This window comes from Glycine soja, chromosome 13 (genome assembly GCF_004193775.1).
Source record: "Glycine soja cultivar W05 chromosome 13, ASM419377v2, whole genome shotgun sequence".
In the NCBI taxonomy this organism is placed as follows: domain Eukaryota; kingdom Viridiplantae; phylum Streptophyta; class Magnoliopsida; order Fabales; family Fabaceae; genus Glycine; species Glycine soja.
In genome coordinates, this window is record NC_041014.1 from 27,088,646 (window position 1) to 27,160,734 (window position 72,089).

Here is a 72,089-nt window from a genome sequence, read left to right on the forward strand (position 1 = left end):
AATTTAATGCAAATTATCAACAACCCAAAAATCTAATGATGTAAGTTTTTTTTTACCAATGGAAGCACCAAAAATGAGAGTTGTTTCATTGTAGATATTAAGTGCTTGGAGTTATTTTTGTTGAAAAAAGTGAAAATAAATAATGTATACATATGAGATCCATTGGAAAAACACAAAAAAAATGAGTTATTCCATTGTAAATGTTCTTACATTTCAAAGTTTTTTTCTTTCTCTTTTCTCTCTTAATTAGCTGTACAAATTATTGTACAAGTAGCATTTCTCTTTTTCTAATAGCGGTTTGTTATTTCTTCTATGCAAACAACTTTTACAAGGATTTGCTATGCTTGTGTTTGTGAATTGTGCCTTTTTCTTCCCTCGTTTTTTGCACGCACAATATTGTTGAAATTAAATCTTTCTTTTATCTTGCCGTTTTAGTGGATTCTACATATGCATTGCTCAATATATACTTTGCTTGGTACTTTTGCTTCAAATGCGATTTCATTTGATTTGTACAAAGTATCTTTCAACTCCTTAACGAAACTTCTTCAAATGAGTTAGATCAGCGAGTAAGGCTGTTTTAGATAAATCACTTCATACCCTTCTTAATTATGTGTTAGTCTTAAGTCTTCAGAATGTAGTGTTTTAGACATGCTAGCATCAAGCTAATACATTTAGGTACTCGTTTGATTTTGCATAGCGAACAACTTTCTTAGTTCAACATTATATTTGTCTACTCTTAAAAAAAACATTATATTTGTCTAATGATTTCAAGATTATGAAATCATTAAAACTTTTAATGGTTATGGAATTATTAAAACATCTAACACATGAAATTAAAAGCTTGGTTTTATATAAAAAAAAGCTCGAGGAAAAATATACATGGTTAGATCTTATTATGAATGATTAAGAATAAAAATATGAAATAAAAGTATGAATTATTGCTAGAAAATTTATTTGTTTTGCCCAAAATAAAGCATGACTTTTAAATTTTACGGGACAAAATAATATTTAATAATTAACTTTTATATTTATATTGATAATGTGATAATAAGAATCATAAACAATTCTTTCTCCTTTTTTTTTAGCAAGGGACGTAAGCAATAACGAAATTTACATGCAAGTGAATATATAAAGTCCTTTTTTTAAAAAAAATTTTGACATGACTACAAAAAAGGTAGATAATAAACAAACAAAGCAAACTGTGAATACAACACTGCAAAAGGTTTACTACTGCACAGATTTGACGAGTAGAATTTAAAAGAAACAAAAGATAAAAGGAAAAAAGGGAAAGGATTGGATTTGTGAGCAGTAAGCGAAGCAGTAGGACATTAATTTGGTCAAAGAAAGATTCATGTATGGACGAATCTTAATCATAATTATTAATAAAGAAAGCAAATTGCAGCTAAGAGAAAGCAAAATCAAAAGCAGCTTGGAGGTGGATCAGCTGGTTGATGGCTGTGGTGGGGTCATCAGTCATCACCATAGTGAAAGAACAATTTTTTTTTTCTGGACCAGTACCACTAGCCACGTCCAGGGTGGAATACACAAGTTGTATGAGAAAGGATATCATAGAAAAAAAAAACATTACACAGCAAAAAGGGAAAAGTGGGTCACAAGGAAATATCGTCCTTAAAATTATGATTCCAAAAGATTCGGTTAACACCTAGAAGAAAAAAAGAAAAAAAGAAGTATTAAGTATTAAGTATTAAGAGGACTCAACCAGAAACAAGGTCACCTACATATATGTTAATGCTCAGGTCAATATGAAAATGAGGAAGAGTCAAAAAATTAAACGAGGCTAGAATTATACATGATGGGCAAGACACCCTTATGTAGTATAAGTTTCGGTAGAAACTATCATTAGGCGATTATACTACATTTGGCAAGAGCTACACTAGATGGTAGTATTAGATCTCACGGGATAAGTAAATAAATTATAAGGTTGACTTGATAGTAATAAATAAATAAAAAGAGAATGATTATAAGATCAGACTTTTCACATTAAATAAAAATTAATAATTAATATTGAAAAATAAAACACACACGAGATACACGAAGACATGAAGTATGAGCGGGGAACTCGAAAATAATGTCGTTTTAAGCCTTAATTAGATGAATTGATTAGATGACTACATGCCATTAAAGTTGAAGATCTGGTGTTTAAAAGTCGGTTTGTGTGTCCATAAAAGACAGAAAATGATAAGTCAGATGCACAAAGCCGAAAAGATTTAAAAAAAAAATGATTAATAGAATGAGCAAGTATATGATGTGTCAAACTATCCACATATCATTAATCAATTATCATATTGTTATTGTTTTGCTAGGTCGGCTACTTATACTTGTGGTATGTGGGGGATGACGAGAATAAAAACAAGAAGAAAAGTAGGTCAGAGAATCGTAGTTGAAAATTCATATATGGGGTGAAAGAAACATCGTCGTCTTCTTATTATTGACAGAATTGATGTGATTTATGGAAGAATCTCATGAGCTTCTTGTGAGGTTCGTTTTGATTATCAACCATTTCTTTTTAAAAATGTTACATAATGATGCCAAACACTCACGTCGTCGTCGTTGGTGTATTTTGTGGGCACATAAGAGCCAGCAACGTTCTTTGACCAGAATGAACCAATTAACACTGCTGGAATATCCAAGTATATCCAACGAAACGATACATTGATACAATGAATGATGCTTTTTTTTTTTTATAATTATTATTGTTATTTTTAAACGGGCTCTAAATTCGTTTTTAAGAAGTTCACGTAATCATTTTTTTAATTATTAAGAAAGCAAAATTTTCGAATGATACTTAAGAAAGTTTGAATATTCACTGTATTAGTCTTTATCTAATGAATAAATGTATTTCATGATCCTTAAGGCGCAATACAATATATTAATATTGGTTAAATTGGAAAAACTTTATGCGTATTGATTCACGCGCTTAGTGATATTTTAGAAGGTTTTTAATATTTATCTATTAAACTAATGCTATGTTTTTTTTTGTTGGGTGTACTAATGTTATGATTATTTTTTAATCTATTAATTGCAATGATATAAATTAAGAATTTATTTGGTTGCGGCACTTTTGTTAAATTCAATTATGTGTTTTTTTAATAAATTCATTTAAATTTGGTTAGATTACGTTGGCAAAATTTTATTTCAGTATTAATTGTTTGTATCAATAATGCGCTCGTATTCATTTATAATCTTCTACTACATATTTTAGATAAGGTTAATAAAATGCAATATATGAACAAAGTACTTAATTAGAAAATAAGTGCTAAATCAAAATATTCAATCTAAATGTAATTTTTTTAATCAATTGAAAATATATTTGGTTAAAAGTTTTAAACATTTTTAATTCAAGTATATGAATTCAAATTGATTCAACATTTGAACCATTCAAGTATATTAAATTTTATTATTATAAAATTATTTATTTTTATCAGTGGGAAATTAAAAGAAACAAGCACAGAAATTAAAAAGGGCCCAGCTAGCTGCCTCTAGGGTACATGATTCCTTTTTTTTTCAAAGGGGGTACATGATTCCTAGGGCATCACCAGTGCAACAAAGGTTGATAATTGCTGGAGCCAAACTTAGCAAGCCAATTCACAACCCTATTACCCTCTCTAAGAATATGCTGGAAGGAGAGACTCCAAGAGTTTGAAAGGAAAGATCGAATTTTGGCTATAAAGGGTGCATACAAAAGCCACAAAAGTCACTGAAACCATTCAGCCATTGACCTAGATGATCCCTGAAGACACAACCAAATCCCGAGGAACCAAGATTACCCAAAGAACTACCATCCACATTGATCTTGATGATTGGAGGAATTCGAAATAGGTTGATTGGACAAGTGAACCATATATTCTAGATCTGGTTAATGATGAAGTGATGCCAGACAATAACTGAAAATCAAATTAATCAATGCAAATTATTTTCATAATTTACTAATTAGTTTTAAAATTTTCATTTCTTTAATCTATTCTTATGCAATTAAAATATTAAAATAAAACTTTTAATGGTAATGCTGAGGAAATATCCTAATATATTTTTTCCACATTGAAACACATGATCTGCATCACAATGATAATGTATGCTATTTCTTTTTATCTTTTTTTTTTAATTTTTCTTATATTTAAAAAATAAATAAAATATTTTGTATACAGAAAAATATTAATTAATATAATTATATATGCCAAATAAAATATTTTCAATGATGTGCAAACTAAAATACTAATTTATAATATAATATGAGAGTTAAAAAAAATTCTTAACTATTTTACTAAAACTGAAAGCAAATTTTGAAAAACCATTAAGAATAAGCCATCACTTTAATTCCTAAAAGTGTATTAGGTTGTCACGTTAGTTCTTAAAACTAAACAAATTTCTAATAGGTCCCTAATATTTCTAGTTGTATAATTTAAATTCCTAAACATAATTATTTACTGTTATTTTGATTCTTAATCATATGTTCATATATATATATATATATATATATATATATATATATATATATATATTGGAAGTATGTGATTCACGATTGCACTTTTTTTCTTAAGTTTCTTGAAATAATATGACAGCATTATACATTTCTATAGGCTAAAATGATAATTTACTGAAACAATTAAACTTGACTTTTTTATTTTTATCGTCGGTTTTATCTATTCAATTGTTTTTTTTTTCACCTTTTGATAAGAGTGTTTGTGGGATGGGTTGAAACAAGTTTGCCTATATTTCAACACGGACTGAAATAATATATTAATACCAACATTAAATACAGTTACAATTGAGTTGTAGAATTAAAAAGGTAAAACAATTAAAATATATTTATAATTAATATGTTTAGATAAATGATATTAATAGAAATATAATATCGTGTTATACGAAACATTGTTTATTAACAAACAAAATTGTATTATCAGTTTATAATTGATTGTATAATAACAACGGCTAGAATTTTATTATTTCACTAGATAAGCGGAATACATGAATTATATGAGACTATTTGATATGATTAAAAACTAAAATTTTTAAAATATTATTAAATTTGAAATCTTCTTTAATGATTTTCTCCTATATTATTTTTAGTTTTCATTTTTTTCTTTTTTTTTCCTATCTAAAAATTATGTCATCTATCATTCTAACTAATGTCTTTTGGGATCTTATTGGTACATATTGTGTTATACGCAACATTGTTTATTGACTAACAAAATTGTATTATCAGTTTATAATTGATTGTCACTACTAAAAAAAGGTTTTCTACATCGGTTATGACGCATGATAGTAGACTTCTGTCGTTGAATAACAACATCGGTTAAAGAACCGTCTATAAAGGGCATTGGTACGAAGACGACATGATGCTAGACCCGTCTTAGAATGTGGATTGTTCTACATCGGTTGTAAATGTACAACCGATGTAGAATGTGAGTTTTCTACATCGGTTATGATGGTGAGACCAATGTAAAATGAGTACTGTTTCTACATCAGTCATCAGTCTACCACCGATGTAGAATTGGGAGGAATGAGTATTGTTTCTACATCGGTTATCAGTATACCGATGTAGAATGGGAAGGGTTTCTACATCGGTTATTAGTCAATCGATGTAGAATTGGAAGAATTTCTACATCGGTTATTAGTCAACTGATGTAGAATTGGAAGGATTTTTACATCGGTTATCAGTCAACCGGTGTAGAATGAAGAGATTTTCTACATAGTTTATCAGCGAATCGATGTAGAATGAGAATTTTTATTATTATTTTTGTGAAATTTATAAACCCAGGTCAAATTTCAACTATTAAATTAGTTAGTGAATAAGTACAAGAAGCTATGTTGCTTATATGTAATACAATACAAATATAATGAAATTCAACAAAATATTTTGAATATGACTAATTTCCTAACCAACAGTTTGTGTAGGTGCTACACCTCTAGTTTCAATTGCAGTGGAAGGAATGAAATCCATGACACAATGCATTCTCCTAGGACCCCTGCATGTTGTATAGATTGTAAGTATAGCATGGTAGGAATATAAAAAAATGCATAGTAAGTTAATATATTTTCAGCAAACACTTTGGCTGCACAAAGTCAAAGCAATAATGTCCACCAAAGTAAGTTTGATATCTCTCATAATATATCCCACCACAACTAGGCAGCACAAGAAAACACAACTCAATGTAAGATGCACTAAGTATGCCAATAATAACAGTGACAATACCTAGATGCCACTAAAAGTGGTCCTTGACAATGTTGTTCAGTATGAATTAGAGAGTAAATTTCAATGTAATGTTCATAATATTTATAAAATTGACATGACTATATAGTGGTCCCAGCCACTCAGGTAGTAATACAGAACATTCAATCATAGTGAAAGAGAGGAGAAAAGAGTATATAGAATTATGCCAAAAAATCCACAAATACGATAGACCAACCAAAATCACAATTTTCCACAAGGATAAGAAGAACATTTAGAGAGATATCAAACTTGTGTTTATGCATATATTTTTTAATACTTTATAAAAGATAACCACATGTTCAGCCCAATTTCACCCGTGATTACAAAATCTCACCAACAGCTTTTACCTAGGTCATGTAAGAGCTTGTACAAGTTACCATAGAAGCCGCATATGCAAAAATTAGATTGAAACTCTCTATTCCTACACTGGTAGGAAATAACTGATTGGTTTGTTGAAGTGGAAGAAATATTGAACAGCCCAAGGCAGACATAAATTGCCAGGATGACAAATGCACACAGACAACAACAAGAAATGGTTCTTAAATTTTCTTTCAATAGAAAGTACATAAAAGATTATTATACCCTGAGATATTAAATATATTAATGTAATTACAAAATAAGATTATAACTTTCAAAAGTAAATTATGTTATAATTATTAAAAAATGGTTCTTAAATTAGGAAGATTAATGGCATGAACCTGATTATCATGGTACCAAGTTCGCCACCTAGACTTTAAAGGTAATCCCAGAGCCTCAACGCAATATCGTGTTCCTATCACCAACACACTTCCATCTGCGTCTCCACTGTACCAAAAACAAAATTAATTAAAAAATAAATAAAACACGAAATTGAAATAACCAGAAATTCTATCTTTAAGTTTTTGATGTACGGTACTATTTTTTTTCATATGTGAGTAAAAATTCTTTATGGCCAACAAATGGAAACAAAGCCTAATTAATGCGAGTCATGATATAAGAATGATGATTCCAAAATGGAAATCACAGTAAAGGGCATAATCCCTACATACAGGGCACATGAGTACGTGACACTTTCGCCGAAAACAAGTTATAATCCCTTATGTCATTTAATGCATATTCTTTATATCTTAAAGCTAAACAACCATATGTATCAGTTATGAAAATTATTAGATGGTGGGAATTACTAAGATAAAAATTTGATTTTTGATTAGAGAATAAAGCTAAAAACATGTGAAGAACTACATCTAAATTTTATCCTTTTTTCCCCTTCCTAATTAGAGTGTTTACTTACAATAAAACCTTTAAGATTAATAAAGGGGTATTTGCTCCCATCTTTGTTTCGATCAAAGATTAACTCTGCAACACCCCTCTTATTGTTTGGCGGCTGCAGTTGGTTTGCTTTTCCCCTCTCTTCTTACTTGAATGTTACTATTGGTTTGTAACACCTCTCTTCTTGTTTGACAACTCTATGTTTGATTTGTTGCAACCCTCTTCTTGTTTGGGGTTTGTTGTACTCATCTTGTTTGGTGGCTATGCTTGGTTTCTTGGGCCAACCCTAGTTGTTTTGTGGTTGTGCTTAGAATCTAGATTGTTTTTACCCCAACCTAGTTTAGGATTTGTTTGTTTTCATAAATAAAAAAAGGATTTAATTATAACACGCTTAAAGCTTAATAAGTTGCAGCCTTCATTTTGAATGAATGTTGAGATAGTGAAGGAAATATCATTGAGATATTTGGTATAATTAGGGAATACTGTCCATTCATGTAATTAAGGAAATTCCAAAAATTTCAGGTGTTTGAGTTGATACCATATCAAAACCTTAGAAAATGAATAAAAGAAACTGTTTATCAAAAAGCGATAGTAGGAAAAGGCTTACCTTAGCTCTCATTGAGTGATCAAGCAATATATTAGCAAATTTCAAATCACGATGAACAACGGGTGGGACTGCCTGTTCCATGCATATTCATGTTAACCAAGGACACTTTCATATAGAATAAGAGAAAATATAACATTAAACATACCCCTTCAAGAAGGTATTCTATTCAGTGTGAAATATCAACATCAATTTGCAGCCTTTCATCCCAACTCAGTTCCTTTTCGTCACCTACATGCATGCACAACTCCAACTATTCTCAATAGATATTAAAGAAAACTTTATGTATAAGATTAAAGGGTTAAAACTTCAAATATAAAGAAAAATTCCTTTGTTGTGTCTCATACAGGGAAAAGGTGAAAAATACATTACATATACTAATAATTATGGACTACTAAAAACATGTAAAAGAAAGCAAGATCTTCCTAACTGTTTGGTGAGATTATCATGCAAGTCTTGATATATAACTATCACATAAAAAAAATCCTAAGATGAACATGAAAGATCTTCTGCTTACCATATAAAAGGTTTTGTAAACTTCCATTACTCATGAACTCGTAAACCAACATAAACTGTCCTTTATCTATGCAGTATCCTAACAAATTTACAAGATTCTGATTATGCGGTCATCCAAGAACAAGCACCTCTATCAACATCTCATTAAAAGCACAGTGGAAATAAGTGGTGATTAATGTTAAATTCATGGAGTAATACTTGGAGTGGCCCCAATAAGAACCAATATTATTACATTAAGTGAACCCAGTAGAAATAAGTGGTATCCCTGCCGTTTTAATTAATTATATCATCTGGCAAATAAAGGAACTTATTGCCTCAATAGGATTTTATGTGCCAATGATGATGACCATATGTAGAATGCAAATATAAACCCAAATAAATTTTCTGGTCATTTTTAGGAATGTATGTTTCAAAACAGAGTTCAAAACTTCAAATCAACCAGCACACCATACCATACCTTCCGGGAAATGACTAAACTTGGGTTAAAGTATGAACATTAGACTATTTAATGTATATGGTATATAAATCACAAGTGAAGTTCCAAAAGAAAAGAAAATTTCCGCATCCCACAAGCCTTGTATTAAAGTAATCCTTTGTGAAGATCTTTTCAATAACCCAAAAAACGAAGTAAAAAGTTGTTAGCAAATACCTCTACTTGAAATTCTTTCTCCCCTTGTTTGGAATTGGGTCCAAGCATCTTCATAGCTACCACCTCTCGTGTAGGCATCATGGCTTTATAAATTGTGCCAAAGGATCCTTCTCCCAATGTATTTGTGAAGTTTTGTGTAGCCTTTTGAATTTCTCTATAACATGTAAAATGTCAGATAGCCCATTGCAAATATTGATGTCCTTGGATGCTTTTTTTTATTATCTAAGATATCCCAAGTCCTATTTTCTCTTTTTTCTTCCAAACTAACATGCAATGTAAATAAAGTTTTGCAAGGTGGATGCTCTTACATACAATGGAACTTCATCATAAAAGGATATAAAAAACATCACATTTCCACAAATCAAGTAATCAAAACTTTTTTAATGCAACAAGTATACAATTTAAATCCTAATAGTAGCTATCCAAAAACAAAACATTTTAGAAGAAAGAAAGAAAGAGCAGGGCTCATGCTCAAGAGAGAAATGTACTTGTATTAGTACTTCAAAATGTCTGATACTGAAGCAAAACCATCTTTATTCTGATGACTCCACCAAGTTGAACACGAGCTTTTGTGAGGATTTGGTGACCTTGAAGTGGCTATGGAACTGGTGAGAGAAACACTAAAGTCAATGCTAGTTTTTAATCCATTTGTTCGTATAGGGATAGTTGTTAAACTAGGCTCGTTTGCAGATCGGCTAAGATGAGCTTGCTTTTTGTACCACCTTATGCCAACATATATGAGATAAGCTATCAAAACTCCAAGGGCCACCCCAATAGAGACGCAAATGATAACTAAATGAGCTTGATCAACCATCACTTGAACTTTCTTGATACTCAAAGAACTAAATCATCTTGCACAAGACTCTCTCTAGAGAGGTTCACTGCCATAAAATTAACATAATTTCAACTTTTTAAGCTAATTCAACACTTTATCCAACTAGAACTGACACAAATTTGCTTACTAACCACCATAGCTTTCTCGTGATATAAAAAAGTCTCGGGATTTGAAATATGGGAATCTTTGTAGCCAATTCACCAAGAAATTGTAGGCATCCTCAGCTGATTCAAGTAGTTTGTCAAATATGGCCACTTTAATGATTCAACAAAATCTGATGAGGTTAGGCTTCTGTAAAGGAAACTCACCCACAATATTATCCTCTAATATGGTGAGATCAGAAGATGTGTTAGTATAAGAAAATCCAACTCCCACAGGTGACTCCACAAATAACAAATTTGCTTCTGCAAGGTTTTCAAATTTTCAAGTAAGCAAAATAAATCCTCAATCTCTCCCCTTCTTAATACTTATTAGCACAATCATAACATAAATTGTATAACAATTGATTGTAAAAAAAGGAACATACTACAAAGTCCAAAGATGGAAATAATATACAAATGTACTATGTACAAACCTTGAATCTAGGAGTGTGTGTTGAAATGTAGTCCTTCCCGATTTTTGTTGACTATAAGAGGTCCAATCTCAATAACTGCGCCATACCCAATAGAGGAGAATCCGGGGCCTTCCAAGCAAACAAATTAATCAAATGAAATGATATCAATATAATAGGATCTCTAATCTAGTTATAACCTTAGTTGTAAAGTGGAAAAGTATGTAATAATATGAGAATGGCGGTTGACATGTGACAACCTTGATAGCAAACAATCACATACCTCCATTGAGCCAGAGAAGGAGAGGCTTCTTGGATGGTTCAGATTGAGCTTCAAAGCACCAGTAGAAAAGGGCCCTTCCATGGTTTTCATTGACAGTGATGTAACCTAAAAAGTGTGAGACTGAAGGGCTTGAAGGTTGGCCAGGAAGATCAATTATTCAATCAAACCTATTTTATCGATGACAACATGAACAACAAACTTGCGCCTGAGTACTTACCGCACGACCACCGGAGTGAACACCAACCTTGTGGCTGCCTATGTAGACCTACACAGACAATGGCAAGGTTGCGGTGGACTGAAGGACCAAGGAATGAGAAGGTTGCGGCGGAGTGGAAGACCCAAGCAAGAACATGTCGAACGCTGACCTGCATACAATTAGAGTTGCACAACAAAAAAACTGATCCTATATTGGGGCCAATACAAAACGCAACCCAAAATTAGTGCACGGTAATAACGTAAACAAGTCACATAATCATGTAACAATGCCAAATTAAAAGTCATGACCAGACATAATGATGTGTCTTAATCAATGAAAATTTTATGTTACAAAGGTGCTTAATGTTCCTATGTCATCTAAATTTGTCTAATTTACATCCATTTTCCAACTTCTAGAAAATAGGCTTCCCATTTCTTGCATAGTGTCGCCATGGTGTCAGTGTCTAATGGTGTTCCATAAAAAAAAACTACAAAGGGGAAGAAAATAAAATTTAGTTAGTACATCAACCATTTAGGTATGATTTCAAACTACACAAATTCATTTGTTAGTCTAATAGAGGACATACGTTGTGGAGTTCATTTTTCAAACCGCCACTGATGATGCACCGCATCCAATGCATCACATAATATCCACACTCATATGCTCTGGGTTGTACATGGCTCTACATGCAATATAAGCACTCAATAAATGCTGGCTCATTCCAATTGAAACATCAGACGTATTTCAAATTTTCAAAAATACAGGGATTACGACATACCTTAGCCTCAATCCATTGAGATGGAGGTGGAGGTGCATTGTCCTTGCCTTGGAAATTATTGCATATTTTCTTCATTGCACTAAGTTTGAAAATAACAAAAGTTATAGTTAACATGTAATGTTTTGACTAGTAAACTATAACTAATGACCAATGCTAAATTGAATAAGGTTGTGAAGTACTTGTTCACTGCAAACTTAATGTAAACATCAGGCTTTCTCCGTACAAAACAGAACCATACTACAATGTTCTCTCGTGGACACAACACAAGAAGTTGCCAATGTGCCCTGAAGTCAACAATATGAAATTCACCATCAAACTAATGCAAACACATTGATAACAACCACATGAATAGACTTACTGATTGAAGTAAGGTCCTAAGTAGACTTCTCGATGTGATTCCTTGACCCATGTTTCTATGTACTGTTGACATTCTTCACGCGTGTCCTTTGTGCAGCGTATAAACTGAGGCTCAAGGAAATCGTACACTGGAGCAAAACCAATACTTGTACTCCAATCATTCATAAACCTGTTTTAAACACAATCAACAATATTCTTAGACAAATATGGTGTGGACAATAACATATGACAACCACTCAAATAATATGATTTACTTACATCATCCACAACTGCAGTACAAATATGTTTAAACATTTGTCACCTAAAATGATTTCAGTCACATTTGCATGTGTGATGAAAAAACCATTTGTGGAATTAGGTAACCCAAATTTCGCCCCGTCCCATGCCAACTCCATTGGCTTTGTGTAAACCACATAGGACTTCTTAACCAATTCTCCCAGTGGGTCATCTATGGCCAAAGATGTGAACATGTTGGCTCTCCAATAGACTTCAATGGAGGCTTATCGGGTCCCACGACCACCTATGATAATAGAAATTAGTGTACATGTAATTATGCATGTCAACAAATAGAACAGATTCATAGGAGAAAAAAACTAACCTCATTAGTTACTTTCCTAACAAGATGTGTCAACCATGCGACGAATGTACCAACGGCTTGCTCAAGAATCCAAACCTCTGATGTAGGAATAGGGACCTCAGCGTGAGGCATGTATGTTCTGACAACATTCACCTTAACAACGTCATTTGCATAACAAACATTATGTATGGTGGATGAATTCTCGAACACTTTTTCCAAGCCCGTAAGCACAATATTTTGCCCAACAACTACGAACAAGCCCATCAGATCGTCATCAACATTCAAAAGCTCTTTAAGTAATCCGCTTCCCTCAGGTCCAGCGCAACTACCCTTTGTGCTGACATGCGCAAGTAGAGCTTGTATTTCTGGCACCTCAATGGGGGCTGACTGATGTGATGCAATATGAGATAGCTCTATTTTCAGTGCTTTTTTTAACTCTTGCTTCATTATCTCCAAATTTTGCCACTGTTTTTCTTCAATTGCCCTCATCCAAGCCTTTTGCTGCTGCTTGTGTTCTTCTTGTACCTCCTTTCTTATGTCATCCTTAATTCCACCGATGATTTCAGCCAATTGTTGTTGGCTGATCTATGGTGAGGATGTGCTAGAAGCACGTGAGGCTTGGCCAAAGTATTGGCTTATTGTGAAACCTATCCTTGCGACACGAACACGGCCTTGATGCTCAGGTCGGCCAAGGGCCGTGTTGAGTATGTCCTATCGCCCATGCGAAACAAAACTCCCCTATGTTGCTTGTTCCTGTAATGAATCCTGCATGGATATACAGTTGTTGAATTTGAATAAAATAAAGTTGACTAGGTTAGCTAACCATTATTTGGCAATGACAGTAACCAAAAAATACATGAACTCACAATTTTGTCTGCAAAATAATGGTTACTGTCATTGCCAAATAATGGTTAGCTAACCTAGTCAGTTGTGTTGTGTGGGCGAGACACTTGAAGTGGAAGATCGCCCACACAAAGCGGGAGTTCATGTTGTGTTGTGTAATACATATAGATGTGCTTGTGCCAGCTGTTGGCGATCCATGGTTACAACATTGAACCCCCGTGTGCCCCTACCTTGAATGGTGTAGTCATGACGACTATAGGAAGTTCCATTGGTGTAGCCATTTCTATATATTGTGAACAAAACTCAATAGCTTCCTCAGCAACGTATCTTTCAATAATGTTAGCCTCTGGTCGATATGGATTTTTTGTATATCCTTTCAACACCTTCATGTAACATTCAATTGGATACATCCATCGTAAAAACACGGGCCCACACAACTGAATCTCACGTACAAGATGAAAAATTAAGTGAACCATGATGTCAAAAAACGATGGAGGAAAATACATTTCTAATTCACATAGGATAATGGCTGCATCGTTCTCCAAATCATCCAATTGTTTTGGGTCAATGACCTTACGACAGATTGCATTAAAGAAAAAACACAAGCAGGTGATCACAACCCTTACTTTTTCAGGCAATATACCACGAACAGCCACTGGCAACAATTGTTGCATTAACACGTGACAATCATGAGATTTCAAGCCAACCAACTTCAAATCATTAACTGACACAAGGCTCTTGATATTGGAAGAGTATCCTTGTGGGACTTTCACATTTTTAAGACAATGACAAAATTGTTTTTTCTCCTTAGTTGACATTGTGTAACATGATGGGGGCAAATAAGTTCGCCGACCTTGTGATTGCGGATGCAACTGTTCTCGAATACCCATATCGACCAAATCCTGTCAACATTTCAGACCATCCTTTGTCTTGCCTTTGATGTTAAGAAGGGTGCCAAGTAAACTATCACAAACATTCTTCTCCACATGCATAACGTCGAGACAATGCCAAACATGTAGATTGGTCCAATAAGGAAGATCAAAGAACACTAACCTTTTCTTCCAAATATTCTTGTTAGCATGATCCTTCCATTGTGTCTTACGAAAAATAGTTACAATGTCTTTCACCCGATCATACACTTCATGGGGAGCTAACGGTTCTAGGGGTTCGTTAGTCTCTTGGCTACCATTAAATGCTTTCTTCAATCATCGATAGGGGTGATAATGTTTTAAAAACCTACAGTGCCATGTATAAACTATCTTCTTCCTATGTTTAAGTTGGATGAAACTTGTGTTTTGCTCACAAATTGGACAAGCCTGGTAAACCTTTCACACTATATCCACTCAAATTCCCATAAGCTGGAAAGTCATTAATGGTGCAAAATATCATCGCATACAACCTGAAAGTCTCACCCTGATTTGCATCATACACATCAACCCCGTCTACCCACAACTTGTGCATGTCTTCAATCAAATAAGTAAGGTACAAATCAATATCATTTCCTGGCTGTCTTGGACTTGATATCATCATAGACAACATAATGTATTTGCGCTTCATGCATAACAAAGGAGGAAGGTCGTAAATCATTAGCAACACAGGCCATGAACTGTGATTAGTGGACAAGTTACCAAATGGATTCATGCCATCCGAAGCAAGACCAAGTCAAAGGTTTCTTGGTTCAGCTCCAAATTCAGGATACAAGTGATCAATTGTCTTCCACTGTGGAGAATCAGCCGAATGTCGGAGAAACCCATCATTTATTCTGTCAACTGCATGCCATTTAAGGTTAGAAGCATCGTGTACAGTAGCAAACAATCGCTTAAACCTTGGTATAATTGGAAGGTACCAACAAACCTTTGCTGGACGAGAGTTGGTTGTGGCTGCATCATTAGTGTATTCCCTGTCGTTTTGTTAGTATCGTGATACCCCACATGTTGGGTAATTCCGCAATTCAGCAAACTCTTTTATGTACAACACACAATCATTACGGCAAATATGAATCTTCTTATACTCCATACCCACAGGACATAATATATTCTTAGTCTCATAGTGACTATTTGGTAACTTGTTATCATTGGGAAGCATATTCTTCAATAAGACAAGCAACTCAGTCAGGCTTTTGTCACTCCACCCAAATCTAGCCTTCAAGTTGACCAAAGCTAGCACTGTAGATAACCGAGTGAAGGTTGTGCACCCCAAGTAAACCGGTAACTTGGAATCTGTTTCCAAATCTTCATAATATAGTGCATGAGCTTGCAAAAATCCCTCTTGCCCAAGATCACATATCATGTCTTCCATTCGATATCCAATTTCTACATGTACCGCCTCATTGTCGGTGGGTGTTGAGACCTCTGGCAATTCACCATGCCATATCCAATTTGTATAACTCCGAATGAAGTCGTCACAAATTAGATGTGATCTAATGACAAATAATTCCTGACGCCTTCCATTCACACAGTTTACGCACGGGCAGAAATACTTTCCACCCACAGCTGGTGCATGTTGTTTTGCAAACTTCAAGAAATCTTCAACCCCCTTTTCATACTCGTCGCTTATGCGTGGTGCTTGAATCCAACTTCTATTCATGTTTTTTGTTCTACAAGAGGGCATCTGTTATGGCATATGCATGACAGTCTCACTTTTTTTTATATGAATGTCAGGTCCTATCCCATTTAGGAACAAACTTTTTTTGCTTCATTCATATGTACAAGTTAAGTATGTTATGCTAAATTTGATGAAATTTTGGCAGCATTTCGCATTGGTTTCTAAATACACAAAATGAAAGCGGTCACCTAAATTGACCACAATCAAGTATGCACCCGGAGAAAAAAGCAATAAATCAAAATCAAATCAAATATACCACAACATACTTAACCTATAACTATGAATGAAGTAAAAAAAAAAAAAGGAGTTCCCAAACTCTCCTAACGGACAATTCAAGAATCCATACCACAATTAATCCAAACTATCCATATTAATCATGGTATGGAATCTCAAACGGGAAACTAGGGTTCACTTACAATGCACATATTTTTTATGAACAATAATAGTAATTTATGGAAAAACAAACTTACAATCCAAATAAAATTCCTATTAACTTACATACCTAGATAGATGGTTGCGGTAATGGAAGCTTCAAATACTATCAGTTTTCTCGTGGGTTAACCAACAAAGTGTGAATTGTCCAATACAGAACTTGTAAATTGCAGCCACAGAAACCACAACAATGTGTAGATAGCTGTGAAGCACAACAAATTATACATCGTTTATCAGTAGCTGATGAAAATATAAATAAAATCATACATTGTTAACTCAATTGGAAAAAAACATTTATGATAATGCAAGTGCTGAACCATATACAGGGGTGCATACTTTTATGGCAGGAGATTTGTGTAACCCAAGGAATGTTGAATATTTTTAAATGTTGTATGGATTAATGAAGAAGGTTACAACTCTGGGTTATAATTGTAATACGAGAGTTGGATTGATATATTCCTTATCTCTAGAGATTGGTTCGACGCTTGGCCGGGGTGCTTAAAATGTGTAGATAGAAATGTATCAAACCATGGTTGAATTCCATTTTGAATTCACTGGTACTGGTTTCTTATTGCTCAATCTTGCCATACCATGTCTAAAGTCAAACAAAGGATGACTATGGTTGGTAGTTTCAAGTAGTTGTGTTGTTGATCTAATCATAGGATTTGGTCAGTAATTTTTTGTCTCACATTTTATGTGGTTATAGTTTTCAAGTGTGAGCAATGTTCATTAGTAAGATGAAACTGCAAATAACATGACTTGGTGTTGACTTGTTTGTGTTAGCTAATGATGCTGGATATTTACCATGTCTTTGTCATTTCTTGTTAGTTATTATAGACATAGTCAATCTGCATAATAAAGAACAGTACTAACCAAACAAAAATCAGCAGGCTTTAAAAAAGTGTATGGAAGAGAACAACGGAGAACAACTCAAATGTCATTCATAGATTGAGGCTTTCAAATCATCATGCTCACTCAAGAAACCAAACCCCTTTCTTGATTCCACTTGACGTTAGATTAAATTAGATGGTTTGATTTTCAATTGTCATTTTTGGCTTTTCCATCTTTGGCTTAAGGGGACACATCTGAACTGAACTTTGTGTCTTTCTAATGATATTCATAAGTTGTATGAATTCTTAATAAAGGCTGTCAATGAATAATATATTCTAAAGTAGTGGTTTTCTACAATTATAAATTTCAGGAGTTGAAGTTTGTATGCTTTCTACACATGGTGCTAATGGTCAAATTGCATGAAAGTACCTTAGAAGCGCTTTCATTTAATTAGAATAATTTCCAATCTTCCTAATCTTATAAATCTTCCTAGTCACTAAATGAGTGTATATTGATTGTGAGTATATTTTACAGATATTGAATATATTACCAACTTAATTTGTAAGTATTGAAATCAAAAACCAATTTACTATGTTGAACATTTGATACTCCATTACTCAAATCAACATGGTCTCAAATATGACCAGAACAAAGGACTTAAAAGATAACAATTAATGGTGCATATCCTACAGGTGGAGTGATAAATGATTTAGAAGGAATTCCAATATGAGCTGTCTTTATTGTGTTTGTTGTAGCCTTTAATTGAGGGATAGGGAATTTGATCCCAACAGCTGCTGGTAGATACATGTTGCCAGCTGATGATTGTTGAGGAAACCATTGTGGTTTAAAAATTGGTGCATTGGAGACACATGAATTGGAGGATAATAGTGGCCATATGGAAAAAAATTAGTAGGGTATGGTGGCCTGAAAATAGAAACTGACTATGGAGTCACAGATATAGAACTCTACAGGGGTGGAGTTGGGCTAGGAGACACAACCCTCAACATTTGATACAATGTGTTATGTTTTCTCTTTTAATGTTAGAGAATTTTTATTTTAATTACCATATGATTACTACAAAAATAGTAGAAAAAGAAAATGTCGAATGTGAAGACAAAGCAACCCTCCACCTATAGCCACGCATAAGTCACACCATGGGACTGTAATGTAGAAATTAAGTTATATACATCATTAAATTCGATGATTCTATGACAAAAAAGTTTTACATTAATTTATCTAAATCACTTTTACAAGATTGGAGTAAACTTTTCTTGACATCCTATACTTAGAGAGACAAATCAAAATAAAGTCATTGATTCTTTAAGTATGGTAATACAGACGAAGTCCTACAGTGATGAGCAGGTAAGTTCATTTTATATTTTTTTCCGTAGTTTTTTAATTTATATTTTTGATTTTGTTGTTGTTATTTAACTGGGGAACTCATCATTCTAGTAATTACAAATTTGTGGGATCAGGTTTGTGGATTTTTGTACTATGCTTGTATTTATACTACCTATGTTTGTCTAATAATTCCTGACTTTAGACTTTTACTTAGATTCTTTGTTGTTCCCAAACGGTGTTAGAGGACAGGGTGGGTACCACAGATGAGGTTGGGCCTTTGTCACCTGGGCCATCTAGGACTGAGAAAGACCATAGTTGTACTGGTTAGCATGTTGAAGAACAGATATATCTCCATCATTGAAGAATACAAGTTAATTATTTTTGGTCTGAAACTTGTGTTTTAGTGGACGTTTCAGTTCTAGAATGTGCAAGAGAACTAATTCCTTCTTATAATGAAATTATGCTAAGCCAGTTGTCCTGGTTTGTTATCCTTTGCAGCAGAGAAAATGATGTCACTGTCAAACCATGTCTGGTAATTAAAGTTTCTGGTATTAGAGTGTTAACAAATTCTGCATCTGATGGTTATTGTTCTCTTTCTGGAGTAACCATAACCCAACCCAGATACCTTGCATTCATTCATATATAATCCAAAACCTACAATACTATATCTAGTACACCTAAAATTAAAATTACATACACTATAAACACAAAAATGCAGGCAAACACAAATTTCCCTAAACACACAAAATAAAACAATTGTTAACATCAACATAAATAATCTTCAATCCATTCAACTGAATTTACTTAAACAACATCACCCTAATTAAAAACTATAAATGAACATGCATTAACCAGATAAAATCAACAAATACACATTGACCCGTTTGCAGCCCAGTGAAGTAGGTATCAGCTGTTGTTCGAATATCTTCCCTGCAACCACCATTACCGAACAACAACAACAACAAAACAAGGTTAAGTTATGTCAAACCCGCGACGTCTGTTGAACACTACGACAACCTTATCTTGACTAAAAGAAGGTAATTTTTTCACTAACTTGGTTTCTTTGCAGTGACTCCAATGTCCTTGTTGACAAACTACCACTCCTTAATGCAAACTAATTTGTTCACGAACTTGGAAGTTCGAGCTGGGAAGTTCCTCAACGTCGTGGGGTTGATTGGAAGGAGAAGAGGCTAGCTAGGCCTGCAGTGTCAAAGATGGTAGGGACTAAACTATATTTTTATTGTCATTTTACACTAAAATAGACTAAACTAAATCATATTTTGCAAAGTAGGGACTAAAATACTATTTTTTAAAGTTAAAAAACGCTTACAATTTTAAGGAAAAAAAATAGAGTTTACTCCATGCAAATCACATTCAATTTCTCACATTTTCAACACTTGATCATAGTTTTTCATTAATAAACATCTTCTTACCACCACTTTCATGTAGTGCCAACTTCATCGTAGATAAAAAGTATATAATACATGACAAGGATACCCATGAGAGAGTGGATACTAGTGACTCATGACTCATCTTAAGTTCTTTGCTGTTACAGAGTAGAATGAGGACTTTAAAAGAAAATTGGAGGAAAAAAGTAAAGAAATCTATAGTTAAGTAGAAGACAACCTTCGTAACTCCTATAATACAAAACATAGAGACTACAAACTTTAAAGTGGGTCTCTTAATTTCCAAATTATTTACAAAATGATTCAAATACTTAAGGCCCATCCCTATAGAGAAAGAAAAGGTGAAAGGTGACAATTAATTTTCTAACGCGAGACCTAATTAGCAGAGTATACTCACAAGGGTACCGGGTTGATATCCAATTGACCGAAACTAAGGCTATATCTTTATTTTTAACAATTTTATTCTTTTAAAAAATAGAGGTTTTACAAATTCAATCGCCCTATTACTTTCAATTTTTGAGATACTTGATATCCAACAAGATTACAAGAGCGTGGGAAAGTTAGATAGAAAGTACCTACAAGTGATATGTATAGCATTGTAGATTGTTTTCATTGGTGAAAAAGTTATATCTTTATTTATCCAGGATGTGTATAATTTTAGGTTTTGTCATTTTTTATGGGTACAGCTTCTTTCTTTAAATTCTTCTGCCAATTATCTTCACTTGTTTGTATTTATTTGTTTAGAAGCTATACCAAAAATTAGTTATGGACTTGCGGGAGTTGGTTCATGAGTCCTAAAACTCTTGCCAGGAAACTAATATTACTTGGCTAAAGGAAAACTAATATTACTCTTGACAAATTTTCCTATTGGGTAGACAAGTATCCAAAGGTTATAAGTAGTATATACTGGTTTAAGTATGACAAATTTCCTTATAACATGTCTTCAAAATTTCAAATTAACTATCTGTAATTATTCTGGTGCACAACAAGTTTCAGTTCTCAAGTAACATACAACTATATATTAGCAAAGGAAACAAATGACATTATCTACATAGGACCTAATATTAAGCATTATCAAGAAACTATTTAAAGAGTAGCAACTAAAAAATAGCTAGATAAAAGATTAAAGTGTTTTATTAAAGTTTCAAGTTTATATGTTGAAAATTACTTTTCTGTTCAAGTATGTGTCACAAATTATGGATTAGAAATTAAAAGTATACTAAATTGTTTTAACTTTCAAAACACATACAGCTAGTTCCATTTTCTTAATTTTTGCCGTCATAGTTTTTCCAAATTACATTTTATTTTTGTTGGTACAATTTTAACTTGATTCCTAATGCCATGGACTATGCAAAAAGATTAACAAGGGCATGGCATGACACAAAATTAGAAGCACCCTTTAGTAAATGAAAAATGAAATCAAAATTTTAAGCCAGTGGAAAACAGGACAACACCACGGAGTGGTCAGAAAAATGATGATCATTAGTAAGAAAAAATGCTCATAACAAAGAGGAAGGTAGGCCTTCTGTGTTGAAAATCATGAGCAGAGAATTCCAAATGGAAAAAGATAGAGTTCACAGTTCACTTCACTTATAAGTAAAAAAAAAACCTTAAACAAAGTCAAACATTTTAACTAAATTAAGTGAAGTGAACTGTGAGCTGTAAATAGAAGGGAAAATGTTGCTAAGTTTGAACACAATAGATCACTCTGTTGTTTCTATAATTGGTATATCCTTAATGTTTACCCCCAGAAGTAAAAAATAGTAGAAAAATCACTTCATGTAAACAGCACCCAGAATTTACCCCCACCCCCACTCAGAAAGCCATTTTTTTCCAACTAAATACCAAATACTAAGCATTTTTTCAAGAAAATTAGGTGGTAATTAAACTAGCTATTTTCCTTTGCGTGTGCTACTTTGTTCTCACAACATTCTTTGGTGAATTGGTGTGATGCAAAATATCCCTGTAAGCCTAATTATTTTGCCTATTATAATTAGGCAAACTCAAAATGCTACTAGAATATATGAGATTCTGGAGTTAGTAAAATACTACTAGTTTTTTTATCTTTCAAAATTCCTGTGCTTTCTCTCAGCAGTAAGATTCTTTTATTAATTAGCCACGAGTATTTGCTCTCTATCTATGCATCGCAAGAGGCTTACACGTGATCAACCATTCATGATTCATCAATACTCCTATGTTACTTAAATTCTCAAAAACGATATTTACATGTCAAAATCCTCATCTCACTTTTACATTTGACTTGTTTGGCATAAAAAAAAAATAATGTGTGTAAATGCATATTTTAAACTATTCTGTCATATAAAAAGAAAGTAGTGTAGGGGAATCTAACTTGTTAAGACTCTTAAATTAAATACTAATATATCTGGTCCATGATTGTTGAAATTCTGATACTGGGGACAGATGTCGTACAGGATGTCACGACATCACGCTTCAGAACATGCAGATTGTGTTTGACTGTATGAACAGATTAAACAAGTAAATAACACAAGAGAATTGTTAACCCAGTTCGGTGCAACCTCACCTACATCTGGGGGCTACCAAGCCAGGGAGGAAATCCACTAAAATAGTGTTAGTTCAAGGTCTAACAGCCACTGTTTACAACCTTCTCACCTAACCACTACCCGTGCGACCTCTACCTAAGAGCCACTCTTAGATATGAGAAACCCCGCTCACTCCCTCTCAAACACTCTCCCGTGTTTACAATTAAATCAGAGACACACCAGAGATCAACTTTACACACTAGAGATCAACTCTACACACTAGAGATCAACTCTACACACTAGAGATCAACTCTACACACTTAGGTCCAACACTTGATGTTAGGGTACCATCAAGGTGGCTCACAAAACACTCAAGTCCCAAAACTCACAAAATAACTTTTCAATCCCGGACTTGGTACAGAACTCGTGCAGCCTCCATGATTATATAGCAATGTGCGTTTCTGGGCTGCAACTGCTTGTGCTGGATGAGATCTATCATTTTCCTGAAAATCTGCACTTAAAGATCTAAAAGATACAGTTTGATCTTTTAGTTTTTATCTTTAATCTTTAATCCCTGAACGAACTCTTCTACTTTGAAATTCGAACTTTAATTATCTTTTAATTCGTTCCTAAAGATAGATCATCTAATCTCTTGCTAACTGCACAATAATTTGTTAAAGATATAACAGATTTATGTGTCCAGTATTTTCGGGCAAGATGTCAGGACATCGTATCCGACATCGTGGATCCTGCAGCTTCAATGCTTCATTTGACATTTTATCTTGACTTATGCATTGTGCAGCAACTCCAGTATTTTCGGGCAGGATGTCAGGACATTGTATCCGACATCGTGGATCCTGCAACTTCAATTCTTCATTTGACATTTTATCTTGCCTTGTGCATTGTGCAGCCCAATCTTATTCCTTGACATAACGTTGGACATCATGTGCAGCAACTCCAGCTTTCCTTCATTGTCTAAGTGCTTATGTTTTAACAAAATCTTAGCCAATCTTTTAAAACTCCGTAGAGCTAAGCACTAACAATCTCCCCCTTTGGCAAATTTTGTCTAAAACATACTTAGACACTCCCTGAGCAGGTACGAGCAGTTATGCAAGTGGGATCAGCAACTTTCATTATCAGAGTAATCAAGCACAGCGGAAATTCTTCAAGTTGCAAGTCGTTTCCAGGATGTCAAGACATCTCACGTGACATCAGCTATCTGCTCCCCCTGTCTCCATGCTCCTGCTGCAGCATCTTCTATCAGCTACTAGTCTTTTCCAGGATGTCAAGACATCTCATGTGACATCAGCTTTCTGCTCCCCCTGTCTTCATGCTCTTACTGCAGCATCTTCTATCAGCTACTAGTAGCTTACACCAGTCATCATCAGCAGCAGCAGTCTCCCCCTCAAAAACCATATACATACTACTTCCCCTCAAAATCATGAATCATGCATACATCGTTTCCTACTGCCATACATCGTATCAATCATGCATAATACGACTATTGCATACATAGTATCCTACTGCTCAAAAGCATGCATAATAGCAAGCATAATACTATTACTCCCCCTTTTTAGACAGAATTTGACAAAAGTAGAATGCATGAACTTAAGGTGCAAATATTACAGACCAATAACTAGTAATTGTTCAAGGGACATGCCCCTTTAGCTAGTAAAAGTAAAAAGCAAAAATAGAGGTCTGATGGTCATGGGGTGGCTTCAGAATCATCATCATCATCTGGATCTGTATCCTCTGCTGCATCTTCCTCTTCCTCAGCAGCTTCTTCTTCTTCCTCGGCTGCTTCTTCCTCTTCCTCAGCTGCTTCACCATCATCAATGCCACTTTCTGAGAGCCTTTTGATCAGCCGTTCCAGCTCCATCTTCTTCTCTGTGTTGGCTTTGATGGTTGCTTCCAGCACCTTGCATGTGTCCTTGAGTTCAGCAATCAAGGCATCCTTGGACACAGCACCTGAAGCAGCTTTCCCTGATGTCGAGACAATGTCTGGGACATGTGTCCCTTCAAACAATTTGTAATGCAGGGATAGAGGAGATTCTCTCTTCATCACAGAGTCAGTGTAGTTTAAAATATTGGGATGTTGACTCAACATAATGCCACACAATACAGTTGGGAAGGCAATGGGTAATTTGACAGCATATGATTCTGAATGCTTAACAGTTTGATCAAAAATATAGTTTCCAAAATTAAATTTGGACTTGGTTCCAACAGCATACAGAAATTTACCCAAACCTGTGGCAACAGTGGAAGTATGATTGGTGGGTACCCAGTTTGCAGCGCCAATCCTATGCAGAATTGCATACTTCACACTCAGCTTCCCTGCAGAAAGCTTCCCTTTCTTTGGCCAATGCTGGACTTGTTTGGCAGTGATTTCCTTGGCAATTTGATGCTCAGAAACAGCAATATCTATCACTCCATCAGTAGGTCTGCCCAGATATTTGTTGATCACAGCAGGGGAGAATCTAACACACTTTCCTCTGACAAATACTTTTTGATACTCATCACTCTTTCTGTTTGTTATGTCAGAGGGAATGTTGACAATGAATTCCCTGACTAGGCCTTCATAACAGTCTCCCAATTTGGTGACTGTCTTCAGTAGTCCAGCAGCCTTAATGAGGTCCATGGTCTCCTTGCAATCCAAGGCATCTCTTCCCAGTTCTCTTTCAACCGCAAGTCTGCGTTGATACACATATTTCCACTTTTCAACATTGCCAATGGAGTGGAAAGAGATGTTGTCCAATGGTGCATCAGGAACATTTCCAGGCACCTTTCTCCCAGATTTCTTGGCCCTCTTAGATGTCGAGACATCTAGTTCGACATCATCATCAGAATCGGATGAGGAAATTTCTTTCCTCTTCTTGGAGGGGATTGCAACCTTGCTCCTTCTGAATGTGGTAGGAGTGATTGGAGTGCTCTTCTTCTGGGCCATAGTTTTGATTCGTCCAGACCTCTTGATGGGGGTTTTTCCCTTTCGGCTTTGTAACCTTTCTGCAATGCCAGGTGCCAACCTGTTGGCAATGGGTTCCTCATCAGATTCTACTTCTTCAAGGTCAATGAGGTCACCTGGAGCAGGTTCTGGTGCCCGTGGTGCAGGGGTCTCCTCTGTGGCTTGATCCTCTTCCTCTGTTGATTCCTCTTTGCTGGGTGAAGAGAGGACTTCAGTATTTGGGGTGGAAGATGTTGGAACATCTTTCTCAGCATCAGGAACAGCAACATCTGGGGTGGAAGATGTTGGAACATCTTTATCAGCATCAGGAACAGAGGCGTCTTTCAAAATGCTACTCACAATACTGCGGATCTTCTTATCCATCTCCGGGTCTTCTACTACCCTAGGAGTTGTTGCAATGCTAGGGTTTTCAGAAATCTTCACTCCCTGTTGTCGTTTGGGAACCAATTTTTCAGGAACAGGGGCTTGACCAGGAATCATCTGTATGGGCTGGATATTGAATTCAGGTCGTTCCTGGTTTGATGGTGCAGAGGGTGAACCAGGAGCTGAAGTTTCTTTTGGTGAGGTAGCCATGGAGAAGCAGAGCGTTTGGAATGATTTCGTAAATCTCTGAGAGCTGTTGGGGAATGCTGAAAACGAGATTACCACGAAAATATAAGTTTGAATGAGGAATGTAGAGGGACGTGTGAAGCAACGGTCGAATTTGTTTTGCCTCAGTAGTGAACGTGCTATTAATGTTAAGTGAGATGTTTGAGCACGTTCAGATAGCAGTAGTTGCTATAATTCCTCTAGCAGGCAAATGCCCAGCTTGCCCCTCAGTTTTTCAAACTGTTTTGCATCCAATGCCTTTGTGAAAATATCTGCTATTTGTTCCTCAGTGTCAACATGCTCCAGTGTGATAACTTTATCATCAACAAGCTCTCTGATATAGTGATGTCTAATGTCAATGTGCTTGGTTCTGCTGTGTTGCACAGGATTTTTAGAAATATTAATAGCACTCAAGTTGTCACAGTATAATGTCATGACATCTTGTTCGACATTGTACTCCTTGAGCATCTGCTTCATCCAAACTAGTTGTGAACAGCTGCTTCCTGCTGCAATATACTCGGCTTCTGCAGTAGATAGGGACACACAGTTCTGCTTCTTGCTGAACCATGAAATAAGATTATTGCCCAGATAGAAGCATCCACCTGAAGTGCTTTTTCTGTCATCTGCACTTCCAGCCCAATCAGCATCACAATACCCAACCAGCATTGAATCTGAACAATGACAGTACATAATCCCATAGTCACTGGTGCCATTTACATATTTCAGAATTCTCTTTACTTGATTCAAGTGACTTATCTTGGGATTGGCTTGATATCTTGCACAAACACCTACTGCATAGGTGAGGTCAGGTCTGCTAGCTGTTAAATATAGTAAGCTCCCAATCATGCTTTTGTACAGACTTTGATCAATACTGGTGCCAGCTTCATCTTTTGACAGCTTCAAGTGAGTAGGTACAGGTGTTCTTTTATGGCTGGCATTCTCCATCCCAAACTTCTTGACAATGTTCTTTGCATACTTGCTTTGTGAGAGGAATATGGAGTCTTCCATCTGCTTCACTTGAAGTCCCAGAAAATAAGTCAGCTCTCCAACAAGACTCATCTCAAATTCAGATTGCATCTGTTGAACAAAATGTCGAAGCATCTCATTCGACATCCCTCCAAACACAATGTCATCAACATATATCTGTGCTATCATCAGGTTATCAGCATCTTGCTTGACAAAGAGAGTCTTGTCAATTCCTCCCTTCCTATACCCTTGCTGAGTAAGGAACTCTGTTAGCCTTTCATACCAAGCTCTTGGAGCTTGCTTCAATCCATAGAGAGCCTTCTTGAGCCTGTATACATGATCTGGATGAGTTGGATCTACAAATCCCTTTGGCTGCTCCACATAGGCTTCTTCATTCAGGTATCCATTCAGAAACGCGCTTTTCACATCCATCTGGTACAGCTTGAATTTGAGGATGCAAGCTACACCAAGTAACAATCTGATGGATTCAAGTCTAGCAACAGGAGCGAAAGTTTCATCAAAGTCTACACCTTCAATCTGAGTGTAGCCTTGAGCAACAAGTCTGGCCTTGTTTCTGGTTATAACACCTTCTTCATTGGTTTTGTTCTTGAAGATCCATTTGGTGCCAATCACATTAGTTCCCTCGGGTCTCGGAACTAGCTCCCAGACTTCATTCCTTTTAAATTGCTCCAATTCTTCTTGCATAGCATTGATCCAGAACTCATCAGTCAGTGCCTCTTTCACATTCTTGGGCTCAATTTTGGAGACAAAACATGAGTTGGAGACAATCTCAATCTCCCTTGATCTTGTAGTGACTCCTCTGTTTGGATCTCCTATAATCAGCTCCTTGGGGTGCATCTTCTGGATTCTAATGGAGGGTCTCTTGTCAGGTTGGTTGATGTATGATTCATCTGTAGCAGAATCAGAGTTTTCTGCATTTTCTGCACTTTTAGCTGTATCTGCTACATTGTCTCCCGATGTTCTGACATCTTCTTCGACATCCTTCTTTCTTGCTGGAGTTAGATCATCAACAACCACATTGATGGATTCCATCACAGTTCTGGTTCTGGAATTGAATACTCTATATGCTCTGCTGTTTGTAGAGTATCCCAGGAATATTCCTGCATCACTCTTGGGATCCATCTTTCTCCTTTGCTCTCTATCTGCCAAAATGTAACATGGACTTCCAAAGATGTGGAAGTGCTTAACAGTTGGCTTCCTCCCTTTCCAGATTTCATACAGTGTGGTTGGAGTCCCTCTTCTAAGTGTGACTCTGTTGTGGATGTAGCATGCTGTGTTCATGGCTTCAGCCCAGAGATTATAGGGAAGTTCTTTGGCATGGAGCATGACCCTAGCAGCTTCTTGCAAAGTCCTGTTTTTCCTTTCAACTATGCCATTTTGTTGTGGTGTAATGGCTGCAGAGAACTCATGAGCGATGCCTTCAGATGTGCAGAATTCAGTGAACCTGCTGTTTTCAAACTCTCTGCCATGGTCACTCCTGATTCTCTTGATGACACAGTCCTTTTCTCTTTGAAGTCTTAGACTCAACTCCTTGAATACTTCAAAGGTGTCTGATTTCTCTCTGATAAAGTTGACCCAGGTAAATCTGGAGAAATCATCCACAACAACATAGGCATACCTCTTTCCTCCAAGGCTTTCAACTTGCATAGGCCCCATCAAGTCCATGTGAAGTAGTTCCAGCACCCTGGAAGTGGTCTGATGTTGAAGCTTCTGGTGGGACATCTTGACTTGCTTTCCAATCTGACATTCACCACAGATTCTGCCTTCTTCTATTTTCAGATTGGGAATGCCTCTAACAGCACCTTTGTCAATGATTTTCTTCATGCCTCTTAAGTGCAGATGTCCAAATCTTTGATGCCATATTCTGACTTCATCTTCTTTGGAGGATAGACATGTGGAGGAGTAACTGGTTTCTTGAGGTGTCCATAGGTAACAGTTGTCCTTTGATCTGCTGCCCTTCATTAGAACTTCACTCTTCTCATTTGTCACCAAGCATTCTGACTTTGTGAAGTTTACATTGAATCCTTCATCACACAACTGACTGATGCTGATCAGGTTTGCAGTCAGTCCCTTCACCAGCAGTACTTTGTTCAGACTAGGAAGTCCATCATGAACTAGCTTTCCCATTCCAATGATCTTTCCTTTAGAGCCATCTCCAAATGTCACATAGCTGGTGGAGCAGGGCTCAATGTTCACCAGGAATTCTTTAACTCCTGTCATGTGTCTGGAACAGCCGCTATCTAGGTACCAATCTTCCTTAGCTGATGCTCTAAGTGAAGTATGAACAACAAGACTGACAATCTTGTGTTTTGGAACCCACATCATCTTCTTTCTGCTGTTGCTACTTTGAGTTCCATGATGTGGATGGCCATGTAGATGATAGCAAAAGGGCTTTATGTGACCATACTTGCCACAGTAGTGACACCTCCACTTCTTTCTTTTACTTCTTTTACTCTTTTTCTGCTGCGTTCCATGATGTCGAGACCGATGTTGTGACATCGTGGCTCCAGTGTTGTTTTTGGCAGGAACAAATTCTGTCTTGGTTATTCTGCCAGCAGATTTAAACCCAAGTCCTCTCTGGTTTCCAACATTCTTCCCAAGCTGTAGCACTTCATCAAGCATATCTGAGCCTTTATTCAGCATCTTTATTGATTTTGTCATGTTTTCCAGTTCGGAGTTCAGAAAACCAACTTCTCCTTTAAGCTCAGAGATCTCCTCTTCATGTGCCTCCTTCTCAGCCTCCAGATCTGCAATGACCTTCTTCAGTTGTGCTTCTTGCTGAAGGATCTTCTCACTTTTGATGCATAGTTTTCTATAGGATATAGCAAGCTCATCAAAAGTGATTTCACTATCTGTATCACTTGAATCTTCAGCAGATTCAAATCTCCCAGTGAGTGCATTTACATCTCTGTCAGAATCACTTTCTTGTTCACTCTCTGTATCATCAGACCGACATACAGAAAGTCCTTTCCTCTGCTTCTTGAGATGAGTGGGACATTCAACTATGATGTGTCCATAGCCTTCACACCCATGGCATTGAATTCCTTTGCTGTGACTGGGCTTTTCATCTGACCTTTTCTGGTATTTGCTACCTTTCCTGATGTCGAAAGGGATGTTCTGGACATGTGGTTTCTGCCTCCTGTCCATTCTGTTCAGCACTTTGTTGAACTGCTTTCCAAGGAGCACAACTGCCTTAGTCAGACATTCATCAGTATCCAGGTCATACTCATCTTCTTCTCCTTCATCATTGGACACGAACGCCAAGTTCTTGCTCTTCTTTTCAGCCCTATCCGAGAGTCCTAGCTCAAAGGTTTGAAGGGAACCAATGAGTTCATCTACTCTCATGTTGCAAATGTCTTGGGCCTCCTCTATTGCAGTGACTTTCATGTCAAATCTCTTAGGCAAGGATCTGAGGATCTTTCTCACCAGCTTTTCATCTGTCATTCTCTCTCCCAAGGCAGTGCAAGCATTGGCAATTTCAAGAATGTTCATGTGGAAGTCATGAATACATTCTTCCTCCTTCATCTTCAGATTTTCGAATTTTGTAGCCAAGAGTTGCAATCTGGACATCTTCACTTTGGAGGTTCCTTCATGAGTGGTTTTCAGGATCTCCCATGCATCTTTGGCCACTGTGCATGTGTTGATCAGTCTGAAGATATTCTTGTCAACTCCATTGAATAGAGCATTCAAAGCTTTGGAGTTTCCAAGTGCCAATTCGTCTTCTTCTTTAGTCCAGTCTTCTTCTGGCTTCAATTCATTAGAGGGCTTTCCTTCTGTGTCCAGCATCTTGGGATGTTCCCAGCCTTTGATGACAGCTTTCCAGGTTCTGCTATCCAGTGATTTGAGGAAGGCCACCATTCTTGCTTTCCAGTATTCATAGTTGGTTCCATCAAGAATTGGTGGTCTGTTCACTGGTCCTCCTTCTTTCTCCATGTTCATCAGAATTTATCTCCCTAGGTCTCACTCAGTGATTTCGAGTGCCCGCTCTGATACCAATTGAAATTCTGATACTGGGGACAGATGTCGTACAGGATGTCACGACATCACGCTTCAGAACATGCAGATTGTGTTTGACTGTATGAACAGATTAAACAAGTAAATAACACAAGAGAATTGTTAACCCAGTTCGGTGCAACCTCACCTACATCTGGGGGCTACCAAGCCAGGGAGGAAATCCACTAAAATAGTGTTAGTTCAAGGTCTAACAGCCACTGTTTACAACCTTCTCACCTAACCACTACCCGTGCGACCTCTACCTAAGAGCCACTCTTAGATATGAGAAACCCCGCTCACTCCCTCTCAAACACTCTCCCGTGTTTACAATTAAATCAGAGACACACCAGAGATCAACTCTGAACAAAAGAGATCAACTCTACACACTAGAGATCAACTCTACACACTAGAGATCAACTCTACACACTAGAGATCAACTCTACACACTTAGGTCCAACACTTGATGTTAGGGTACCATCAAGGTGGCTCACAAAACACTCAAGTCCCAAAACTCACAAAATAACTTTTCAATCCCGGACTTGGTACAGAACTCGTGCAGCCTCCATGATTATATAGCAATGTGCGTTTCTGGGCTGCAACTGCTTGTGCTGGATGAGATCTATCATTTTCCTGAAAATCTGCACTTAAAGATCTAAAAGATACAGTTTGATCTTTTAGTTTTTATCTTTAATCTTTAATCCCTGAACGAACTCTTCTACTTTGAAATTCGAACTTTAATTATCTTTTAATTCGTTCCTAAAGATAGATCATCTAATCTCTTGCTAACTGCACAATAATCTGTTAAAGATATAACAGATTTATGTGTCCAGTATTTTCGGGCAAGATGTCAGGACATCGTATCCGACATCGTGGATCCTGCAGCTTCAATGCTTCATTTGACATTTTATCTTGACTTATGCATTGTGCAGCAACTCCAGTATTTTCGGGCAGGATGTCAGGACATTGTATCCGACATCGTGGATCCTGCAACTTCAATTCTTCATTTGACATTTTATCTTGCCTTGTGCATTGTGCAGCCCGATCTTATTCCTTGACATAACGTTGGACATCATGTGCAGCAACTCCAGCTTTCCTTCATTGTCTAAGTGCTTATGTTTTAACAAAATCTTAGCCAATCTTTTAAAACTCCGTAGAGCTAAGCACTAACAATTGTAATTAACGTGGCTTCCCTCAGCCTATAAATGCAAGTCTATCTGCATCAGTCCCAAGCAAAACACATATTTAGAGCACTCTTATCCTCTCAATTTGAAATGCCTATTACCAACAACATTTCTCACACTATGACAAACAACAGGTTTTCAGGAATGATAGAAACAGTAGCAATGTGTAAGCAACTTTGCATTGGCGGTTCTGCACTTGGACTATTTACGAAAATTATCGAGAAAGTTCTATTTGCTCTATTTACTTGCATTTTGGCACTAGGTAAATATGCATTTAATTTCCTTCCTCTTAATTTGTTATTAGCATTCTCATGAATTTGGCTTTGTCCTGAGAAGTCACTTGTACTTCACTAAGCATTGGATATGATGCTGCACATTGGTTTTTTTAAAAAACACTGCTATCGCTAAACAATATACAGTGAAATGTGAGCTGTAAATAGAAAAGAAATTGTTGCTAAGTTTGAACACAATAGATCACTCTGTTGTTTCTATAATTGGTATATCCTTAATGTTTACCCCCAGAAGTAAAAAATAGTAGCAGAATCACTTCGTGTAAACAACACCCAGAATTTACCCCCTCCCGCACTCAGAAAGCCATTTTTTTCAATTAAATACCAAATACTAAGCATTTTATTTTATCTTCGTACAATAGGTTTACTAGACCACACAGTGGGGAAGGTAACTAAAAGCCCGCCCAAAAAGCATGAAAATGGGAACACAAACTGAAGCAGATATATCAAATAACAAATGCAAAAGCAGGTATTGCAATATCAGATCTCAGCGCATAAAAAAGAGGAAAACTTGAAAACATGACAAGCACAAAGAGCAGAGTTTCATGAAGAGGGACATTACCCTTCCTATTTGAGAAACCATATCAACCCACAATTTCCAATTTTTTGGGTTTACTAATAAGCCAAAAGTAAGACCATGTACTTCAGAAACCATGGACTTCACTAACCTCGTTTATGTGAAATGAGCTCAATCTCTTTCTTCACGAAATGTTAGGTTGAGTAGGGAAGTTGGAGTTGTGAAGTCCACCTTGTCCACTTCAATGGAAGAACAACAGGTAGGGTGTTGCAATGTAAGGGATTCAGGTGTGTCAAACGGGTTCATAAAGCTGTGGGCGCAAGGCTAGGGTTCATAAGCAAAACGGACCGAGAGTGCGTGTTTTGCTTTTTTAACAATTATGACGGGTTTTTGACTAAAATCGGCGTAAATTTTATAAAACATAACATTCTAAGGCGGTTTTCAAAAACCGCCTTAGAATGTGTGTCGTAAAATACAATTTCTTTCACAATAATTACAAAAATGCCACCGTATCAATATCTAAAGCAGTTTCTCTACGACCGACATAGATTACATGTCGTAAAAAGCCTTTTTTTAGTAGTGTGTATAATAAAAACGACTAGAATTTTATTATTTCACTAGATAAGGCGGAATACATGAATTATATGACGCTATTTGATATGATTAAAAATTAAAATTTTAAAAACATTATTAAATCTAAATCTTCTTTAATGATTTTTTCAACATCATTTTTAGTCTTCATTTTTTCTTTTTTTTCCCTATCTAAAAACTATGTCATCTATCATTCTAACTAATGTCTCTTGGGATCTTATTTGTACATATCTAAATCACATTAATTTATATCAATCTTTTCTCATATGAAATCATTATGTATTTTATATTTTGTTGTATCATCACAAATTTATCTTTAACATTCTTATTTCTGTTAGATTAAAATTTTTAACTTACAATATTGCAAACTATAAAATGAAAAACATGTCATTATACCTCCAGTAATTGCCATGAAAGAACTAGCTTGTTTTGGTTCTTTCAAGCTCTCACTCTCTCTCTATAGATGATATATGGTGTATCAGATGAAATTAGAAGAGGTGAGCTCAGGGACCGAATACATGTGCTATACATAGGCATTCTACCATCAAGAATGAATTTAATAGTCATTACCGCTCATTAGTGGTCATTACCACCCATTAGTAGCCATTCAATTTGGCTTCTCAATTCCAAAACTGATGGAACTTTTCATTTTCCAAAACGTACAAACCAAATTATTACATTCTCCCACTTGGTCTAAACATTTTGACTTAATAATTAAAATAAGTCAATGCTCAATCTTCTTAAGAAATGAATATACGAATCATAGTGATAGTTCCTCTTATAACGAGTAATATCATCCATGTATTACAATATGCTCAATTTCCCAAGCAACATACTCAAAGTGGTAATAAAACTTAATGAATAAATCCAATGTTTATTCTTAGTCCAAAACATATTTTTTCTCAAATAGATCAATGTGCACCTGAATATGAAAAAATATCACAATATAAAAGTTTCAATTTTAACCTGTACGTATACAATCATAAGGTGGAACCAAGTCCCATTCTTTCTACATGATCCTTGAATTAAACGATGACATGCCCTTAGTTAAAGGATCAACGATCATCAACTTAGTGCTTATATGCTCAATGACCATTTTCTTGTCTTTTACTCTTTCTCTAATGGCTAAATACTTAATGTCGATGTGCTTACTTCGACTTTCGATTTTGTTATTCTTAGCTATAAAGATAGCAGTTGAATTATCGCAGAAAATTCTCAAAGGCCTTGAAATAGTACTAACTATCTTTAGCCTAGAAATGAAACTCTTAAGTCATACACCATGTGATGTAGCCTCAAAACAAGAGACAAAATCAACTTCCATGGTAGAAGTTGTAGTCAAAGTCTTTTTAACACTCCTCCATGAAATAGCTCCACCAGCCATCATGAAAATATACTTAGATGTTGATTTGCGAGAGTCAACACAGTCAGCAAAGTCCGAGTCTGAATAATCAATCACATCTAGATTATCTGTTTGTCTATACATAAACATGTAATCTTTGGTCCCCTGAAGGTACCTCATCACTTTCTTAGTAGCTCTCCAGTGGCCAATACATGGATTACTCTGATATCTTCCTAACATTCCAATTGCAAAAGCAATGTCAGGCCTTGTGCACACTTGAGCATACATGAGGCTTCCAACAACTGAAGCATAAGGAATGTTTTTCTTCTGTTCCCTCTCAAAGTCATTCTTTGGGCATTGGTTCAAATTAAACCTATCACCCTTCACAATGGGAGCAACACTTGGTGAACAATCTTTCATCTAAAATCTCTCCAAAATTTTGTTAATATAGGTTTCTTGTGGTAGACCTAAAATACCTCGAGGTCTATCTATATGAATCTTAATGCCGATGACATAAGATGCATCACCCATATCCTTCATGTCAAAATTCTTAGAGATAAATTGTTTCACCTCATGTAGCAAATCCCGATCATTGGCTGCAACTAAAATATCATCTACATATAAAACAAGAAAACATATTTTACTTTCATTGACCTTGTGATATATGCATTGATCCATGGGGTTTTCATCAAAACCAAATGAAGAAATTATCCCATGAAACGCAAGGTACCACTGACGGCAGGCTTGTTTTAAACCATATATAGATTTATTAAGCTTGCAAACCAAATGCTCACCACTACTAGAGGAGAAGCCTTCAGGTTGTTTCATATAAACCTCATCCTCTAAATCACCATTAAGAAATGTTGTTTTCACATCCATTTGTTGCAACTCAAGGTGAAAATGAACAACTAATGCCAAAATAATATGAAGAGAATCTTTCGTAGATACAGGAGAAAAAGTCTCTGTGTAGTCGATTCCTTCTTTTTGAGTAAATCCCTTAGCAACGAGTCTTGCCTTGTATCTCTCAATGTTGCCTAATGAATTCCTTTTGGTCTTAAAGACCCATTTACAACCAATGGTCTTTGCCCCATTAAGCAACTCTACAAGGTTCCAAACTTCGTTACTCTGCATGGAATTTGTAATGACCTGCCTCGTCGCTACGATATCATCACTCTAAACCGTGAGAATTTCAACTTTTAAATGAAAACTCTGTTAATTTGCTTATGAAAAATTAAGTAAATTTTTTCACGATATACATTCCCAAACATCGCACCATTACTTAAATGAATACATATATATATATATATATATATATATATATATATATATATAGGCATAGTAACTCAGTACACATCATTCATATAATGAAAAGTAAATTTGTTCATACATATACTTAAATCTATGATTTACATTCAAAAAAAGAATTATGTAACCAGCCACGAAGGAGTTTATTAACAAAACATAACTCTTTCCCAAAATAATCCCAACATCATCACATCGGCTCGGCGGCTCCACAAAAGAATCTCACTTCTCGTACTCTACTGCTGTCATTCTGCTCCCACGAACAAAGGTTCACGATCATCACAGGTACCAACAACACGGTACAAAAAGTGTGAGGGATGAGTTTATTATAAAAGAAGTTAATACAAAAATCAAATAATCATAATTATTAAGAAAATATTATCAAATACCATAAACATACGCAAACATTCGTTAGTCCAACATACACTCAACAAGTAGTCGTCATTCGTTCATAGTTCCAATCAATCATGCTCAGTATGATGCATGCACCTGACCTCAACTCTCAAATGCAACACGATATCATCCCCAAGGAAATAGCCTAAGCATGTCGACACAACACTCTCACTTAGGAAAACTAGGCAGTAAGTGTCGAGGTCACCCTGTCATGCACAAGCAACTCCCCCCCCCCCTCACGGTGATCAGCCTGAGTCTCAAGGGAGTTCCAAACTGAGTGACATGCCCCCAAGTACAAGTATTCCTCCTCATGAGAAACTACAAGTACTTACTGACAAAGTTTATACTATTTCCATGTCATATGAAGTATGAAACATGGGCACCATCAATGCATTGATCGTGGATAATTAAAGATTCTAAGCCATCTCCCTCTAGAGATTCTTAAAACTCTTTAACCACTATATTTCCCCCACCAGGGATATCCAACAAGGTCACTGCACCCCCCATGTACATATACAACATACAACGTATGAAACATGGGCACCATTAATGCACTAACCGTGGATAATTAAATATTCTAAGTCATGCCCCTTCGGAGATGCTTAAAACTCTTTAACCATTCTTTTTCCCCCACCAGGGATATCCAACAAGGTCACTACACCCTCATGTACATACACAACATACATCATCACAATGAAATTTTTAATAACATCAACATCTTACCTCAATATTATTATCTACATCAACATTGCCTTATCTCATTTCAATGACATTATCAATAACAACATCATATCATATTAACATAATCATCAATAACAACATCAACGCATATCAACATAATCATCAATAACAACATCATCTCACATCAATTAATATCCTCAATAATAGTATCATTAGTCAGTCGCATTCTGCATATACATACATGTCAGTTCATGACTGAGATTCACACTCCTTAGGTCTTCAGACCATACAAGTCTAATAGAAACAATAATGTTATTCATCAATAATAGATGTATCGCATTCCATTAGTCAAAACATTGTTTTCTTGAAAACCAGCATGCAACAGGGATAGACATACATCCCCATAGTTAGATTCCCTGACCCCCAACTATGGTATTAAAAACTATAAATGGTAATAAACTCCCCTCACCTATTGTGAGTTCTCCGTCAGTTCCACTTTGCATCGCTCAGAGGTCTCTCTCGTTCACGCTCGTCAGTCTAAAGGCAAGGTTCTATATACCAAATTGAACGAAATTTAGTATAGATTTCAAAAACAAGGTTAATAGCAATATTTGGAGTCAAATACCCCTGTTAAAACATAAAAGGTTGAGGGGTATTTCGGATTCTACTAAAATGAGACGTCATTTTGAAATTCTGCTCACACCAATATGACTGGGGTTCAGTAAAGGTCATAAAAACAACATCAATGTTATAAAAAGATAACCTTTACAATATCTCATTTTCAAGGCTTTTTCAAAGGAAGTGTAAAAATACCCTATTACAGTACCCAAAACACGAGAGATACTAAGAGAAACTCAAACTAACTAGGAGAAAGACTTAGAACTCAAGATTACCTCAAAGAAGTTACGAAATGAAGGATTGGGGAAATTTTTCTCCATCGAATCCTTGAGGAGGATTCTAAGGATTTCGCTCCGATTACAATGTTCTTCTTGGTGTGGAGGTTCGGCGGAAAGCAACAGCGGCTCGTGGTGGCCACCAGTGGTCAGTGGTGGTGGAGGAGGAGCTTGGGGGTGTTGGGGGAGGGTTTAGGGGAAGAGGAGGAGGAAGAAAATGGCTCTTTTACGCTGTTGGACGAAATTTTACTGCTTTGGTAAAAAAATCATATCTCATAGTCGATAATATTATATTTCAAATCCCAACGGTCAGATTGTGGGGAATGGTCTTATTAACATCCAGACAAAGGTGCAAGACGATCCAACGGTTAACGAATCCAGGATTGCGATTTTACTGAAATAGGATTAGGTAAAATTTGAAATCTCATAATTTCAACTTAGCTCAACAAAACTTCACATAACTCAACATCCACATCGAGAAATTCACACATGACTAATTCAAGCCATACCTCAACTCATTTCAAGTCAACCATGTAATCAAATAACACAATAAATATAATTAAACATCGATTTATAATTTGCAATATTTCAGGGTGTTACAACTCTCCCACCCTTTTAGAAATTTCGTCCCTGAAATTTACCTAACTCAAACAAGGATGGATAGGCTACTCACATCTGACCCTCTAATTCCCATGTGGCATCTTCTCCTGATGCACCTCCCTAGATCACCTTGACCACCGGAATCTCCTTCCATTTAGGTGCTTTGTTTGTTTATCCTCGATCCTCAAAGGCAATGTTTCATATGTCAAGTTCTCCTTCACTTGTACGTCATCCAATTCAATCACATGAGATGGATCATGGATATACTTACGGAGTTGAGACACATGAAAGACATTGTGAAGATTAGAAAGAGACGAGGGTAATGCAATTTGGTATGCCACGGGACCGACTCTTTTAAGAATTTGGAAAGGACCTATAAAACGAGGTGTGAGTTTTCGGGATTTCAAAGCTCGACCAACCCCAGTCCAATGGGTGACTCTCAACAATACATGATCTCCAACCTCGAATTCCAGGTCTTTCCTCCTCTTATCCTGATAACTTTTCTGCCTACTCTGAGTAGTTCTCATCCTTTCTTGGATCAACCTAAGCTTCTCAATGGTTTGTTGTACCACTTCAGGTCCTAAGGCGAGGTCTTTTTTGGGCTCTAACCAACATAAGGGTGTCCTACACCTTCTACCATACAAAGCTTCATAGGGAGCCATGCCAATCGTAGAGTAAAAACTATTGTTATAAGTGAACTCTATCAACGGTAGAAAACTCTCCCAACTCCCTTTTTGTTCTAAGACACACGCCCTCAAAAGGTCCTCCAACGATTGAATGGTCCATTCAATTTGGCCATCAGTCTAAGGGTGGTAGGCTGAACTGAGTCTAAGCTTGGTTCCCAATGCTCTGTTTAGGCTCTCCCAAAATCTAGAGGTAAACCTAGGATCTCTATCAGACACTATGTTAGATGACACACCATGTAATCTGACAATCTCACTAATATACAAGGAGGTCAACTTCTCCAAGGAAAATATGATATTAATGGGAATAAAGCGAGCAGACTTGGTCAGTCTGTCAACAATAACCTAGATAGAATCTAAACCTCTGGGGTTCTAGGTAGTCCTACAACAAAATCCATGGAAATATTGTCCCACTTCCACTGGGGTATCTCCAAGGTATGTAACTTCCCTGAAGGTCTCTGATGTTCTATCTTAGCCTTCTGACAGACTAAGCATGCATACATAAACTCACTAACATCTCTCTTCATGTTGGGCCACCAAAACATCATCTTCAAATCCTGATACATCTTGGTAGCACCAGGATGAATGCTTAGGTTACTCCTATGTCCTTCCTCCAAGATCATCTTCCTAAGTTCAGGCACATTGGGAACACAAATCCTATCTTGAAGTCGCAAGGCTCCATTTGATCCAACATTGAAACAACTATCTCTTCCTGACTCTATAGCTTTTAACTGAGTCCTTAGAAAAGGATCAGTCTTCTGGTCCTCCCTGATATCTCCTAGTAACTCACTAGTGATCTTCAAAGTTCCTAATCTCACATTGTTAAGGGTAACCTCACATGCAAGGCTAAGGTCTCTAAATTGTTCTAGGAGATCCATCTCTCTAACCATCAAGGCATATATATGTAGGGATTTCCTACTCAAGGCGTCAGCCACTACATTAGCTTTGCCAGGATGGTAGCTAAGCTCAAAATCATAATCTTTAAGAAACTTTAACCATCTCCTTTGACGCATGTTTAGCTCTTTCTAACTAAACAAGTACTTAAGGCTCTTATGATCACTAAACACCTCAAACTTGGAGCCAAACAGGTAATGCCTCCACATCTTAAGGGCAAAAACTACAACAGTTAACTCCAGATCATAGGTGGGATAATTCCTCTCATGAGTCTTGAGTTGTCTAGAAGCATAGGCCACTACCTAGTCATTTTGCATCAACACTCCTCCTAAACCATCTTTGATGCATCACAATACACCTCAAAGGGTTATCTCGGGTTAGGCAAAACTAGCACTAGAGCGGTTGTCAATTTTTCCTTAAGGGTTTGGAAACTATGCTCACATCGGGTATCCCACACAAAAGCTTGACCCTTACAAGTCAGTTTAGTCAAAGGTAAAGCTAACTTGGAGAAACCTTCGATGAATCTTCGGTAATATCCTACTAAGCCTAGAAAACTCCTAATCTCAAAAACAAATTTAGGACTCTCCCACTCAATAACGACTTCTATCTTAGAGGGATCTACAACTATACCCTCTTAAGATATCACATGCCCTTGGAAACTAACTTTCTCTAACCAAAACTCACACTTGGACATCTTAGCATAAAGTTGTCGGTCCCTAAGGGTATGCAGCACAATCCTCAAGTGTTCTTCATGTCCCTCTCTAGTCTTGGAGTATACCAAAATATCATCTATGAACACTACCACAAAACTATCAAGATAAGGGTGAAAGATCCTATTCATGTAATCCATAAACACACCAGGGGCATTAGTCACGCCAAAGGGCATGACTAGATACTTATAATGACCATAACGGGTCCTAAAAGCAGTCTTTGAAATATCCTCAAACTTCACTCGGATCTGGTGGTAACCTGATCTAAGGTCTATCTTGCTAAACACACAAGCCGCTACCAGCTGGTCCATAAGGTCGTCTATTCTAGGCAAAGGGTAATTATTCTTAATTATTACCTTCTTCAACTGGTGGTAGTCTACACTCAACCTCATGGTCTCATCTTTCTTCTTCACTAACAACACTAGCGCTCCCCACGGAGACACACTAGGTCTAACAAACTGCTTATCCAACAACTCCCCTAACTGTTTCTTAAGCTCAGTTAACTCTATAGGAGACATCCTATAAGGGGCTATGGATATGGGTCTAGCACCGGGTACTAAGTCTATGGAAAACTCTCTCTCTCTCTCGGGTGGTAGACCAGATATATCCTCAGGGAACACTTCAGGAAACTCTTTGACAACAGAGAGGTCACACATGGAAACCTTTGTCTCTATTTCCAGGTCATACAAGATCATGTACACTTGAACATTTTCCTTTAAAGATGTCACAACTTGGTTGGCAGAGATAAACATCATATTCTTGCTCACTCCAGAATCATCAAACACCATAGTTTTATCAAAATAGTTTAACAAGACATGGTTGGAAGATAACCAGTCCATACCCAGAATAACATCAATTTGGCTCAAAGGCAAACAAATCAGATTAATCAAGAATGTTCTACCAGAAATTTCCACAGGACAATTCAAACACACATTAGAAGTTAACACAAAACCACTAGTTGGGGTTTCTAGCACCAGATCTTTATTTAAAGAAGACATAGAAAGCTTAAGTTTCCCTACACACGAACAGGATATAAAAGAATGGGTTGCACCGGAATCGAATAGCACAAGTAAGGGAATCCCATAATGAAACATTTACCTTGGATTAGATCTTTGGATTTCGAAGCTTCGGCACCGTTAAGGGTAAAGACTTTTCCCGTGGCCTTCAGATGTCCAGTTTGGTCATTCAAGCCCCCACCATTTTGCTCCTTATTGGGATATGGACAATCTCTCTGAACATTCCCCTTTTGTCTACAATTAAAATAGGTCACGCCTTTATCAGCATAATTTGAGGAGATGTGCCTTGGCTTACCACATTTGTAACAAGTGATCTGAGTGGGGAAAGTATTGGGTTTGCTACCACTACCACCCACAAACCCTAGAGCAACAGTCCTTTGATTGTTAGGACGATTACCATATTGCTTAGGAGGGGTCGAGTACGGTTTTAGCCTATGTCGAGTTTCATTATTTTTGTTCTTCATTGGGCTTGTACTCCTATAATAGGTTGCCCTGTCTCGGGAGTCTTCATCCCAAATCTGAAACATGTTTACCAAGAGTGGAAACTGACGAAAACCCTGGTAATTCACAACTTACTTCACTTCAGGTCGCAAGCCGTTCAGAAACTTCACACATTTGGAACTTTCGTCATCTCTTCCTTGATAATGGGGAGAATATCTCACCAGCTCCTCAAACTTGGCTGCATATTCAGCCACAATCATGTTTCCCTGTTTGAGCTCCAAGAACTCCATCTTCTTCTTGTTCGTAACATCCTTAGGAAAGTATTTCTCCAAAAATACCCTCTTGAAGACATCCCAGGTCATATCTTGACCTTCAGCCTCTAGGCATTGGCGAGCAGTCTCCCACCAATATTCAGCTTCTTCCACCAAAGTATATGTACCAAAAGCGACTTTTTGCCCCTCCGGACATGCCATCACTCGGAATATTTTCTCAATTTCCCTTATCCAATTATGAGCACCATCAGGGTTGTATCCTCCATTGAAAGCAAAAGGATTGTTTTGTTGGAAGCGGTCCAATCCTTGGTACTCAACAGCTCCAACAGCTTCTCCCCTATTTGGATTCCCTATAGCCTGAGCTAAGGCTTGGAGAGCATCAACTATTGCATGATCATTCCATCCAGCCATCACTCCCTATACACACCAGGAAGTGAGACATGGAAAGAATACACAGAAGAAAAAGAACAACACAAAAATCACAACCATCTCGAGTCCCTACTTGGTTACTTTTGAGAGTTAATGCCTCGAGAAAGTATTCCTCTAAACTAGTCCTCTCTCGAGACATTAACACTCACCTTCTATCATTAGTATTTCCTGATCGCTTTCCATATCATCTCATTGCACTTCACAAATTATACAGATGGCCACTCTGATAACTCGTGACACGACATTGAAACTCATGGTATAGCAGACATCAGGAGAACAAACATGTTATGACTACAAAAATCAAATCTCTATAACTCATGGAAACACAACAAAGTGAGTAAGTTCCAATTGCAAACAACAAACATCAAGCATTCAACGAGGCAACCACAAAATGCACAGAAAAACATAGCAGACTCACAGCTCACTAGCTGAAAAGGTTCGACCAGCTCTGATACCACTAATGTAACGACTTGCCTCGTCGCTATGATATCACCACTCTAAACCATGAGAATTTCAATTTTTAAATGAAAACTCCGTTAATTTGCTTATGAAAAATTAAAGTAAATTTTTTCATGATATACATTCCCAAACAACGCACCATTACTTAAATGAATACATATATATATATATATATATATATATATAGGCATAGTAACTCAGTACACATCAATCACATAATGAAAGTAAATTTGTTCATACATATAATTAAATATGTGATTTACATCCTTAATTAAAAAAAAAAGAATTATGTAAACAGCTACGGAGGAGTTGATTAACAAAACACAACTCTCTCCCAAAATAATCCCAACGTCATCACGTCGGCTCGGCGGCTCCACAAAAGAATCTCACTTCTCGTACTCTATTGTTGTCATTCTGCTACCCCGAACAAAAGTTCACGATCATCACAGGTACCAACCACACGGTACAAAAATTACGAGGGGTGAGTTTATTATAAAAGAAGTTAATACAAAAATCAAATAATCATAATTATTAAGAAAACATTATCAAATACCATAAACATACACAAACATCCATTAGTCCAACATACACTCAACAAGTAGTCATCATCCGTCCATAGTTCCAATCAATCATGCACAGTATGATACATGTACCTCACCTCAACTCTCAAATGCAATGCGGTACCATCCCCAAGGAAATAGCCTAAGCGTGTCCACACGACACTCTCATTTTGGAAAACTAGGCAGTAAGTGTCGAGGTCACCCTGTCATGCACAGGAAACTCCCCCCTCCCCCCCCCCCCATAGTGATCAGCCAGAGTCTCAGGGAGTTCCAAACCGAGTGACATGCCCCCAAGTACAAGTATTCCTCCTCATGAGAAACTACAAGTACTTACTAACAAAGTTTATACTATTTCCATGTCATATGAAGCATGAAACATGGGCACCATCAATGCACTGACCGTGGATAATTAAAGATTCTAAGTCATCCCCCTCCGGAGATGCTTAAAAATCTTTAACCACTCTATTTCTCCCACCAGGGATATCTAACAAGGTCACTACACCCCCCATGTACATACACAACATACAACGTGATGTAAGCTCCATTAGAGCTTGTAGGCCTAGGATCTTCTTCATCAATGGATTCCTTTGCTTCTTGGAAGATGAATGGCAATGGAATGGAGAAGGAAGAGAGAGAGGAGACGCCACTTCAAGGAGAAGATGAGTCTAGAAGAAGCTCACCACCATAGGAGGCCATGGATAAGAGCTTGGAGGAAGAAGGAGATGAATGAAGGGAGAGGAAGAGAAGAGAACGAAATTTTGTGCTCTAAAAGAGCTCTGAAATCTGAAGTTAATATTCAAATGATCAAAGTTCCCAAAAAATGAACACACATGACCTCTATTTATAGCCTAAGTGTCACACAAAATTGGAGGGAAATTCAAATTTCACTTCAATTTGAAATTGAATTTGTGGAGCCAAACTTTGGAGCCAAAATTTCACTAATTATGATTAGTGAATTTTAGTTATGGTTCAGCCCACTAATCCAAGATCAATTTCAAGATTCTCCACTAAGTGTGCTTAGGTGTCATGAGGCATGTAAAGCATAAAGGACATGCACAAAGTGTGACTATATGATGTGGTAATGGGGTGTAGTAAGCAAATGCTCACCTCCCCCTCTAAAATTTAATTGAATTGGGCTTCTACCAATTCAATTAAATTTATTTCCCAACACACACATCAAATATTCACTTAGTGCATTAGAAATTACAAAACTACCCCTAATACAAAAACTAGTCTAGGTGCCCTAAAATACAAGTGCTGAAAAATTCTATATTTCTAGGGTACCCTACCTATATTATGGAGCCCTAAATACAAGGACCAAATATAATAACATCCTAGTCTAATATGTACAAAGATAATTGGACCCAACCTTGGTCCATGGGCTCAAAAATCTACCCTAAGGTTCATGAGAACCCTAGGGCCTTCTTCAACAGCTCTAGCCCAATCCTCTTGGAGCCTCTTGCTCATGGCTCTAGTGACTGGTCCCTTCCTAGAGAGGATTGCATCACAATGTATGAAACATGAGCACCATCAATGCATTAACCGTAGATAATTAAAGATTCTAAGCTATCCCCCTCCGGAGATGCTTAAAACTCTTTAACCACTCTTTTTCCCCCACCCGAAATATCCAACAAGATCACTGCACCCCCCATGTACATACACAATATACATCATCACAATGACATTTTCAACAACATCAATATCTCACCTCAATATCATTATCTACATCAACATTGCCTCATCTCATTTCAATGACATTATCAACAACAACAACAACAACATCATATCATATTAACATAATCATCAATAACAACATCAACTCATATCAACATAATCATCAATAACAACATCATCTCACATTCCGTATATACAAACATGTATAGTTCATGCCTGAGATTCACACTCCCTGGGTCTTCAGACCATACAAGTCTAATAGAAACAATAATGTTATTCATCAATAATAGATGTACCGTATCCCATTAGTCAAAACATTGTTTTCTTGAAAACCAGCATGCAACAGGGACAGACATACATCCCCATAGTTAGATTCCTTGACCCCCAACTATGGTATTAAAAACTGTAAATGATAATAAACTCCCCTCACCTATCGTGAGCTCTCCGTCAGTTCCTTTTTGCTTCGCTCAGAGGTCTCTCTCGTTCACGCTCGTCAGTCCAAACGCAAGGTTCTATATACAAAATTGAAAAAAAAAATTAGTATAGATTACAAAAACAAGGTTAATAACAATATCCAGAGTCAAATACCTCTGTCAAAACATAAAGGCTGTGGGGTGTTTTGGATTCTACTAAAAGGAGACGTCATTTTGAAATTCTGCTCATGCCAATGTGACCAGGGTTTAGTGAAGGTCATGAAAATAATATCAATGTTATAAAAAGATAACCTTTACAATATCTCATTTTCAAGGCTTTTTCAAAGGAAGTGTAAAAATACCCTACTGCAATACCCAAAACATGAGAGATACTAAGAGAAACTCAAACTAACTAGGAGAAAGACTTAGAAGTCAAGATTACCTCAGGGAAGCTATGAAATGAAGGATTGGGAAAATTTTTCTCCACCGAATCCTTGAGGAGGATTCTAAGGATTCCGCTCCAATTACAATGTTCTTCTTCGGCGGCAGGCAACGACAGCTCGTGGTGGCCACCGGTGGTCAATGGTGGTGGAGGAGGAGCTTGGGGGTGCTAGAGGAGGGTTTAGAGGAAGAGAAGGAGGAATAAAATGGCTCTTTTACGCTACTGGACATATTTGTAGCCTACAACACTCGCCCAGGCGAATTTGGCTCGCCTGGGCGAGCTGATTCAGCTCAAATTTTACTAGTTCGGTAAAAGAAATCATATCTGATACTCAAGATGTTACTCCAGACATAATTGGAAGACGATCCAACGGTAAACGAATCCAGGATTGTGATTTTACTTAAATAGGTTTAGGTCAAATTTGAAATCTCATAATTTCAACTTAGCTCAACAAAACTCCACATAACTCAACATCTACATCGAGAAATTCACACATGACTAATTCAAGTCATACCTCAACTCATTCAAGTCAACCATATAGTCAAATAACACAATAAATACAATTAAACATCGATTTATAATTAACAATATTTCAAGGTGTTACAGAATTCATCTTATCATTCATGGCATCATACCATAAATTTGACTTTTTACAACTCATGGCTTGATCAAAAGTTTCAGGATCATTTTCGGCTCCAATATGATAGTCAGATTCTTGCAAATATACAATATAATCACTAGGAATTGCTGATTTTCTTACTCTAGTAGACCTCCTTAATGCTGCATCAACATTTTCTAAGAGATCATATTCTTCAGTTGGTTGTTCATCATTTTCAGGAATTTGATGATCAACTTGATCTGCTGAATTATCAGCAACAAGTTGTGGAATGTCAATCATGCGTTGTTCATCATCCCTTTGAACTTGAGGGGTATGAATTACAACCAATCTTTCACTTGATGTGGAAGGTTGAGACTTTATATAATCAATTTCAGAACCTAAATTCCTCAATTGATCACTCCCACTGATCAAGTCATTTTTAAGAAACTTAACATTTATTGATTCCACAATCCTAGTAATATAATATAGACAGTAAAACCTATAACCTTTAGACCTTTCGGCATATCTAATGAAATACCCACTAATAGTCCTCGGGTCAAGTTTATTCTCTTATGGGTTATATTTTCTCACCTCAGATCGACAATCTCAAAGGCACATATGTTTCAAACTCGGTTTCCAACCTTTAAACAACTCAAAAGGTGTCTTTGGGATAACCTTGGTTGGAACACAATTTAATATATACACTGTCGTCTTTAGTGCTTCAGCCCATAAGGATTTAGGAAGATTGGAGTTACTAAGCATACTCCGTACCATGTCCAATAATGTTCAAATCCTTCTTTCTGTCTCATCATTCTGATTTGGAGAACCAAGCATAGTGTACTGGGCAACAATCCCATGTTCTTGAAGAAACTTTGCAAAAGGACCAGGTGTTTTCCATTCTCAGTATATCTGTCATAATATTCTCCACCTCTATTTGATTTTACTATTTTTATTTGCTTGTCACATTGGTTCTCAACTTCATCCTTAAAGACTTTGAAGGCATCCAATGCTTCATTTTTGTTATGAAGCAAATAAACATTCATATATCATGAATAATCATCTATAAAGGTGATAAAATATTTCTAACCACGTGCATCCATATCTGGACAACAAATATCAGTATGAATTATTTCTAATATGCTTGAACTCTTGTTAACACCTTTCTTAGACATGTTGGTATGTTTACCCTTAATGCAGTCCACACAAGTTTTAAAGTAAGCAAAATCTAGAGTATTAAGTACCCCATCTTTCACTAATATTTTAATCCTCTAAATGGAGATATGTCCTAATCTCCGGTGCCATAACATAGAGGAACTCTCATTAATATTACACCTTTTAATACCAATTTGAACATGCATTGAACTATAAGTGGCATAATTTTATAAACCAAGAAGATAAAGACCATTAGACAAGATATCATTCACAACACATTCAGAATTATAAAATAACTCAAACGATGTGTCTTTAAAATTAAAGGAATATTCAAAAGGTACGAGTCTAGAAACAGAAATCAAGTTTCGAGAAAAACTTGGTACATAAAAAGTCCTTTCTAATTTCAAAATAAAGCCACTACTTAAATTTAAAATGCAAGTTCCAATAGCCTCCACAAGTGAGCCTAACTTATTGCCTCATAAAATGCTTTGCTCACTTCCCACTGATTTCCTTAGGTTTTGCATACCCTGTAAAGAATTTACAATATGGATAGTAGATCCAGAATCAATCCACTAGGTGTTAATATTAACACTAACCATATTAGATTCATAACATACTAATGAGATTGATTTACCTTTCTTCTTAAGCCATTTCTGGAATTTGGGACAATTCTTCTTCATGTGTCCCTTCTTCTTGCAAAAGAAACACTTTGCCACCTTCTTAATATTAGCTTCAGGTGGTATTTTACCATTCCCTTTCTGATTAGCTTGAGACTTGGCTGCTTTGTTCTTCCCACAAGTAGTTGTCAGCAATGCACTATCACCCATCTCCATTACAAGCATTTCTTCTTCCTAAACACACATGGTCGTTAATTCATTGATAGACCATTTGTCCTTATATGTGTTGTAGGAAATCTTAAACGGCCCATATTCCTGCGGAAGAGTGTTCAAAATGAAGTGCACTAGGAAGGACTCAGACATATCAACCTCCAGTTTCTTAAGTTGAGCTGAAATATCTCGCATTTGCATTATGTATTCACGCACACCTTTCACACTGGTGAGCCGAAGAGAGGAAAACTTCATGATCAGGGTGCTTGCTAAAGCCTTATCTGAAGTGATGATCAATGGCCTTAAGCAAGTCTCAGACCTTTTCATGCTAGTCAACAGAACCATGTATCCCAGTCGAGATTTTGGTCTTAATGAACATCACGCTGATCCGGTTGGATCGCACCCACCGCTCATATAGCGCAACATCAATTGGACTACTTTCATCAGTGATTGCAGGTGGTTCGTCTTTCCTTATAGCATAGTCTATGTCCATCCACCCCAACTGCAGAAGAATTTTCTCCTTCCATATCTTATAGTTATCTCCTTTGAGTTCGAGAACATCACAGTTTGAGAAGCTGCAAAATCCAAAGGCTTATGTCAAAATTTGAGGCATATTAATCTTAATTATATCTTTTACCAATGTAAACATACCAGAGAATTGAATCTTGTGACATAAAAATTGTTTGTGGGTTAAATTTTTAATTCAATAAGAAACAATTAAACCTAATGATAGAATAATCAAATTACATACTCAAATTCATGCTTTACGGTTATAACAAAAATAATTTAATTTTCTATCGCAAATATTTACTTTATGATAAAATTGACAAATTATACATACCTCACGATCCCTATAGGTAAACCATGAAAATAATATGATATTTTATCCCAATTAATTATACAAATATAATAAAATTCATGTGGGATAAAATTTATTATATAAAGTACAATTAATCACAATATTATGTCTAATTCCTTATATGATCTTTAAACAACTTAATATATAATTTTAATCAAATTATAGATGTTGTGGCTAATTCATAATTAATCAAAATTATAAAGATCACTTAAACATAAAACTTAATCATATGAGAATAAATCATATTACGTATTTCAAGATCAAGATATAATACAATGATGAATAAAATTCTCATATATAATTTCATAATTGAAACATAATATTATGCATTTGATTCCATATATATATATATATATATATATATATATATATGTATGTATGTATGTATGTATGTATGTATGTATAGAATAAAATTTTTCAAAATATATTCATGCATAAAGTAAATCAAAATTCCATAAATTGTAAAGGTAAACAGAATAAGGATATAAAATATGAAAAACAAATATATATCAAAAGACTTTCAACCATCCGATGACTTGTATGTATTTTGGTATCATGTATGTCATGGGTTTGAAACCCAATTAACGCAAAGACGGTATTGAGGCTTTGATATCAAATGTTAGATTAAAAATTTTAACATGTGATGTTACAAACTACAAAACGAAACACATGTCATTAACAAAATGCGAAAAAAATAAAAATCAAACTATACCTCCTGTCATTGTCATGAAAGAGTTGTCTTATTTTGGTTCTTCCAAACTCTCACTTTCTCAATAAATGATATGTGTATAAGACCAAATTGGAAAATGTGGACTTAGAGACGAGATACATGTGCTATATAGACATTCCAAATCCATTTAGTAGTCATTCTCACTCATTAGTGATCATTATCACTCATTAATAGTCATTCAATTTGACTTCTCAATTTCAAAATTGATGAAACTTTTCATTTTCCAAAAAATACCAACAAAATTATTACAATTTCTTGTTACTCTGATAACACAAAGCCTACCAGTATGTTTGGTTAAACATTAAACATGAAAGCAACAAGGGTGTAATTTTTAACTTTTGTGTCTTGGAATACATATTTTCCCCCTTCATTGAATGCTACAAAAGTGCTTTTCTGAACTCCAATAAAAAATTACACATACCAATGCATGAATTGAAAAAAAAAACATTGGTTATGGAATAAAAATACTTTTGAGCTCTTCCAATTTTGATCAAAAGATGCACAAACATGCCCTTACATATAAAATCAGGCCTAATTTATTAAACTTAACGCGTCAAAAATATCTTCAGACCTACCATGTCAGCGAAACGGAATAACACCCCTGCCTGATGGTTTCAATAGTTTTGTACTTTTGTGAATTATTTGGATCAATAAGCCAAACCAATTTACAACTTTTTGATCGACCTGATACTGATAAAGAATTGTTTTTACAGTAAAAGGGAAAAAAAATCGAACATTCTTTTCTCTAAATTTGAAACTGTCCCCACCAGGTGGCTAGGCAAGTGACAACACAAAGTGCAGGTTTTGTTAGGTCACTGTCTCCTTCATAATCATAAAGGACAACAAAATTTCCCAGCGAAAATTAAAATAGTGATATTAATGTAAAGAAGGTCAATATGTATCTTTGGATTGATTAAGAAATTAAAAGTATTAACTATCAGTACACTCTTATTAACTAATATTTTAGCCTGTGTAATGTATAAAATAATATTTATAAAAATTAAAAAAATTGAGTATATAAATTATATAATTAAAACTTATAATATAAATACTTTTGAACATATAAAATAAATTCTTAATTCACAATATTAATTTATATTGTGATATAACATACAATTTTATTTTTAACTATATTTTATGTTGTGGAATGCGTAAGATAAATATTTAGTTTATAAACTAAATTTATAATAAATAAATAAATAAATAATTTTAATTAAAATATAATCAAGTTTTGTAATAAATACATGTTTTAAAATAGATAAATTGTATTTTAGATTTAAGATAAATTAGTTCATATTTATGATAAACACTTTATATTATGATATAAGGTTATTTGTAATTAATGATAATTACTTTTAAAAATATAAATATTAATTGAAAATTAAGATTAAAATAATAAATTGAAAGAGACAAGAAATTAAAAAATTTCAAAAAAGACTCTTATTCATGAAAATTCTTAGAACCACTATCGTTGAAAAATAGTTTCTAAAAGCACTCTCAATGGAGATAGCTATTCTAATTTTAGGTATAGAATATTATTGATGTTTTTTAAAAAATATATTAAAATTTAATTTAAAAATAAGTAAGAAAAATAATAAATTAAAAAAATGGTAAAAAAAAATCTAAATAATGTTTTTTGTTTTAAAAAATTCCTATAAATATTCCCGTGAAATAATGATCTATGTATATTATTCTCATTTGTCCGCATTTCATTAAACAATTTTATCCTTAAATCATTTCTTAAGTTTTTTTAAATTGTTCTTCTAAAATTTATGTTAACTTTCTATTACTTCTATATTATTAATTTGTTATTCTGTCACTTTTTTTTAATAATTATATTTAACTTCTGATTTTTTTCTTTTATTATTATTTTAAAAATTTAGAGAAGCAGGTCTCTTTCCCTAGTTTCTAATAATGTTGTTATTCAAAATAGTCAGTTTAATATTTACATATAATTTTTTAAAATATATTTTCATCTTATTTTTAATAAAAATATAAATATTTATTTATCAGTTCTTTAATCAATATTCTTAACAAGCCTAATGAATAAAATGTTATTGATAATGCGAGAAAATTCATTAAATATCATTTCTTTTACTAAACTTGTATTTTAGTTCCTATACTATATAGGATAAACTTTTATTTTTATGCAATTAAAATTTAAATAAATATTTTTTTAAATATATAAATTATTATAATTTAAATTTACAACAAATATTTAAATTATAATATAACGTTATTTTAACAGTTGATAAATTATTTAAAGAAATATTAAAATTTAATTTATACATAAATAAATAAATAAAGTGTATATTTGTTAAACCATTTCAACTAATTTATAATAAATAAATGCATATTATATTAAATTAATCTTTACAACCATAAAAACGTCATTTTAATCTTCAAGAAAATAAACAAATCCCAGATATTTGAACTTTCATTTATGGAACTGAAATAACCATTATTTAACCATGCATATAATTAAGATAACTATCATTTAATAATTCAAACGATCAAAATAGCAAATCTCACACGTTTAATAGATACCTAACATTTGATGACGAAACGATTCCACTATTCCTCGAGGTATAGAAAAAGGGTTTATAAATAGATCCACTTATTACTTAAAATATAATAATAAATTCGTAGTTAAACATTAAATTAATCGCGAAAAAGGGTTCCGTGGGGTATAAATAAGAGTGTTTTGGGAAGAAGAGACTCTGCAATCATCATAATCATCATTGTTGGCTATTCATTCATTCGTGTTCCTCAGGAGAGAGAGGGTGCGTGTGATTCGGATTCGAATTCGAATTAGGGTTTTGCGCATCGTCATCGAATTTTTCTCTTATGCAAGGAAGGTTTTCCTTCTCCGATTTGAATTTGATTGAACGAGTAGTGTTAAGATTATGATATTTTTTGAGAAGCTTCGTTTCTCTCCTCACTTGAGCCGCTTCATTGCCGGCATCCTCCTGTTAATCTTCTGCAATTCATTCCAGTTAGTCTCTAATTTCCCCATTCCTATACAGCCTTAGATTCAACGTCGATCGCTACACTCTTCTCTCCGATTCGTACGATTCCGTATTCGATATTCGTTTGTTTGATTCACTCCTCCTCTCTCTCGCTTTCGATTCGTTGGTGATTGTTGCTTGAACAATTAAACATGGAACCTAATCAGCTCTTCTCCACGCATTTCCGCGATGGTTAGTGTTTTCAGCTCCTTCATTTTTCATCTCATGCAATCTAGTTTTATTGCTTTATATTCATTAAGCTTTGATTTTTAACTGTGCTGAATGATGTGGAAGATCCATGCAGCTGATCTCATCTAGTGGATAAGGCATAATTGTTTTATTTATTTATTTATTAAATTTCCAATTTTATGAATAGATTTAGTATTTTTTGTTTTTTCGGATTTATTAGGTACTTGTTTTTTTTTCAATATTATTGGTTGATTTTTGTCTTTAATTTTATGTTTTCTTTTTATATTACATATTTTCGGTTGGACAAAATTTAGATCTGGTTCCAGGGGTGCTTTTGATCTTGTTCTCTGATCAGAATTAGAATTCTAGCCGAGGTGAAACTCCAGTTCTGAGTGGAAAGAACACTTGGCACTTGGAACTGGATATAAGTTTTGTGCTTTTCAATTTTATGAATAGGTGCAGTATTTTTTATAGATAGATTTTTCTTTGTTGATGTTCAGGGAATTGATAGTTTGTTTGTGTTAAAAAAGATCTGTGATGTTATGTATGAATAATGGCCTTTTTATATGATCATTGTCATGCCTATGATTGCAATCCTGGCGAGAAGGCCTGTCTCTAAAGTGGTTTTGAAATAATTAAGGTTTAATCAACTACAAAGTAAATGGTTACTACATAACTAGTCCATTTGTGAGTAATTGAGCAGGATGCTATATGGATCTTTGTGGCCTTCTAATATTTTTTTATGACATGCTTTTGATTGGTTTAAGCATATTTTAAAATGGTCTGATTCCTGTGTTGGGGATAACTCATGAAGATATCTAAGGAGTGTTCTTATCTACAATATATATATATATATATATATATATATATATATATATATATATAATGGAATTGTTTGCGAGATTTGCAACTTTTGGGTCTTTTCAGGATCCTGTGTGTAGATATATATAAGGCAATCATTGTACTATGTTTAGTTCATTCTTGTGGCTGCAATCTTGTATATTGAGAAACATGATGAGAGAGATGTTGCCTCATGCATTGTATATTGATTCCTGTGTCCAATGATCAGGTACTATTGCCTCATGCATTGAGGGCCAACACAGAGGAGCTATCCCTTCCGTTATTGTGATTGGTGCTGGAATATCTGGACTTGCTGCAGCACGAAGTCTCCACGATGCATCATTTAAGGTGCCATATTATTATGATCAACTTATCCTTTATTTATTTTTTCTATTTTCATTAATTAGGTTACCTTAAATATCTTTTCATTCTTTTTGCTTTTTCTTATTTCATTATTTGATTAGGTGACTGTACTGGAGTCACGAGATAGGCTTGGTGGTCGCATTCATACTGACTTCTCATTTGGTTGTCCAGTTGACATGGGAGCCTCATGGTAAGTTCAATTTTTTCTACTGAAATTGAATTTGTTGTGACATGATTTTGTTGATGAAAGATGAACAGAATTTCTTGCACTGTCTTTTCATGATTTTCTAGCTTGCCTTTAATGTGGTGTCCTTTGTTTTTATTCCATACTTCTGGGTTTGGTATCATTTCAAAGTTCAAATAGGGAGATACCCCTCGATACTTAGGTAGAGCCCAATGATTATGAACTTGGTTAACTGAATTTTAAGCTAAAATCAATCCTTTCTCGTAGCATAAAGTTCTGCTCGCATTTTGTTGTTATAGAACACCATATCCAGCTTAGCTCATATTGCCCAAAGAAGAGTTACCTATAGCTCGTAGGGAATAGGGACTTTATTTGTTGATAGAGTACTGGTTTCCGAAAGATGGCTCCCTGTATGCTTCTTGTGTTTTTTTTACATATCTTGTTTTTTTTATTTGCTTTGTTTTTTCAAATCCTTGCCAAAGCTTTTATGCTTTTAAAATTAACTGCCATCTCCAGTTGTGGATGGTTACTCAAAATGCAGTTATTTGCTTGGTTCTTAGAACATAGTGGCTGCTCTCTTTTTTCTTCTCACACTATTGAGGCTTAAGATTCGGTATGAAGTTAGGAATGTAATATGGTCATTACCACTTTCATTTATTGACTTTTTTGTTTGAATATTTATTTTTAACTTTCTATTCTTCTTCCAAGGAGTTAGCTGTTCTTCATATGCTGGAAGAGAGTTTTGTAATACATAATACTTGTTGATGACTTTTTAATACTATTAGTTCTTTCTTGATTATCTTTTCAGGCTACATGGAGTTTGTAATGAGAATCCATTGGCTCCATTGATTCGTGGCCTGGGGCTTTCATTATATCGTACCAGTGGTGATAACTCTGTCTTATATGACCATGATTTGGAAAGGTAATAATCCATCATTTATGCATTTCCATTGAGATTGATGCATTCGATGGTTTATGATGCAATCTTTTAGAAATATATTTTAATAGTATTTAAACTAACCTACATGATTGGTTGCAAGTTTACCAAAATGGTCACTCTTTGTAGGCCTTAACCTTTTCTCTATACATGGAGTGATTATAAATCACCAATGTTGAAAAGTAATTTATTGTTGAAAAAAAAGATGAATGTATTACAGAGATGAATACCTGCAGAGCTAAGCGTCTGACCCGCTACTAACTGAAATCTCCAAAAAAGTGACTCCTCCCACCCTCCCCACTCCTTCTCCCTTTACAAATGAGTGTAACTAATTCACACCTCAATTTCTCTTTATGCCCTCATGCTCGTATTATTTTTTATTTCTTCTGCTGCATCTTCCAAAGTCGTGGCCCATAACTAATTTGAACTGGGCTAGGTAATTTGTGAAGCCTGACTTTGTCTCATGAAAATGAAGTATTAATTTACATATATGATTTACTGTTGTGTTTGAAACGATAAAATATTTGGGTCTTTTGTAATTCTACTAGTAGTGTTTTATATAGTAACTGCATTTTTGTTTTTCCAGTTATATGCTTTTTAACATTGATGGTAAGCAAGTTCCACAACAGATGGTCATTGAAGTTGGAGACATCTTTAAGAAAATTCTGGAAGAGGTAAGACCTTTTCACTTTGCAGCATATGATGTGGTGTTTTTCAATCATAAATGCAATTCTAATTATCTTAATCTTGAATCTAATAACCTGATGACTACAGACAGGGAAGGTGAGGGATGAGCATACCGAGGACATTTCAGTTTCCCAAGCTATTTCAATTGTGCTAGATAGGCACCCAGAACTAAGGTATTTAATTGAGAAGAGAATATTATGTGCAAACGTTGAGGCCTTAAGTTCCAATATAGTGCTGTAATTGACAAAGTTTTTCTGCAGGCAACAAGGACTTGCCCATGAAGTGCTACAATGGTTTATATGCAGAATGGAAGCTTGGTTTGCTGCTGATGCAGATATGATTTCACTGAAAACCTGGGATCAGGCAAGTGCCAATCTAAGTTGAAGGATATAAGATATCCTTTTGCCTCTAAACTACAACAAATGCTTCCATGTTTTATACATGATTTCATTCACAAACCTTAATTTGCCACCATTTCCTTGGGTTATTGTTGATATAAATGATGAAATCTTGGGATGAGTATTGTAAGCAGAAATCTAGAAATTGCTAACTTACATAAAAAGGTCAATGTATTGTTTCATTTTGATTATTATATACTCTATATTAAAATTCATCAATAATTGTTAATTAATATTACTAATAATTTGCATTTTTAGAGATAAGCTACTTGACAATCTTGATTTGACATTAGTTTCCCATGATAAAAAAATTTCACTTGTGTCATAGGTATAGCTATAGGGGGAAGGCATTTGTTGCCTCTTTGTTTTGTCATTAGGTTATTTCTCTAGTTTAAGTTGACAAAAAGGAGACGAAGGATTTTCCCAGAGTGATTAAATTTTTATTGTTGTATTCTATATTCTATATGAGGAAGATCAACTCAGCATTATTTAATAACCCAAATTAATGCTTACATTAAGGTTTCTGATTATAGGAACATGTCCTGTCTGGTGGTCATGGACTCATGGTGCAAGGATATGATCCAATCATAAAAGTTCTTGCAAAAGATATTGACATATGCTTGAACCAAAGGTAATTCCGGCTAGATCTAGTACATGACTTAACTACTTAGTCATTTTTCATGATTTATGACAGAATATGCAATAAATAGAGAAACAAAGGAGAAAAATAAGTTGATTACATGTATGGATCCCAAAGGAATTTTTTTTTTTTGTTAAAATTAGTTTTCTGTTAATTAGAAATCTGTTTTCAAAATCTATACCCCTAGTCTTTTTCATAGTTTTTTTTTTAAAAAAAGATATGGACAGACACCTCCAGCTGTAACAATGTTCCATAATTAATTCCAACTTAATTTAAGCCAATCTCATCTTGCTGTAACTTTAGAGTTGACCAGCAGGTGGTTACTACAAAAATTTGAACCCATAAAAGTGTGGATTTATTTAATTGTGTTACTTTAAAATAAGAATAGTTCCGTAATGTTTTCCTTTATCTGATTTTGATCCTATTTATGAAATCTCATAATGTAGGGTGAAAAAGATATCTAGTGGTTACAACAAGGTAATGGTCACGGTTGAGGATGGCAGGAACTTTGTTGCTGATGCTGCTATCATAACTGTTCCTATTGGAATCCTAAAAGCCAATTTAATTCAATTTGAACCAAAACTTCCTGATTGGAAGGTTTCAGCAATTTCAGACCTTGGTGTGGGCAATGAAAATAAGATTGCCCTAAGATTTGACAAAGTATTTTGGCCTAATGTAGAACTCTTGGGCACTGTTGCTCCGACCTCTTATACCTGTGGCTATTTTCTCAATCTTCACAAAGCAACAGGCCATCCTGTTCTTGTCTACATGGTAGCTGGAAGGTTCGCTTATGACATTGAGAAGCTATCTGATGAAGCAGCCGCAAATTTTGTAATGCAACAGCTCAAGAAGATGTTTCCAAATGCTTCTAAGCCAGTAAGTCCACCTCTAATGTTGTCCTCATAGATTGCTCATCATCTACTAAAAGTTCGCTTTCTCTAGTGTCTGCATCCTATTTGAGGAGCCTAACATCTTTATTTGTTGGACTTTTAGGTTCAGTATCTTGTGTCTCGATGGGGAACGGATCCAAACTCTCTTGGATGTTACTCGTATGATTTAGTTGGAAAACCACTCGATGTGTATGACAAGCTTCGTGCACCTTTGGGCAATCTATTCTTTGGGGGAGAAGCTGTAAGCTTGGACAATCAGGGATCTGTGCATGGAGCTTACTCAGCTGGGGTCATGGCTGCAGAAAATTGTGAGACCTATCTTTTAGAAAAACTAGGCCACGCAGAAAAGCTATCTCTAGCTTCTGTTAGGCATGAAATGCTTGAAACTCTTATACCTCTTCAGATCTCGAGGATGTGATTTGTTGGTTCTCAGTAGTAGCTTTTAGACAATGATTCTGGATAACGCAATGGCAAAATATTTGCCATTCAATATAATAAAGAAATAACTGTTCTTTAAGGATGGTGAATTGGTGATTGGTGACTATCATCCAAGTAACACCATTTTCACTCATTGGGGTCGAATAGCTTTTTTTTATCCTTTTTTCATAAGCTCGGCTTATTAAGGTGTATGTACCTTGGTCCATCTTAGTAACAGTGCATGTAAGACCATATCTATTGTGATCCCCACAATTCTGTAACGTGGGGGTGCCCTACTTGTAGGTAGCTTCTCAACATTTCCTTAAACAGCATCTTGGCATACAACAATGTGCTTTCTTTCCTTAGGCTAGTTTGTTTGTTTGCCCTTTCTATCTCTTGTTCTTATTAGTGTTTTTGCATTTAGCCGAAAGAGGACCAAAAGGAAACATGATTATCATTTCCCTTCCTTTTAGAATGCACAAAATCAGATTACTTTTGGTAAAGAGGGAGCACTGGAAGGGTGTGGGAACATTTCATAGAAGACAAACAATAAAAAAAAAAACTGATAAAAAAGTAGTCAAAATTAGCCACTTATAACCTGGTTGTTAATATAATTTTTAAACCACAATAACATATGTTAAATCCTGAATTATATATTAACGAAATTAATTTAAATAAATATTCTTTCCTGTGATTTTAATTAATATTAAAATTTACTTTCGGATCGCTTGCATGGAATGAAAGAATCTCTTTTTCTAAATAATTACATATGGCTTTATCCTCCAACCTACCTTGGGGCTGTGGTTTACACAGGACATAGCTTCTTGTAACTATGAGATGCTTGGCCCTCCATTATTTATTTTTTTAGAATTTTAATGTTAATTCTCTTTTTGCAATAAAGAGATAAGACATGGAGGCTCATTTGGTTAATGTGTTGCCATCTCTGAAGTTATTGTTTAACCACTTGATTAGAAACAAAGACAAGATATAGCAAAACACACGACCTTTTCTCCAAATTGGCTTATAAAAATGTTTAACAATAGAAATTTCCAAATATACTTATATAATATTATAAATTGGCAAGTATATTTAATAAGATATCTTTTTATTTCTTTTCTTAATTATTAATTTTAATACTTATTTTGAATCATTTTAATTGTATATTAAAAGCTTTATTTATTTTTTGTTGTTTATAGAACATATTTTAAGTAAACAAATACAGTTTAGAAAAATGGTTACTGTAATATTTCTCCCTATATATACAAGTGTCGTTTTTATGTATAGTGCTATTGTATTTATTAAATATAATATATATTTAACTTTAATAATATTATTAAGGATAAATTATGTTTTACATTTTTCTAAAATTATTAGTATGATTTGGTTTCTTGAAATTTTTTGTATTATTTTAGCCTCTAAAATTGAAACCTATTTTTTTAAGTCGAAGTGATTGATTTCATTTGAGAGTTTGCCTACGTGGCTAACGAAAAGACACTTGACATTAGGAACGTAAATATTATTAAAATATGATATGATATAGATTTATGAGATATGATAATATATGATTATGTTATAATATTGTAGAGATTATGACATGATCTGTTCAAGGATTATGACTCTTGTTGAAGTTTATCTAGATGTCCCCGAATTTGATAGGTTTAGTGGGTCAATGTAGTGCTCACAAGGTGTTTGGTTTTAGTCCTCTTTGAAGACAACTTCTATCCATGGTGGTTAAGCTCGGTTGTTAGCTTTTACTATAGATGGTTAAGCATTGGGATGCTCTTTTGCTTTTGTCTTGAGTGGTTAAGTATATGTTTGACTTTTGCTCTTGATGGTTAAGCTTAATTGCTTTTGTCTTATGGTGGTTAAACTTTTTTAGTGAATTTGTGCTTCTGTCAAGTGGTTAAACTTTGAGGCATAGTTTCTGCTTGGTGGTTAAGCCCTTACCTTATGGCTTTAATGGTCTCAACTTCTGCCTTGTATGGTGGTAGTTTTTTATGCTTTTTTGTTTTGTTTTAGTCATTGTCTACCTTTTGCCAATGTCATCTTTATGTCCTTTTTTTCTTGTCTTGTGGTCTCCCTCCATTGGCCTCATCCTTGTCCTAATTGCATTGGTTTGGTCCTTCTCCTAGATGCATTGACCATGTCTTTGTCCTAGTTGCATTGATCACATCCTTGTCCTAAATGCATTTGTTCAGTCCTTTTTATGCATTGGTCTGTCTTTTGTCCCGGTTGCATTAGCCTTGTGCATCTTTGTCCTAGTTGCATGAGATTGTCCCAATCATTAACACATTTTACAATCCTTAGGGTTCGATATGGTTAAGAATCATCTTTTTCAGCAACTGCTTACTAGTCCCATCAATTGTTGTCATAGACATAAGTTAATCCCAATAGTTTTCAGTAATCTTTTGATCAGATTGAATGATAATGTTTTATAACAAACTAAAAGCGTAGTAAGCTTTAGTTTGAGGGGAGTGTTGGAAGTTGTGACTTGTCGGCTGAATTTGCTTGATTCAAGTCCTATTATGATGATATCTGAGTCTATGATGTCCTTGCATTATTGCTCCCCCACAACATCTAAGTTAGAAGAAGAATCTTCAGTTTTTGGTGTCATACTCTGCACACAGGAGTCCTCTACCTTGGAGATGTTTTTAGTTTTTGGTTCTTCAATTATGTTCTAAGCTTGGAGCATTTTATCTACATGTCTCAGCTTGAGGGGAGAGTGTTAAAATATGATATGATAGAGATTTAAGAGATAATATATAACCCTGATATAATATAGGTAAATAACCAATTTCATCCCTCAATGTGTAATTCACTGAGAAATGCATCCCTGAAAGATGAAAATACAAAATTTAATCCCTGAAAGTGTAAAAAGTGCAACAAATATATCCGGTCGTTAACTTTCGGTTGTCATCGTTAATAAAATAGCCTATGTGACACGGACGAACAAATTTGTCACTGAAATGATTGCCAACATGGATTGTCAGCATATGGACATATTTGTCATAATATTTTTTTGACTTTATGTCTTCCTATTCCGCTGACAAATGCGTCATCGAAAGATGAAAATGCAAAATTTAGTCTCCGAAAGTAAAAAAGTGTAACAAATATATTTGGACGTTAATAATAGATTGTGACTTATTATTATTATTATTATTATTATTATTATTATTATTATTATTATTATTATTATTATTATTATTATGTGTTTGTAATTTATTGTCCTTATTCGTTTAGTACTTATGCAATATATTTTTTAAATTGACTTTTAATATATATATTTTGATTATTTTTATTTTCTTGTTGTTAAAATATTGTGTATGTAGCTGTATGTAAACAGCTGTACTGTGGAGACAGTTGTCTCCCTCTCTTTGTACCCTATATATATATATATATATATATATATATATATATATATATATATATATATATATATATATATATATATATATATATATATATATATATATATATATATATATATTTTAATAGTGAGCAATGAAAAAGTTGATTGAATGTGTGAGAATACACACAAATTTTAAGTTGGTATCAGAGCAGGTAACTGTTCTAATTGTCTCTAGCCACCGTCTGCCGCCATCTCCGGTCGTCGTCGCCACCTTATCTTTCAACGAACCTAGGGTTGGGTGCGCCTTGAAGAGCGTGACTCACCCCTGGAAGTCGCGTGGCCAGAATCTCAGCCACAGGCCGCCACCACTCCGTGCCAAATCCAGCGCGTGAAGTCCACGCGCTACCCTCCGATAATCGAAAGCTCACCGAACCGTCCCAGTAGCTTCGTCATCTCCTTCTGGGCACGGTTCAGTCCTTGTTTTTCGGTATTGACCCGCTTGACTGCTCCAACACTTGTGTCCCCTTCTTCTTCTTCGTTAGGGCTTCTTCTTTTTTATCAGAAATGGCCTCTGCCGGTCCTGTGTTCTCTTTCTCTGGAACCCCCACCATCACTACTGAAAAACTCAATTGGAAGAACTACTTGTCTTGGTTTGCCTCAGTGGACTTGTGGTTTCTTGGCCTAGGATATCATGACCACTTGGAAAAAGGAGTTAGTGTTGTTCCAAACGACAAGAAACCTGAGTGGGAAAAACTTGACTTTTAACTATGTGTTGTGCTATGGCAATCTGTTGAGTCAGATGTTTTGGAAATTCTTAGATTATTCAAAACATGCTGCTCTTTTTGGAAGAAGGCCCAAGAGATATTTGCCAATGATATTCAAAGTCTTTTTGATGCAACCCAAAAAGTTGCTGCACTCAAACAGACCAACCATGATATGATTGCACATATAGGTAAAGCTCAAGCGGCAGTGGAAGAGTTAAAAAGGTTTCTTGTGACTAATTCTTTGGAGAAAGTAAATAGGAAGCTGGACAAGTTTTACATGGTTCTTATTTTGAGAAGCTTACATTCAGATTTTGATCATGTGCGTGATCAAGTCCTTGTTGGTGATCAAGTTCCGTCAATGGACTCTCTAATTACTAGACTTCTTCGTGTGCCCTATGTGTTGAAAGATGAAAACTTAACTGAAGTCGTGGAAACATCAACCATGGTAGCACCTCGTGGAAGAGGAGGAAGTCGTAACAACAGAGGAGACCGTGGTGGAAAGAGTGGACGTCCTCAATGCACCTATTGCAAGATGATGGGTCATACTCAAGAAAATTGTTACTCCTTACATGACTTTCATGACAAGGTAGCACATGCATCTAAATCTGAAAAATCAGAGTCTAAGTTTTCTGATGAGGAGTACCAAGAATATTTGAAGCTTAAATATGAAAAATCCAGCAACCAAGCTTAACCCTCCTCGGTACCATGTGTTTCAACAGCATGTATTTCTCAATCTATGGAAGGTCCTAGTCCTTGGATACTTGACTCAGGTGCCTCTGATCATATCTCTGGTAACAAATCATCTTTTTTTATCTATTTCTTTTCCAAAAACTCCTCAGTTTGTTACTGTAGCCAATGGGTCCAAAGTTGCATCTCAAGGAATTGGTCAAGTTTCTTTGTCTCCTTCATTAAATTTGAACTCTATATTATTTATTCTTCATTGTCCCTACAACTTAATCTCATTAAGTCAGCTAACTCGTTCGTTAAATTGCTCAGTAACCTTTGATGTTAATTCTTTTGTTATTCAGGAACATGGTACGAGTCATCTGATTGGAGAAGGACGTGAATCACGGGGACTTTATTATTTAGAATCTAGCCTTCCTGTGTCTTGTTTTGCAACTTCAAAGCCCAAGCTTTTGCATGATCGTCTGGGTCATCCAAGTCTATCAAAACTGAAAATGATGATTCCTAGTCTTAAGAACCTTCAAGTCTTAGAATGTGAATCTTGTCAATCAGGGAAACATGTTAGGTCATCATTTCCTCAAACTGAAAAAAAATGTAACTCGACTTTTTCTACCATTCATTCTGATATTTGGGGACCAAGTCGTGTCACATCTTTTGGTTTTAGATATTTTGTAACCTTCATTGATGAATTCTCCAAATGTACTTGGGTTTATTTAATGAAAGACAGATATGAACTTTTGCTTGTATTTATGTCCTTCTTTAATGAGATTAAGAACCAATTTGGAAAAACTATTAAGATTTTCAGAAGTGATAATGCTAAAGAGTATTTTTCTCATGATCTATCCTCCTTTTTATCCTCGAAAGGTATTTTACATCGTCATCTCCTTGAAACTGCACGCTCCCTAATGTTAAACTCAAATGTTCCTGCACATCATTGGGGAGATGCAGTTCTCATTGCTTGTTTCTAAATAAATAGGATGCCTTCTTCTTTTCTTGATAATTAGATTTCTCACTCAATTATTTTTCCTCATGATCCATTATTTCATGTCTCTCCTAGGGTGTTTGGTTGTACTTGTTTTGTCCATGATCTCTCTCTTGGTTTAGACAAACTCTTTGCTAAGGCTATTAAATGTGTCTTTTTGGGATATTCTCGTCTTCAAAAGGGTTACAAGTGTTACTCTCCAACTACAAGACGGTACTATATGTCTGCTGATGTTACCTTTCTTTAGGACACACCTTTCTTCTCGCCCTCCATAGACTATTCTTTTTCCCTTTAGCAAGTTCTTCCAGTTCCATCTTTTGGTCCAATGAGTAATCCCAACCAAAGTTTTAGTGGAATCCCATCTCATCCACCAAGTTTAACTGAAGTTGCTCCTCCACCTTTCATTACATATCAATGCAGGACACGACAAGTTAGTTCTACAGTGCTTGAGTCTTCTTCTCGTGATTCTGATCCTCCTCCAACAGATCCTCAAACCATGGATCCTTCCTCCTCCACTTCTTCTCATAACTCTGATTCAGATTGACCCATTGCCCTCAGGAAAGGTACTCAATCTACTCGTAATTCTCATCCTATTTATAATTTCTTGAGTTATCATCGGTTGTCTCCTTCTTACTTTTCTTTTGTTTTCTCATTGTCTTCTCTTACTATTCCTAACAACATTCATGAGGCACTTGATCATCCTGGATGGAAACAGGACATGATTGATGAAATGCAAGTTCTTGAAAACAATGGTACTTGGGAACTTGTCCGTCTTCCTCCAGGTAAGAAAACTGTTGGTTGTAAATGGGTCTATACTATTAAAGTCGGGCCCAATGGTGGTGTTGATCGGCTTAAGGCTCGGTTAGTAGCTAAAGGATACACTCAGATCTATGGCCTTGATTATTGTGATACTTTCTCTCCTGTAGCTAAAATCACCATTGTTCGATTGTTTCTTGCTATGGCTGCCATGCGTCATTGGCCTCTCCATCAACTTGACATAAAAAATGCCTTCCTTCATGGTGATCTTGAGGAGTAAATTTATATGGAGCAACCTCCTGGATTTGTTGCTTAAGGGGAGTATGGCCTAGTGTGCAAGCTACACCGATCTCTCTATGGGTTGAAGCAATCTCCTCGAGCTTGGTTTGGTAAATTTAGTTATATTGTGCAACTTTTTGAGTTGAAACAAAGTGAAGTAGATCATTATGTTTTTTTTTATTGTCATACATCTTCTGGAAAGTGTGTTTATCTAATGGTCTATGTTGATGATATAGTGATTATAGGAAATGATGCTACTAAGATCTCTCAACTATAAAAATACTTATTCAGCCATTTTCAGACCAAAGACCTGGGATATTTGAAGTACTTTCTTAGTATTGAGGTGGCTCAATCAAAAGACGATGTTGTGATTTCACAGAGAAGTATGCTCTTGATATACTGCAAGAAACATGCATGCAAAATTGTAGGTCTGTTGATAGCCCTATAGACCCAAATCAGAAGCTCATGGCAGATCAAAGTGGAATTTACCTTGATCCCGAGAGATATAAGAGACTTGTGGGAAAACTCATTTATCTTACCATTACAAGACCTAATATTTCTTTTGTTGTTGGGGTTGTTAGCCAATTTATGCAAAATCCTCATGTTGATCATTGGAATGTCATCATGCATATTCTCAGATATGTAAAGAAGGCTCTAGGACAAGGATTGTTGTATGAAAACAAGGGTAACACTCAAGTCTCTGGATATTGTGATGCAGATTGGACTGGTTGTCCCATAGACAGAAGATCTACCTCAGGATATTGTGTTTTTATTGGAGGAAATATTATCTCTTGGAAGAGCAAGAAACAAACTGTTGTTGCTCGATCCAGTGCAGAGACAGAATATCGATCTATGATTATGGTTACATGCGAACTTATGTGGATTAAACAATTTCTCCAAGAGTTGGGATTTTGTGAAGTTGTGCAAATGAAGTTATACTGTAATAATCAGGCAGCTCTTCACATTGCCTCAAATTCAGTCTTTCATGAGAGGACTAAACACATAGAGATTGATTGTCATTTCATTCGAGAGAAACAATTGTCCAAGGAGATTATCACTGAGTTCATCAATTCTAATGACCAACCGGCAGATATTCTAACTAAGTCCTTAAGAGAAACTAGGATTCAATATATATGTTCCAAGCTTGGTGCATATGATTTGTATGCTTTAGCTTGAGGGGGAGTGTTAAAGTATTGTGTATGTAGTTGTATGTAGACAGTCGTACTATGGAGACAACTGTACCCTCTCTTTGTACCCAATATATATATATATATATATATATATATATATATATATATATATATATATATATATTTAATAGTGAGCAATGAAAAAGTTGTTTGAATGTGTAAGAATACACACAAATTTCAAGTCTTGTCAAACCTTAATCTTTACTGTTAAAACAAAAACTTTATCTTATATCTTATAATTTTATCTAATTTCTACTAAATTTCTCACTTTTAATCTTTAAAATTATTCCATATCTCAATTCCAACTTAAGTACCGTTATATTTAGATTGAAAATAATATGTCGAGAGTTTTGAGTAGAAAAAACACAATTGGCCACGAGACCAAATTTATTTATTTATTTATTTTAAAAAAGAATTTAATCAACTATTTTTTTTAAAAAGTCTCACAAAATTTAAACTAAATAAAGTTAAAGTGGAATTACAAGTCTTTTTCCTTAATCAATAAAACGTATATATATACCTCAAATATGAAAGAATCCCTTGGATAAACCTTATGTGCTTCCACTTGAGATAACACTTATTATACATAATATGAATGAAATGAAAAAAAATAAAAATACAATAATGCTCAAACTAATACAAATGTTAACTTAAAAAAAAAACTAATAAAGAAGTTTATTTTTTGTCTTTGGGATGTAGAGTTGTATCTCTCATTGGTTTAGAGGCTGCAACGACCTTGTATTCCATTTGACATACTCTGACAAAGTATGTAATAAAGATTAATAATTAATTAAAGAAACAAAAAATTTCAAGAAATAAAAGACTTTCATTTTTTAAATGGTAACTCAATTTTTTATATCATAAAACTAAAGAAATTTATTTTTTTTTAGAAAATAAGTAGTTATATTGATTAATTAAAAAACTAATTAATAATTTGATAGATGGATAAATAGACAAATAATCAAAGTATAAGAGTTCAAATCTTAAGTTGTATTTTACTATTTTTTAATCCCTTTTTCCCTAGCTTCTCTCTTATATATTTCATTATTAACGTCCGGATATGTTTGTCGCACTTTTTATACTTTCAGGAACTGAATTTTACATTTTCATTTTTCAGGGACGCATTTGTCAGTGGAGTGGGAAGACGAAAAGTAAAAAAAAAATATTATGACAAATATGCCCCTATGCTAGAAATCATTTCAGTGACAAATTTATCCCTCCGTACCACGTAGGTTATTTTATTAACGGTGATAGATGTAAATTAAGAGTTGGATATATTTGTCGCACTTTCTACACTTCCAGGGACTAAATTTTATATTTTTATCTTTTAGGAACGCATTTGTCAACGAATTAGATATTGGGAGACAAAAGTGACTATTTACCCTATAATTGATAAAGCTTAAGATGTTATTTTATTTCTTATTTTTTGAATCGATAAATGTTAATTTTATAAGGTTGGTAAATTTTTTGATGGCAGATGATTTTTTTTTCTTTTTACTTCTCACTCAATCATGATATGATAGAGATCATAAGATATGATATCTTATATGCAGGAAGATAAAAAACTTTTATGTTATCTAATAGGATTATATTTGTAAGATTTAGATTAGGTTTTGATTAATCTTTTTCTTTTTACTAGTTTTTTTTATCTATATATACTTATAATTTTGAGTCAATGAATGATGAAGAAAAATAAACATATTTTTAGTTATGTCTTCTAATGTCAACAAATATCAAGCCAATAAATTTCTGGTTGTCATATCACTTAATTAAATTTTAAACTTTTTATTTAATAAACAAATGTCCATGTAAAATATACGTTAATGCTATGTAACATAGACGTATATTTTTTCCCTTTTTATTTTTATTTTAAATATACACAAAGTGTCTCTCTTTTCCTAGTCAAATATTGACTCTTTTATAAATGAAAAATATTTTTAAATTCAATAACTAATTATTGTTATAACTAGAGGATAAATAAAATAGTACTAAGAAGTTTAAACAAGATTGACAAAAAGAACTATTATATTAATATTATATATGCATATATATATATATATATTTATTGTCATCTATAATTAATTATGTTAACATTATATCTATATTATTGTTTATAACTAATTTTCTATTGTATATTTTTGGTAACCTCAAAAACTTCCTCATTATTTAACTATTAAAATGAATGATAATTTATAATAAAAATACTTATTCCTTAACTTACTAGTTGCTTACTTATAATGATGATTTTTTTTATAAAGGCCTGTATAAAAATCAAAGTAGACATAAATGTTGTTCCATAATTCCATAATTGACTGCAAACAAGTCTATGATGGCATGTGTTTATCCTCTAAATTTGGCAGTATTTTAGAGGAATGTAATGTAAAATAAACTTTCTTTAATTCATAAGTCATCTTTGAGTTTAGTACACAAACAAGCTAATCAAGTTGTTTATTGTATTTTTAGGGTGTTTCGGTTTTATGCCGGTCTTCAGGATTTTGAACATATGCATGATCGCTTGTATTAATGTCATCCTTATCAATGAAATGATATAATCTTCTTGCAGTAAATAATAATAATAATAATAACATCAATAACTAAAGTAAAAATCCTGTAAAAATAGAATTTCAATATAATATCAACTCCATAAAATGAGACACTGGTTCAGTCAAAGAAACCATTAATAATCCTTGAGATAAGAAGAGTTGCATTATGGGCCTCACTAGCATAGAGGAAAGCAAAGGAAACTGGGAAAGAGGGATCAAATTTTGAGTGCTCCTTTTTGAGGGAACGTGTTTCATTCTCTTATTTTTCTTTTCTTCCGTGGACTTGCCCAACTTGTAAGCAAAAGCAATTTCTAATTTGCATGTCAAAGTCAAGCCACCAACAATAATCACAATAAAGAAATAAAAATAAAAAAGGAAGCAAAAGAAAGGACAAAAACGACACCAAAAACAAATAAAACGAACGCTTTTGGACGCAGACGGTAGCAAGGAAACCCAACTTAAGCGAAAAGCAATAGAATTCAAAGAGAGAGTTTCTTGTTCTGTATTTTTTGATTTGATCATTTCAATCTTCAATTTTTTTTTATATATCCACCAATCCGCAAAGTGCAAATTTCTAATCTTTCACGTATTGGGTTCTTCTCTTTTCCCTCTTCGTCTCCGATCGATCCAATTCTCTTCCCATGGCTACGATCGGACACAACAATCTCAATGCCAAATTGGTGGGTCCATCATCTCTTTTTTCGATTTCCTTTTGTTTTTTTTTTCTCTCTCAATCTTTTTCGATTCCGATGATGTTCTCGCCCTGTTCTTTTCATCAGGTTCTTCTCGGGGACATGGGTGCTGGGAAATCCAGCCTCGTTTTGCGCTTTGTCAAGGGTCAATTTCTCGAATTTCAGGTTATTTTTCTATCCTTTTATTTGATTTCGTTCTTCTGATTGGGAAATTCTTCGAATTTTATTGGGTTTGTTGTGTATGATGAAAATATTGCCTGAATTTCACGTTTTTTCATCACAGACGTGTGTTTAGTTTAGCTAATTTATGCTGATTCGGCTGTGAAATTGGCCGATCAGTAATGGGGTTATGTTGTTTCAAATGTCTTTTTTGTTAAAAACTATCATAGAATGTGAAGAATTCGGGTTGGTCACAAAAGGGTACAACCTGATTTGATCATGGAGGTTATGATGGCAGTGATTAGTGAGTGTTGATTGTTATAACTTTGGAGCTTTGAATGATGCCTAAATAGTTGTGGTGTGGCGGGGGAAATGGTATTTTTCTTCTGTTTGTAGTTGTGTGTTGATGGTTTTGGGTTTTGACTTTTAAGAGCTGTTGTTTTGGGCCTGATGATGAGTCTTTAACTTATGGAAACGTGGCAATTGTGTTGCTGAATTTATGTTGTCTTTTTGTGGTGACAGGAATCAACAATAGGGGCAGCGTTCTTTTCACAGACGCTGGCAGTAAATGATGCGACAGTGAAGTTTGAGATTTGGGACACAGCAGGACAAGAGAGGTACCATAGCTTGGCTCCCATGTATTACAGAGGCGCTGCTGCTGCTATCATTGTCTATGACATCACTAGCTCGGTATGGTATCTTTGTGTTTGGATATTTCTGAATATCTATTTAAATGGACAATATTTGGTGTACAATTGACCATAGTAGCCAATAGTTCGCTATGGCAAAGTGGAGCTGCCCTGAACTGCCATAAGATTCAAATGGCGGAGCATTTTTCAATAGCAGCCATTGTAGCTGCAATAGCGGCTTTTCACGTGC

At 35.1% G+C, this 72,089-nt stretch overlaps 4 protein-coding genes and 1 long non-coding RNA gene across 10 annotated transcripts in view; 2 read left to right on the forward strand and 3 right to left on the reverse strand.

Annotated features, from left to right (window-relative positions):
- Positions 1 to 5,751: 5,751 nt before the first annotated feature.
- LOC114381815 lies at positions 5,752 to 13,678 on the reverse strand. 5 transcript variants are annotated; one of them, XM_028341036.1, is made up of 18 exons: positions 12,847 to 13,678; positions 12,507 to 12,768; positions 12,250 to 12,417; positions 12,071 to 12,175; positions 11,892 to 11,970; positions 11,700 to 11,795; positions 11,135 to 11,282; positions 10,918 to 11,022; positions 10,659 to 10,766; positions 10,393 to 10,488; positions 10,216 to 10,308; positions 9,738 to 10,130; positions 9,250 to 9,403; positions 8,602 to 8,679; positions 8,233 to 8,315; positions 8,088 to 8,159; positions 6,931 to 7,036; positions 5,752 to 5,987 (listed from the first exon to the last, which is right to left on the reverse strand). In XM_028341036.1, the coding sequence occupies exons 2-9, from the start codon at positions 12,716 to 12,718 to the stop codon at positions 10,666 to 10,668; spliced, it is 1,014 nt and encodes a 337-aa protein (XP_028196837.1). In that variant the 5' UTR covers positions 12,719 to 12,768; positions 12,847 to 13,678; the 3' UTR covers positions 5,752 to 5,987; positions 6,931 to 7,036; positions 8,088 to 8,159; positions 8,233 to 8,315; positions 8,602 to 8,679; positions 9,250 to 9,403; positions 9,738 to 10,130; positions 10,216 to 10,308; positions 10,393 to 10,488; positions 10,659 to 10,665. The 5 variants fall into 5 exon arrangements, with proteins under 5 accessions (XP_028196837.1, XP_028196839.1, XP_028196838.1 ...); XM_028341038.1 differs by lacking the exon at positions 8,602 to 8,679 and having other exon boundaries at positions 10,393 to 10,407; XM_028341035.1 differs by lacking the exon at positions 8,602 to 8,679 and having other exon boundaries at positions 5,753 to 5,987.
- A 3,101-nt stretch (positions 13,679 to 16,779) lies between these two features.
- On the reverse strand, positions 16,780 to 33,667 carry LOC114381816. Its single transcript, XR_003660080.1, has 4 exons — positions 33,453 to 33,667; positions 19,931 to 20,076; positions 19,757 to 19,806; positions 16,780 to 16,906 (listed from the first exon to the last, which is right to left on the reverse strand). It is a non-coding gene; the product is annotated as an uncharacterized LOC114381816 (long non-coding RNA).
- A 9,308-nt stretch (positions 33,668 to 42,975) lies between these two features.
- Positions 42,976 to 43,527, reverse strand: LOC114381744. The gene has a single exon (XM_028340966.1). It carries the CDS (start codon positions 43,525 to 43,527, stop codon positions 42,976 to 42,978), a length of 552 nt encoding a protein of 183 aa, XP_028196767.1.
- A 10,436-nt stretch (positions 43,528 to 53,963) lies between these two features.
- LOC114382235 (probable polyamine oxidase 4) lies at positions 53,964 to 60,204 on the forward strand. Its single transcript, XM_028341516.1, has 10 exons — positions 53,964 to 54,459; positions 55,526 to 55,644; positions 55,761 to 55,849; positions 56,652 to 56,765; positions 57,367 to 57,454; positions 57,555 to 57,640; positions 57,728 to 57,830; positions 58,399 to 58,496; positions 58,952 to 59,381; positions 59,499 to 60,204. Exons 1-10 carry the CDS (start codon positions 54,420 to 54,422, stop codon positions 59,811 to 59,813), a joined length of 1,482 nt encoding a protein of 493 aa, XP_028197317.1. The 5' UTR covers positions 53,964 to 54,419; the 3' UTR covers positions 59,814 to 60,204.
- Positions 60,205 to 70,801: 10,597 nt separating this feature from the next.
- LOC114382494 (ras-related protein RHN1-like) overlaps positions 70,802 to 72,089 on the forward strand; it is a 5,759-nt gene continuing 4,471 nt past the window's right edge. Inside the window, exons 1-3 of one of the 2 annotated variants that reach the window (XM_028341962.1) lie at positions 70,802 to 71,039; positions 71,139 to 71,216; positions 71,733 to 71,900. In XM_028341962.1, the coding sequence (XP_028197763.1) occupies positions 71,001 to 71,039; positions 71,139 to 71,216; positions 71,733 to 71,900 (285 nt within the window). In that variant the 5' untranslated portion in view covers positions 70,802 to 71,000. Of the gene's footprint in view, positions 71,217 to 71,732; positions 71,901 to 72,089 lie in introns of both variants that reach the window. The other variant, XM_028341961.1, reaches the window with a different exon arrangement.

Excerpts from the sequence above, each read along its gene's own strand:
- LOC114381815 (XM_028341038.1), bottom strand. The coding sequence starts at position 12,718 with ATGTTCACATCTTTGGCCATAGATGACCCACTGGGAGAATTGGTTAAG. Across the intron at positions 12,418-12,506 it reads GTACTGCAGTTGTGGATGAT|GTTTATGAATGATTGGAGTA; the intron begins GTAAGTAAATCA and ends TGTTTAAAACAG. Across the intron at positions 11,283-11,699 it reads TGAAAAATGAACTCCACAAC|GTCAGCGTTCGACATGTTCT; the intron begins GTATGTCCTCTA and ends AATTGTATGCAG.
- LOC114381744 (XM_028340966.1), bottom strand. The coding sequence starts at position 43,527 with ATGGCTGGATGGAATGATCATGCAATAGTTGATGCTCTCCAAGCCTTA.
- LOC114382235 (XM_028341516.1), top strand. The coding sequence starts at position 54,420 with ATGGAACCTAATCAGCTCTTCTCCACGCATTTCCGCGATG. Across the intron at positions 56,766-57,366 it reads TATGACCATGATTTGGAAAG|TTATATGCTTTTTAACATTG; the intron begins GTAATAATCCAT and ends TTGTTTTTCCAG. Across the intron at positions 59,382-59,498 it reads TTCCAAATGCTTCTAAGCCA|GTTCAGTATCTTGTGTCTCG; the intron begins GTAAGTCCACCT and ends TTGGACTTTTAG.